We start from the raw sequence: 72,089 nt of genomic DNA on the forward strand, positions 1-72,089 counted from the left end.
TGATGTCCCTGACAAAGTGTAGGCCTAATGATCCTGAGTATCTGAAAGCTCACACGTAGTTTTGGGGAATCTCTTTTAAACAACCAGTAAGGATATTATCTATAATAACATTATTAATGTCTATTCTCCGAAGGGGGTCTCAGCTCCTAATTTTGAAGGTGAGGTTCTCAGGGTCCTCCGGAAAGAATTTTAAGGTTGTCCGGTTCATGCTTTTTAAGGCATGCGTCTGTGAATCATCCGGGTTCTAGTTAATTCTAATAAGTACAGTCTGGGGGATCCTAATCCAGTAATTCTGGTGTGAGGGCTGAGAATCTGCAGAGCGTCTAACTCCCATGTGATATACATGTGGGGTCTAGTTCAGCCATTACTTGTACTGTCTTCAAGTGAGCCTCTAGTGTGTATTTAAATTTCTCTTAATAGGATGCAAGTCATATTCTCTTTAGGCAGTCTGTACCATCTTTGAGCAATTCTGCATATTAGTTTTTCTTCATATTGCAGCCAAAGTTCTACTCCTTGGATTTGTTAATCTCTGGCCTTGTCTCTAGCCCTTGGTCCTGTACCATAAGAATGGCAAGACAAGGAAACAGTTCTCCTATGGAAAGGAAGCTTGCATTCTCCAAGTTTCTAACCCGAAGGAAACTCCCTAGGTGGGAAGGGATCCAGGGATAACTTTTTGTCTCCTTGGGGTTCACCATTCTTGCTTGACTTCCACTGACTTCTTATGGCCCTTGAAGGTTACATGCTAGTTCTTGGTTTGGCTCCCACTTTCTGTACCCCAACTGAATGAGATTGTTTCCTCTTTTGAACTCTCAATCCTTTTGTTTGTGTGTGTGTGCGTGTGTGCATCATAATTAATTTACCTCCCCCCCACCCCCGTAAATCAATGGAAGCTGGGATTGTGTCTTAAGCTTCTTCCAGTTCCGTACAGGGCCTTGCACATACTAAAAACTCAAACCATGCCTGTCAAATTAACACACACAACCTACTTCAATGAATTTATAGCACCAACACAGAAAAATGTAAAGACTGCAACATAGTAAATTGCCACACTTAACTAGTTACACAACAGATTGATTCAGAGAAAGGAAAAGTTAGGTTAGTAGCAATTGCAAAGAGCTTTGTGGGCAAATGTGGGGAGACTTTTAAATTTAAATTCGAAATATAGGAGCACCTGGGTGGCTCAGTGGGTTAAGCCTCTACCTTCGGCTCAGGTCATGATCTCAGGGTCCTGGGATCCAGCCCCGCATCAGGTTCTCTGCTCAGCAGGGAGCCTGCTTCTCCCTCTCCCTTTGCCTGCCTCTCTGCCTATTTGTGATCTCTCTGCCTCTGTCAAATAAATAAATAAAATCTTAAAAAAAATAAATTGGCAATACATGGACCCTTTTGATTCAACTGAGGATTCCGGGGCTAGGTAGTAACATAGTAGTTGGTACAGGAGTACATGTGGTTTCTTCCAAGGAAGTTGGGGGAGGGAGGGATATAACTTGGATGGATTTAGGGCAGAGGTCAGAATACTTTTTCAGTAAAGGACTCTCCAGTAAATATTTTAGGATTTACGGATAATATGGTCTCTGTTGAAACTACTCAACTCTGCTGTTGTAGTGTGAAAGCAACCATGGACTGTATGTAATGAATTGGCTAGAGGTATTCCAACAAAACTTCAGGTACACTAAACATTCAATTTCATGTATCATGTATGTATTTCCAATCATTCTTAGCTTCAGTATCGTTCTAAACAGGCAGTGGGCTGGATCTGGTCTGAGCTGTGGTTTGCTGATCCTTGGCCTGGGTGTCCAAGTTGAACGTTTCACTAGCAAGAGTTTTGTGGTTGGGTGACTTGAGAAAGATACTGTTTCCAAGAAGGGGACTATCAGTAGCACTTATGAGAGAGTGACTGTTTCAGGAAAACGTGCAAGGCTGAGAGTGAGATGTGATTTTACAGGCATGGCTGGTTTTCCAGATGTTGTTTCTTTATGTGAGTGAGGTCTCAAGATATGGAGAGGCTTTGACAATTATTCTCTTTTACCCACTCCACCCCCAACCCACTCTGGTCCTTCTTCTCTCATTCCTTATCTTATCTTATCTCCCATGACCTTTCTGATTCCACCTTTCCACCTTATCATGTTTCCTACGGCATATATGCAGGCTTTAGAATTATATAATTTTTTTCCTTGCGAAAACCTCCCTAGTATTTTGGAATATGATCATCATCCTTATCTAATGATATTTGATTCATTTCTATATGTAATATGGACATCAGAAATGAACAGTCTACATGAAATAGTTGGGAAAGCATGTATTTTGGGGAGAAAAAGAGGCAAATGCATGTCCAGGAGAGTAGAATAAATTAGCTCTGGAATTTGGAAAAAGTGCTTTCTCTTAGGAGGAGGAATAGGGCAGACAGAGTTCAGTGTGGGTCATAGTGAGCCTGTATTACCTGGATGAAGTTTGAAAACCAGTCCGATGGGCACATTAAATAGGGAATTGGGTGATCAGATCCAGAATCTAAGAGAGAGGAGTGTCCTGGAAATGTTGATTTGGAAATCATTACCCACCTTTGCAACTGTGTGGGCCTCTGTGAATTGAATGTGGCAAAAAAGGGTTTGTGTGACTTCTAAGCTAGGTCACAAGGTGATATGGCTCTTGAGTGGCTTTCTACAGGGGGATGTTCACCTGGTGATAAGCCACCATGCTGCGCCACCATGCTGTAGCCCAGATCACGTGTGGAGGCCATGTGTAAGTATTGTGGCTAACACTCAACTAAGGTCTTAGCTTCAGCCATCATCAGCTGCTAGGGATGTGGATGAATGAATGAGGATCCCGGTGAGTCCACCACCCAGATTTTGGGTCTTCTAGTTGAGAGCTCATCATCATAGAGCAGAGCAAAGTTGTCCCCACTCTACTGAGAATTCCTGACCCACAGAGTTTATAAGCATGATAAATGGTGGTTTCATACCACAGTTTGGGGGTAATGCCCATAGTAATTGGAAAACTTGTAAAGAGGTATGATACAGAGGACTAGGTGGCTCAGTCAGTTAAGCGTCTACCTTTGGCTCAGGTCATGTTCCTGGAATGGAGCCCCTTGTCAGGCTCCCTGCTCAGTGGGGAGCCTGCTTCTCCCTCTCCCTCTGCCACTCCCTCTGCTTGTGCTCTCTTACTTTATCTCTCTATGTCAAATGGATAAATAAAATCATTAAAAAAAAAATGTGGGCTACCCGGTAGCTCAGTTGGTTGAGTGTCTGCCTTTGGCTCAGGTCTTAATCCCAGGATCCTGAGATCCAGCCCCTAACTGGGCTCTCTGCTCAGTGGAGAGCCTGCTTCTCCTTTTTCCTAGGCCTGCTGCTCTGCCTATTTGTGCTCCCTCTCTCTATCAAATAAATAAATAGAATCTTAAAAAATGTATGATATGTAGGAATGTGTGTGTATAAGCAAATTTATACACAAAAGTATGGCCGAAGACCCTAGGACCTCCTGGATAAGAAGGGCCTCACATGCATTTTCCCTTCATTGCAATTTGATAAGTCACTTCACAGTAAGGCGTCAGTAACTGATAAGTGGAAATGGAATTTCAGGCAGGGTGGTAGTTTGCTAAGGGTGGGGATACTGGTGAGGTTTCTGGGAGCCCTACTCTCAAATCCTTTTCTCCAGATGAAGGACATAGAACATAGGAATGCTCCATTCTAGCTTTCTTTGATATCTTTTTTTATTCCAGTTTTCTGTAACTCTTGAGACGGGATTACCAGTCGGGGTCTCCTGCAGTGTCCCAGTGAGGTATAAGCTAGGGGGAGAGCCTAATGGTAGGAAATCAGTGAAGAGAACAAGAACAGACTTCCAAACAATGTGAGACCCAGGAGGGAGGAAGTCTAGGGAATGGTGTCTGTCCTTCCTAATTGGAGTCCCAACCTGAATGGGTGCAAGGAGGAATGCCTCCCCAGTGGCCTGCACTGGTCTCTGCATGGCCCTCTCCTGGAGCTGCAGTGCAAAGTGCTTCCTCGAGTCCTGCCTTTTGTTCCTGCCAGGGGCTGGGACGTGGGAATCCTGCAGCCCTGGACAGCCCCAGAGTTAGTGATGTCTCTGTCTTTCATAAGTGAAATGTTATTCTCATGAAGGCTGAGAGGGAGAACAGTTAACAATTGTGTCTCTGTGCCTTGCCAGCCACACGCCCGGCTTTTCTCTTTCTCCCCACTTTCTCCCTCTTTCCGCTGTCCTTTCTCTCCCTTTCTGTTGTTTCCTTCCTTGATGTCCTTTCGATCTCTGGTCTCTTGTCAGTTGTCACTTCCTTCTTTCTCTCTTGATTTTCTTTTTTAAGCCCTTTATTTCAATTTCGGCACAAATGGTGGTAAGATCAGGCTGGGGGATACCAGTTCCCATTTAGTGATGATGGGAGTATAGTCTCACTAAGATGATTTAGGAGGGGAAAGTGAAACGTAAAGGAAGTGTCTTTGTTGTAGTTGTTTCTTTCTTTCTTTCTTTTTTTTTTTTTTTTTGATTATTTGTTTGTTTTGTTTTTGTTTTCTGTGGGGCAGGGGAAGAGCGGGTTGAATCAGGGTGGGATGAGGAACTTCTAGCCAACCTCAGCATCACCAGAGAAACAGCAGGGGAGTAGGAGCATTAGCTTTCTGGGTCTTTCTCTGTCAGGTATAGGAATTCCCTGGCAAGTCAGCTGGAAGGACTTGGCTGAAGCTGAATAAAAGCACAGTCACCATAGGCACTATCTTGGTCTTTAAATCAGCCTTTCATTGAGCTGTCCTCTGGGAAACCCAGCCCACATGGGCTGCTATTGAGTTTTCAAGTCTCCTGCTCAGGGCAGGTCCCCCCAAAACACAAAAGCATATGCCTCAAGCTTCTTTCTGATTCACTTTCCATTTCCAGGTGCTTGGTGGAACATAGTCGGAATTTTGCCTCTCTGGCGTTTCTGGAGCCACAGACTATTTTCTGTGGGACAGCTCCCGAAAGCTGTCCCCATCACAGCTTGAACAGATAGGAGAACCAGGTCTGTTTTCAGCTCTGCTCCCTGTGGTCTGAGAGCCATGAGGTCAATGGGTTTATACTCTGGCTGCTCAGCATCAGTCTGCTTTGGAGGGAATCACGATTGCGGATGCAGGTCCCGAACAAGCCAGCCTGTCCTGCTTCCCATTCTGCCAGTTAGAGAATGAACTTGGCCCTTTGTGGGCTGAACTGGGTCCCCTTTCCCTCCCCCTCTTTTCAGCCCCTTTCCAAAGCTAGGTGGTCCTCCACTGTCACCGTCTTTGTTCTTTGGGACACGGTGGAGCAGTTCAGAGCCGGACCACCTCAGTGAGTAGCTGGGTGGTGTCGGCTTACCCCAGCACTGGCGGCGGCGATGGCACCTTCTCTCGCTAGTTCTCTAAGGAATGACACTCAGGTGCTGCGGACCAGTTTTAAACAGAGCTTTAGTTGTGGAGAGAGCCAAGTGAGATGGACTAGGCACTTTTATGTGTTTCATTTTCTGTTTCCCTTTTTAAAGGCCAAGAGCCTTTGGAAGGCTTTTATAGCATTAACGATTTGGCTGAGTGCAATGGTCTGCCTCCCTCAGTGGGCTCAGCTGGTGAGGGGCAAGCATCTGGCTTGAACTGATGAAAGGCAGGAAATTCAGAATTACTTCCCGATACTTTCTGTTTCAGTTTAGGATTCTTCAACGTGGCAGTGTGGTGGGCTAGCTGACAGAGGGCCTGCCAGGCCAAGAAATAGACGTGCTTTTCGAGGTGAGAGCAGGGTGTTCAGGATGGGGTTAGTGGGACAGACCAGGTAATGAAGCCTCATCTCCCCAAAGCTGGCACGGGCAGGGATGTGGGTCTGGGGTGGAAGCAAGTGAGGTTTTGCATGAATTCTTTTCTGATTGGCTCTTATGTATTTTCTCTAGGGAACACCTATGGTCTTTGCTTTCTTTCTAACAAGATCCCTGACCATGGAGCCACAGGCCTTGCCCCTGGCTGGCAGTGCAGCCAGATATAAACAAGCTGAGGGAGAGCCTGGTGTCAAACATTATGTTTACTAAACAAAACCGACAAGTTCTCATTGTTGCGTGAGGAAGCCCTGTAGCTCTCAATACCCCAGAGCTGAAGAGGATCCATTTTATTGAGCTCTGTAATGACAGTCCCGGCTGGAACAGCTGGGTAGTTTGTATTAGCTCTAAGAGACTCGAGAGGGCCCTTTTTCTTTAGAAAAATTATGTTTTTCATTTAGACCAACAACAGCCTGACTGTCTCAACATACTGTAATCATTAAAAAAAAGTGGTAAAATCTAGCCCAGATTGTTCCCCTAATACTTAGGGTGGCCAGAATTAGAAAATAGAAATAGGGGATACCTAGTTATGTTTGAATTTCAGATAAACTATAAATACTTTTCTAGTATAGGTATGTCCTATGCAATATTTGGGAAAAACTTATACTAAAAATGTATTTGTTATTTTACTTGAAATTCACATTTAACTGATTTCCCCATATTTTATCTGGCAATACACAATTCCTTTCTAAGCATGTTGCTTGAATACCTCTGGTGACAGGGAACTCACTATCTTTCAAAATAATCATTGCATCATTGGACAGCTGTGAGTGCTGGAGAGCTCATTGGTACATTAATGTAACATTGTCACACATTTGCTCCTCATGTATACCTCTGGGGCCCTTGGAATATGCCTAATCCATCTGTCATGTGACAGCCCTCCAAATGTTTGTTGACAGCTCTGTATCCCCTTGACTTTTTTCTTCTTCAGCCTGAATATCTCCTGCTTTTTCAGTTTTTCCTCAAGTGGAATAGTTTCGGGCATGCAAACCAGCCTATGGATATGCTCTGTCTTGCTTGTTTAGAGCTTTTATAATCAAGTGGGACCTGTTGGCCCGAATTACGGTTTTTGATCGACATGGCTTTGTGCTAGTTGTTGAAAGTGCACGTCTACTATGTCAGGAACTTTTGGCCTCATGAACCAAGCTTTCGCATGGACCCTTTTCTGAAGCAGTACTGCTGCTACTTGTCAGAGGGGAACTAAAGGGCAAATGGAGGAGATACTCCTTCCTTGTTAGAGACTGAATGTTTGCAACCCCCCAAAATCCATGTTGAAACCTATCCCCAAAATGATGATATTTGGAAGTGAGGCTTTTGGGAGGTGATTCGGTCAAGGAGGTGGAGCCCTCATGAATGGGCTTACTGCCTTTATAGGAGACCCCTAGCCCCTTCTACCATGTGAGGACACAGGGAGAAGATGATCTTTGGAACTGAGGAGGGCTTTTATCAGACACTGAACCTGCCTACGCCTTAATCTTGGACTTCCAGCCTCCAGATCTGTGAGAAATAAATATCTACTCTTTATGAGCCATTCGGTCTATGGTATTTATGTTAGAGCAGCCTGAATAGACTGAGGCACTCCGGGACTGCACACATCAAATGTAAATGTGGCAGCCTTGTTCCTACTTTACATGACCGGTGGGCGGTTAGGATATTAGCATTACCAAAGGTCATGGTAGATATTAGTAAAATAGATTAATATGAATCCACATTTCTGTTTCTGCTTAGATTGGAGTTGTGGGTAAAAACGCCAGGCTGGGTCCAGAGATCTGCTACAAACCATCTGTGGGACTTTAGCAAGTCTTTGGTTCTCTTTTTGGTTCTCAGAATCTTCATATGAAAAATGAGGCATTTGGATTGATTCTTTAAGGCAGAGGAATGTCTCATAGAGGCTATGGGTGTGGCTTTTGACACGAAGCTAACTGTATAAAATAGATGAAAGAAAAGACAAAGGAAAATGATAGTTGTTTTAGATCTAGAAAATTAAGCTCATTGGTGCCTATCTGTGAGCTTTTTATTGGTCCATGACAAGAGAAATACAGAAGTGGAGAAGTATTTAAAACATTTAAATCTACTTGACATTGCTGTGGCATCCAAATGTAGGACCAGTGGGTTGTTTCACTAAATAGGGGATGGACCAGTCTGAGTATTACTGAACTTGTAGATGGTCGATGGCATGTGATATGAGCTGTATACCAGTCAGTTGAGGTAGAACCATGTCTTGGTCTGTAATGGAGAAATAAAGAAACAATCAGGGAAATGTAGATCAAAACCACAATGAGAGGGATGCCTGGGTGGCTTAGTTGGTTAAGCAGCTGCCTTTGGCTCAGGTCATGATCCCAGCGTCCTGGGATCAAGTCCCACATTGGGCTCCTTGCTCGGCGGGGAGCCTGCTTCTCCCTCTGTCTCTGCCTGCCACTCTGTCTGCCTGTGCTCGCTCGCGCTCCCTCTCTCTCTCTGATAGATAAATAAAATCTTTAAAAAAAAAATAAACCACAATGAGATATCCCCTTACGTCTGTCAGGAAGGCTAAAATAAATAACAGAAGAAACAATAAGTATTGGTGAAGATGTGGAGAAAGAGGAACCTTTGTGCATTATTGGTGGGAATGCGAACTGATTACAGACACTGTGGAAGACAGAGGAGTTTCTTCAAAAAATTAAAAATAGAATTATTGTGTCATCCTTGTAATTCTGCTACTAGATATTTAACCAAAGAATTAAAAAAAAGCACCGATTTGAAAGGATATATACATCCCTATGTTTATTGCAGCATTTATAATAGTAAAATTATAGAAGTAGCCCAAGTGTCCACTGAGAGTTAAATGGATAAAGAAGATGTGGTATATATGTACAACCGAATATTATTCAGCCATCAAAAGAATGAAATCTTGCCATTTGAAATGATGTGGATAGATCTAGAGGGTATAATATGAAGTGAAATAAACCAGTCAGAGAAAGACAAAGAAGAAGTAGGAGGCTATGGGAAGAAGTCAGGAAAAGCAAATGCCAGATGGGCCTTGCTGGACCAACAGGCTTCATCTTTTGGCTGCTGGTTCTCCTTTACGATGATCTCATCTGGCCTATGGCTCTGTGGTTACCTCTGTGTTTGGGTTAGTGAGAAGTTCCAGAATGTCAGGTGAAATTGTCTGGATCCTGAGCTCAAGGCTTGGCCCAGGGAAGCCCTAGGGCTTGCCAGTAGAGCTATAGGCAGAGGAATTGTGAAGTTGGTAAATATCATCTTCCACACCAGCCTAGGCTCTTCTTTTCTTTGGGCCCTGCCTTCTTTCCCTACACTCAAGCTACATCCAGCTCTCTCCTTCTGCCAGTCTTATTTCAGGAAAGATTCTGCTGGAATCCAGGAGGTATTTAAGTGTCACTTCCCTTAATGTATCTTGCAATTAAAGTCTTGTTTCTAATTGAGATGAGAAATCTTACCACTTGAAAAAGCTTTTCTCTAGAAGGTGGAAATCCTTCTGAGGGGGATGAGTTTGTATTTTTCAGTGTTCTTGAAATGGTAATGTGTGGCTAGATTCCTATGGCTGGAGTCCAGTGTTTCCACCTTTCTTTTGCTAGAAACATTCTAGAGATGGTCATTAGCTCTCTGGGGACAAGAGAGACAGTAAATAAGAAAACTTCCTTGCAAATGCATATCATGTTTTGTAATTTGGACTCCCTCTCTGCTGGTATTCAAACAGCACTCACAACCACACACTGTTACCTTGAGTTGGCATCTTAGGATCAAACAGCATTCAGAGGAACAATTTCATTCTTTCCCAGGCTTTTGCCAGCTTTCTGAGGGAGGTCTTCCTCCTTTTGATGCTACAATACAAGTTAAGGTCTCCTGGGATGATTAAGTCTAATAAATTAGTTGTTATTGCCCTGGGCTTTACAACTAAAGCAAAGGGAGAGCTGAGGTAATTGTCTGAACAATTTGGGCAAAACAATCAACTATCCTCAATGGATTGCAAAGTTTGGTGTTATCCAAATAGAATAGTGCAGGGAAACTGCTTAGTACTTTTGAGTTTCTAGGAGAGGTAAGCATCTTCTCTTTCTGGGATACTTCAAACGAACATGTTGAAACATGTTGAAACTTGATCTGAGTAAACTTAAAGATGAAATTGCCTTTATTAAGTGATTCATGAATCAGGTTTCATTTCATCTACAAAATAGTAGCTCTGAAGAGCTGTACAAAATGGGAGACTTTTATAGGCAGAAGGGGCAGGAACAGGGAAAGAGTGGGTTATCTCATCTTTCTTTGGGGGACAAAAGGGGACTACCTCACTAATGCTGACCAGGAAATTCTAGATTGACTGCTTTAAGATTATATTCCTAGGAGAGGTCAAAACTGCAATTAGCTTAGGTATTAAGTCTCGGTTTCCTGATTCGGGGCTTTGCATAAGTGACTCCATTTTGGGTCTATGTTGTTTTGTTGTTGTTGTTGTTGTTTTGTTTTTCTTTTTTAAACAGACTAAATAAGCTTCTTTGGTTGTCCCAGTTTGCCTTCCTGAGAGGAGCACATAGAAGGAACCTCATGAACATAATAACAATGGTGAATGCTTATTAGACTTTTGTATGTTCTAGGCACAATACTAAGTGTTTTAAATAGATTTCATTTAGATGTCGTCACAATAACCCTATTAATATCCCCACTCAGCAGATGTTGGATAGGCGGCCAGTGGAGCTTTAGGGGACTTGGGTGAGGCTCACAGCTGGTGAATTGCAAGGCTCAGTCAGCCAGTCTGAGTCCAAATCCTTCTCCAACATGAAACCTCTAGGTGGGTTTATACTATGAAGATACTGAAATCCAGAGGAATTGTGTTCAGATGAAGGGAGTACAGTTCCTTTGTGGAACAGGTGGTATGTCCACTAACTAGCTGGATGATGGGCCCCAGATGCCTCATGGGTAACTGAAGGGATTGGCTTTCATTTAATAATTTTTAAGTTCAACTCAGGTCTCACTTTCTGTGATTTTTAAAGTTGTCGGGGTCTGTGGCCCTCACTATTCATTTCCTGAGCTCTGATTAGAGCTGAGCTCTGCACTATTTGAGGTCTGGTGTTCTCACAAGGAAGGATGAACTAATAGGATAGGTTGAGTTCTCCTGTTGTAACAAATAGCTTTCAAATCTCAGTGGCCTAAACAACACAGCATTACATCTCATTTGCTTACATGTCCATGGGACTCTAGTCCTTCAGAACTCAGTTGATGGGACACCTACCATCTCTAATGAATCATTTTGTCCAAGGGAGAGAAAGATCTGGAATGTATTATACTGGAAGTTAAATTCTCTGGCCCATAACATAAAAGGTGCCATAGTCTCTCCTAACTCTTTAACCAGAACTAGCCCCATAGGCTCATCTAACCAGAGGGTACGAGGAGTTACAGTCCTACCATTTGCCCCAAGGTCAGGCAACTGGGAATATTTGGAGAACAGCATTAAAGATCACCTAAAATATGTATGCTACAATGTCCCTTTAGGATCCTGCATAACTGGGGAAGGTAAGAAAGTCAGGCAGGACTAATAGTATTGTATTGTGGTTAGAGGGACAGGTTGGACAAGAGAACACTTCCTTTTCAATGAGATAATGGAGACTTGGTTGGGAATGGACATGGGGGTAAGGAGAGGTCACTCAAAGCCAGGTTTTCTCTAGGGTCACCTTGATCACATTCCTTCCTTTACTGTTTCTTGTAACCCACTAATTAAGATAGCTAAAAATGTTACCATGAGCTAAAGTCAACATCAATTAAAAATCCCATATATATTTCACGTGAAAACATATGGTCTTCAAACATGTGTGATTTTCATCAGACCTCCTCATCTGTTTGTCATTTAAGGTCCAGGCCATTTTCCATATTTCTATCAAAAGCTGCCTGCTGTAGATGAAAGCCTGGCAAATAACTGTGTGCAAGGAACTTTCTGAAGTTATAAATAATCAAGTGCCCGTGGGGGGTTGACCTCATATACAATAATACACAGAGTAATGATCAGAGCTCAGGGGGAAAAATGGAGCTGAATGATTGCCTTCTAAGTATGGAGAAGGTTTCAGCTTTGCTTATAATAACACAAGTGTCATTTTCCTGACACCCTCATCCTTTGACAGGAATAGGGCTGAGTGGAGCCTTAAAGACAGTTGGGAAAGTAGCTGAAACACAGAGGCAGTGGTTGATGGCAAGTGTTTAACAATTGGCTCTCTGGGGGGAAAAGCCCTGATCTGTCATGTTTGCCAATTTCCGTAGTGTAAAGACCCCCAACATGGCTAAATTTCAAGGCACCAACGTGATGTCATTGAACATGGATTTTGGGGAAGAGATGTATATGATTGGCTCTTGCAAGCCAATATCACCTTGGTCCTCCATATCACAGAACAGGGAAATGAAAATGATTGCTTTTCTCCTGTCCTCTACCTACTGCTAGTCCCAAAATATGATGTTTGGACCTTGGGTGGCAGAAACTGTTTAGAGGAAGAGAATTGATATGGGGGAGGCAGATCCAGTGCTAAAGAATATTGGTTACTCTCATCCTGTATTCATTTTCTAGCTCTGTGACTACAAATGACCACAAACTGGGTAACTTAAAACAATAGAAATGTATTCTGTCACAATTCTGGAGCCCAGAATTCTGAAAGCAAGGTGATGGTAGGTTGGTTCCTTCTGGAGTCTGTAAGGTAGAAATCACCCTGCCTTTCTCCTAGCTTTGGTGACTGCCAGCGAGTCTTAGCATTTCTTGGCTTGTAGACATACTCCAATCTCTGCCTCTATTTTTCCATTGCTGTCCTCTCTGTGGCCTCTCCTCTTTTTCTGAGAACACTAGTTATCGGATTTAGGGCCCCCTCTTTATATCTGCAAAGACCTTATTTCTAAATAAGGTCCTATTCTGAGACTGTGGGTGGGTGGGGGCACTATTCAACTCACTACACATATATATGCACATAGTAGGGGAAGGATTAGAGAGGGGCATGGTCAGAACCAGAGATGGCCACCTGGCCTTAACATTTCCCCCGACTTCCCAGAACTTCCTTCAGCCTGTGATCTTTTTCCTGATTTATGACCACAGGTTAGCAGGGAAAGTGGTCTGTGACAGCTGGGTTGCTTTTTCTTGTAGTCATGCTCCTCACCTCTAAATCCAGGTGGGTGAGGAGTGGAGTGACCCTGGCTCAGTGTTCTTTCAAGACTGTGTTTGGGCAGTTGTACCCTTACATCATCTTCCATCTTCTTTGAAGATTATTTTGACAAAAAGAGACAGAAAACTTAAGAAAGTTCTATTCTTCAGTGTCATACACCCTACCTAGAAAGATAGATAGGCCATTAACAGGTACTGAATGAAAGAACCAATGAACACAGTTGAGGGCCACTTAAAATGTGTCTGCTCTAGAGGAAAACAAATGAGTTCTCAAGTTCAAAAATGTCTTTTCAATCTGAAAGACACAGTCCTGTCCATTAGGTCAGTGGAAGACAGTGACTGGGGATCAAGTGTCAGAGGCTCCAGGGATGTTAAGTAGGCCTTCCTTGGCCCTGAAATAGGAACTGCTACTAGTGGAGGCAAGCTTGGCTCCTCCCCACAGTCCTGATGAGAAAGCCAGGTTGGCTGGGCCTCAGAGGGCGGAAAGAGGTCACCAAGATGCTGCTGGTGGCAACTTTAAATTAAACCAAATCTTGTGGGTCCCTTTAGTTTTGTTCCTGAAGCTCCTTTCTTAGCCTGGAATGCAGAGGAAGGGAGTGGAGGGATCAGGTTTCTTGGAAAGAATCTGGCTTCAGAATGTATGTATGTTAGCCAGGCTCACACTTAGGGAAACACTGGTTTGAGGGGATCTACTTACCTAATGAGAGTGTTCTATCGAAGGCCCAGATTCCTCATTCCCACCACCCGATTTTGAGGTTGATTGAATTTATGTGCCATGGCTTAAGAGTCCCTAACAAACCCCTTTCTCTCAGGCACTTTGACCTGTTTCACCTCCTTCTGCTTGCTCAAGGTTGCCCTTTCTCCTGGGTTTCAGGTATGTGTTCATTTGGCTGGCTGAGCCCTGTGATCACATGAAACAATGACCACATAAAACACACCTCCATTTAGAGATAAGCACTGATGCATGCCCTGCAGCTAAGATTAAAATCTGTCCCATAAATCTCTCCACAATGCTGTATATTCCACATATAATGATGAGAAGTGAGCTGGTAAATAAATAGCCAAAGAAAAAAAATTCCTCACAAAATACCCTATGATTAAGAGGTTTGATCTCATATTGTTAGAAACCATAGGAAAGGGTAAGATTTGTCACTGATATTGCTTCCTCCCCTCACTGTGGCATTGCACCAGGTTCAGTTTCATTCATCACACATTTTTTTAAAATCCTTCCATGTGCTATGTACTAGGAGGTACGTAAGTTTAGCTGGGAGTTCACAGAAACAAATGATAAGGTAATAGAATCTGAAGCATATAAATTTGAGATCTACTTATAAAAAAATTCTATCTTTGTATGTTTGCATGTGTTTTGGAATTTAAAGGTACCATTGCATGGAGGTACTTGATCCATTTTTTTCATGTATAGTGGACTATTCTAAAATAAATAATAATGGAATGAACCATCTAGCTCCATTATCATTATAGTTCTACCATGGTGGTAGATTTTCTGAAAAAGGATTCAAGGACTCACTCCTGCTTCTTAGTTTGTTGGTAAACCTTGACAATCTCTTGCTCTGAATCTTGGTGCCACTATTTTCTGTTATCTGAGGCAACAAGGAGTATACAGATGTGTGTGTGTCTTATGTGTGCACAGCTGGATGTGTTTGTGTGAGTAAATGTAGTTAGCTAGGAGCTATAGGATTTACAGAAGAAAACGTGGTATAATGAGAGCACATTTTAAGATAACAAATAACTATTTTTGTCTTCAGTAATTCCTAGTTGCAGGTGAACTTGCAGTTGAAGAGCGATCAATTATGTTTGTAAAATTTAGGTCATTCGGGTGCTCCCATATGTAGAGAAGAATGCCCCTTCTGATGGTTAAGCCAAAAAGCTTCAACCTTGGATTAGGAGGAAGCCATGATGGAGTAAAAGGGAAACTTACCTTTCTGCACTGAGCTAATATGGGCAGGAGAATCAGGAGAATCCATAGAGGAGGAAAACAGACTTAAAGGTCTTTGTTTCTCTCACCCCATTTGGTCCCCATCTCCTGTGCACAGGTAAACATGAGGGAAAAGAGCACTGGGCTAGTGGGCTACTGGTATGCGTTCTTGAGTGGTGTGTGTGTGTGTGTGTGTGTGTATGTATGAAAGAGAGAGAGAATAAATGAGAGAGATTATGGGAGAAAGAGAGGTCCAGGTCTCTAGTAGACCTCTATCTGAGGACGAAGGTGGGTAACAGAAGGATGGACTGAAAAACCAGAGGCCATGGTCCTGGTTTTCATGGTCTGGCTGTGGCTTGCAAGGAGCTCCGAAGGACACATGTACCTGGTGAGAGCATGGAGGAGGGCTGAGAGCATCTCCCGATGTGCTGGATGTTAGAGTGAAGAGGCTGCACTGGCAAGGACCGTACACTCCAGTGTATGCCTTCATTGTGTTGGGCACAAATGACTGTGGGCACAAAAAAGCACATCATTAGTCACCACCTCTGCTGTCATTACTCTAAGGACGCAGATCTGCTATGGGTGATAGGTAGCTGGGGCTAGGGAGTATCCAGAGAATCTTCTCACCTACTGGTAAGAGGATAAGAATGATCCCTTTGTGTATCAACACAACAACATCTTAGGGAAAAGAAGGGGGATGGAATCTGAGAGATCAGAATTCATCTAAATACACCGACTCATCTGAAAAGGAACAACTAAATGTGCCCTGATGGGGAAATCGAATTTGAAAAGACCAAGTGTCTAAGGGAAGTTTTCTGAGAGATGGGACTGAAATACTATTACTTCTCAAATCTAAGTTTTCCCAGCTACCCAGGTAGGGAGGGGCCTGGAGGAAGAGCAGAACCTTTTGGGGGAATAAAAAGACTTCATTTCCCTGTACAGTTGAGTGGTGTAACAGAGCAACCTTGATGCAAATGGATAAAGATAGAGTTATGAACTTTCTAGTATTTTCATCTTAAATAAACAACTTTAAAAAAGTCATGAAACCTTATAAAACTTTCTTTTTTAAAAAAAAAAGATTTATTTATTTGAGAGAAGGAGAGAGAGAATGAGAGAGAGAGAGAGCATGAGAGGAGAGAGGTCAGCGGGAGAAGCAGACTCCCTGCCGAGCAGGGAGCCAGATGTGGGACTCGATCCTGGAACTCCAGGATCATGATCCGAAGGCAGCTGCTTAACCAACTGAGCCACCAAGGCGCCCCTTATAAAATTTTCAGTTGTCTTTTGAATTTTTTGTAAAAATACCCCAGGAACAAGAATCTTTGTTATATTATCTAGCTGGCATCCACAAGGAGAGAATAAGGGACCCTGAGAACCTACAGTACAGTGTTCCAGCAGAACCCAGCAGGCCAAGCAGATTTGGGACCTTTGGCACCACTTGGGGACACTGGTCCAAATATTGATGAGGAAAAGGCCTTGAGGAATTTAGTCTTCAGGGAAAATTTCCCAGTGGAAGGGCTCAAAGTCCCCTAGAATTCAAGACTTCTGCAGATAGCAACATTCCTTTCTCTGGGGGTGCTTTCTGAATACTGGAGATAGGTACTCGTGTGACCAAAACAATTATGGTGCAGATTGTTCTGGACACAGGGGAATGGCCTAGGTGACCTTCAAAGGGTCTCATACCTAATCCGTGATTTTTTAAGTAATGAGTTGACAGAAAATTGCATTCTGTGTTTGGCTGGCCATCTGCTGTTTCCCCAGTGCTGGCTGATAAAGGCATGGCTATGTGGGGAGAAGGTGAGCTGTAATTAATTATCTATGGCATTGATGAATTTCTTGTAAGATATTTCCCTGCTAATCCAGCAATATAGCCACATCCATTTCCCCCTCCCCAGTGTTAACGGTCTATTTATGGACTCAGCTCCATAATTAAATGTTTCATTTGCAAGAAAATGGTTCCTAGGAAAATCCAAGCTCTCTTTATGTGCCTGCAATCGGCTATTGCAGACGTTATATAAGAGATTAGTCCATGTTGGCCTGCTGCTCTTAGCTTTCCGGATAATCTAATGTATTATGTTTCTGGTGTATGTAAATTACTAAATGTGATATTCTTCAATATGCCTGCCAAATGAAGCCAAATATATTGTGGGCATAATTTTAATTATTTATATGCTATAAAAATGGAAGAAATCGGAATGATAGAAATAGGGTTCTAAAACTCCCCTCTGGTTTTCTTTTGGGCACCAGTTAAATCAGATTAAAACCATAATAGTTTTTCAACTCCTGCCTCTCAGTTGTTCTGACCATCTCTTCTATCAGCATGTAGCTGTGCCCCATGAAGTCACTTAAGTCAACCCAGAGTATTTGCCTTACTAGAAAATAGCACATATCAGATGGATGGGTTCCAGTCAGGGACACCATTGGGAAAGCTCAAGAGTCCTTTCTGAGCTTTGCCTTTTGTTCTAAAAAATGGTCCCTGGCAACTCCTGACCTCAGTTTTCATCTGAGTTAAGTAGGTAGAAGTTAGGTGGGTAGGCTGTAAAGCTGTACAGGGAAAGAGCAAAGGTGAGAGGGACATGTGTGTCTGTGGGTGTAGCACCATGAAAAGAGAATGAAAACCAGCTACTTGTTAGAGATATGGAGGTCAGTTTTAGTTTGAGATGTCTGATAAGGGTAGAATGGATTTGGTTATCTACTCAAGCCCCATAGACTATCCTTTTTTTTTTTTTTTGGCTTGGCTTTTTAAAAAAATTTTTTAAATTTTTTAATAAACATATAATGTATTATTAGCCCCAGGGGTACAGGTCTGTGAATAGCCAGGTTTACATACTTCACAGCACTTACCATAGCACATACCCTCCCCAATGTCCATAACCCCACCACCCTCTCCCTACACCCCTCTCCCCTGCCCCCCTCAGTTTGTTTTGTGACATTAAGAGTCTCTTTTGGTTTGTCTCCCTCCCAATCCCATCTTGTTTCATTTATTCTTTTCCTACCCCTCAAACCCCCCATGTTGCATCTCCACTTCCTCATATCAGGGAGATCATATGATAGTTGTCTTTCTCTGATTGACTTATTTTGCTAAGCATAATACCCTCTAGTTTCATCCACGTCGTCGCAAATGGCAAGATTTCATTTCTTTTGATGGCTGCCTAGTTTTCTATTATATATATATATATATATATACCACCTCTTCTTTATCCATTCATCTGTTGATGGACATCTAGGTTCTTTCCATAGTTTGGCTATTGTGGACATTGCTGCCGCATAGACCATCATTTGAAATGAGTTAGTTCAGTGATTTTTGTCGTATTGTGATATTGTGGTTAGATATGGAGTCTGGAATCAAAGCGCTTGGTTTTGAATTCCTGTTTCATATTTTAGGTGAAGAATCTTGGGCAAGATACTTTCCCCAAAACCTTGGTTTCCTCATCCATTAAGTAGAGCACGTGCTAACAATGCTGCTTGTTTGAGATGTCATGAAGATCAAATGGAATGATGCATGGGAATGTGCTTTATAAACACAAACTGGATGTTTTTATTATCATTACATCTTTCTCTTGCCCCATAAACTGCAATGGCTGGCAAGTCATGTTTTGCCAAGTCATCTTTCCTTCTTTCTCTCTTTCTTTCTTTCTCTTTCTCTCTTTCCCCTTCCTTCCCTCTTTTCCTTCCTCCCTTTCTTCCTTCTTTCCTTTGTCTGATGAGGAGGAAAAAATTATGAGTTAATCCAGTTGCCCAGGGGAGTAGCACAAATTCCTTAGAGTGGGAAAACTGCCCTTTTCTTTGGTAATATATAGAAATGGGGTATTTTGTTTCCATGATACAAACCTCTTAGGCCAGTCAAGATCACATCTCAAATCTTTCATGAAGAACCACCTTTTAAAATTCTGATCCACATGGACTGGCACTTTGGTAAAATATAATTAAATGTATTATCAAAAAATGAAAAAAAGCTATACAAAGTATAAGTCCTATTTTTCTTTTATTATTAGATTTAGCAGACATAAAATTATTCTGTCAAATTGCTATAAATCCTTGATATCTGTACTTCCTCATTATGGGCTGGGAACAAAAGTTAATGGGTCAATACTAGATCCCACTTTAAGGAATGCTGTTGTAGATGGAAGGGACTTCAAACAAAAAGAATTAGCTGGGTTTCTATTGTACAGTAAAAAAATTCTGAATTTTTGCTAGACAAGCTGATAAATGCGTGCAAAACTCAAAGAAAAAAAGATAAGAAGGAGAGGACTGTTTGGACACAAGGAGAGAGAAGCCCAAGAAAAATGATAGCTGGCCAAAGTACAAAGAAAAGAACAGTAGTTAAGAAATGCCATGTGCTGGTGACAATGCAGAGTGACAGTGTTCAGTTGTTACCTTTGTTGGATGGTGCTAATTCCCAAACCTTCAACAAAGTCTATTACACACCTGCATGTTGGTGGTACTTGGGGACTGACACAGGGTCCATATCTACACCTGGGGAAGGGTTGAGGGCAGGGAGGCAGCTCCAGGGCCATGGTGGTGAGTGGAGATCAGAGTTAACGCAGCAGGGGAATTTAGAGCCAGCACTGGCCAGGAAAGTGTCAGCCTGAGGTCAGCTCTGTATTTGCCATATTATATGGGATGGATTTGTACTTATTTGGTATTAAGAGCAAAGGGGGACGCAAAGTTTGGAGGATCAGGGACCCTTAGGTTCCACTATAGTCTCAAATGGAAAGACCTTTGCCTACATTTTGCTGTAAGTCTCTTGTTCATTACATGTGGGGCTCTTTATCTTTATTGAGGGAAGAATGTCTGTTTTCTGACCGAGTCTGAGCTGCAGAGATGAATCAGAAATAGGGCTTAGATGGGTTCTGTCTCATATCTTAGCATGTGTTTTCTTCCCCCTATAATTAGCATACATTTTTTGAGAATTTGTTGTGCCAGACTTTGCACTTTGGGTAAGTCATCTCAAATCCGTATGGTGGTTCTGCAGTTGTATAGATTTTTAATATCCTAGAACTACTATTACTAGTTGTTCTAACCCTGGCTGAGTTACTTCACCCCCTCTGAGTCTCAGTTTCTTCATCTATTAAATGGGGATGTAAAAATAGGTAGGACTTCATAGTGTTATTATCAGGATTAAACAAGATAATATCTTGGAGGCATTTAGCATACTACCTGATACATAGTAAAAATAGTAATAATAATAATAATGACAATATTAATGACAAGTAATATTAAAGAGTGCTTGCTATGTGCCAAGCATTAATTAAAGTACTTATATTATCTCACCTAATGCTCCCAGTAACCCTATTAGGTGCATGTATTATTATCCCCACTTTAAAGATAAGGAATCTAAGGCTTGGAGGCTAAGGCACTTGCTTATAATCATGGCCAGTAAGTGATGGAGTCTTGTTACAACTCAGGCTGTTTGACTGTAGAGCACTCATTCTTAATTATTACACTACACTTGTCATTCAAAAAAAGAGTTTATTGTTATGACTGCAGTTGAAGAAACTGAGTCCTGGAAAGGTGAATAATTTGCCCAAGGCAATGTAGCCGTGGGCAGAGCCGAGACTGAAAGCCACTGTTTTCCTGTGGCCCCAGTGGGTTGCGTGGCTGGGTCCTGGGAATCTGGTTGGATTAAATGGCTTGCACAGGTGGACCACACCAAGAGCCATGCCCTCTGCAAAGTGGGTGTGGATGGATGACAGTAGAGTTCATGACCTCTGACATCCCCTGGAGGAGCTGAAATCTCAGCAGTGAGTCTGAATTATGAGGTTGGAGAGCAGACTTGTTGGAGCCCAGAACCCGTCCACACCCAGCTTTGATTTACATGGGAACATTTCCTCCCTGTTGGCACTGGGAAAGGGAAATAGCAAATTTTGGGTGTTTGCTTGTTTCCGTCAGTAATTTCAGCTGGGAGGGGTGAAGGCTGATTAATTATACAGCAGCTCATTAAAACATAATATCCCTTTGAAGCCTAAAGCAGCAAGTGGAGAGCTGTTTTGCAACGTTGGTGGGACACTGGGTAGTCTCCAACTCATCCTTTTGAAGCAGCTGGATAGTGTGTCGACTCTAGAATTGTACCTTTCGGCCCCATGGAGACAACGTAAGCAGGCTTGTTCTGTAAAGAGAACTGTGGGAATACTTGGCTATGGCAGAATCCCCCAGAAGGAACCCCTAGACTGAAGCTTAGCCCATATCCTGTCCCTGGGGTCCCGATGGAGCTCCCACTGGGGGGCTGCTACCTTCCTCTGTGAGCCAAACCACCCCAGGGAGGTTAGGGGCCATGGCTGGCTGAGAGCCCTTGTGGCCGCTAGTGCCTCCACCTTAGGAAGACACTGCAGGCCAAGGAAAACACTTGGCAAACTTAGCCTGTGCAGCTCTCAGTAACTCATTTAGGATTTAATGTTTCTTTTTAAACAGAGCACAGAAGGCTTGGAAAGCAAGTTTAGTGACTCCTGAGAGGATAACCTAGCTCCAAGTCTTATTCATCTTTGCTTTTGGCACCTAGAAGGTGCTCAATAAATGCCTGTTCAATTTCAATCATCTTTTGTGGTTTTTAAAAAAGTCTGGAAACACCCCAAGCATCATCTATTGGATTGCTTGGATTTTGGCTGAAGTCAAGTGTTGAAATAGTGGGTTACTTAAGACTGATTATTCCCAATTAGACAAATAGTCGGTGGGCATTTATTGGTCAGGCATTGAGCTGAATGCTGTGGTAGGCGGAAGATATGCAACTGAGTAGGAAAATTCATAGCAGAAGCTGCCACAACAGGGATATAGACTGACCAACTGCCGGGGAAGCAAAGAATGGGATAAGTTAGACTAAGAGGTCAGGAAGGCCTTCACAAAGAGGAACACGGTGGAAAGAGCCTTGAAAGATAAGATTTGGAGATGTGATTGGGGCAAGGTGCGGAGTTTTAGTTACTGTGATTGGGGTGAACTGTGAGTTTCAGTTACTGTGAAGGACAAGAGCAAAGGCTTCTAGGTGTGAAGCTACACTGGCAAGGATACAGTGTGGCTGAGACAGCAGTTAGATATGAGTCTGGTTAACATCTTACAGAGCAATAATGCCATAACCTGTGCAGCTGTTTTCTCTACCACACAGAATTTATTTGCAATTATGCTGGAATAAAAAAAAAAAGTTTGTAGTCTGCCAATTTTATACACATTCACCCAAGTTTGTAGAATTTGAGGTAGAATCAATGGTAAATGGTTAAGTCAAACAAAATTAGCATTTTCTAGAGCATCAGATAACCCCAAAGCAGGTTTTTTTTCACAATGCTCTATGATGACTTCAAAAAAACATGCAGTGATCCTAATTTCCAAGGTTCAGATAATTTGGCTAAAGGATAATTGTTCTGGCCAGATTTGGAGGACCTTGTGATAAACTTGGACTTGATCCTGTATTATTTATAGCAGAACAGTATGATCTGTACCAGCATATAGGAAGATTGGGAAAAGAGGAGAGATGGTGGAAAAAGGAAGTCTAGATAGAAGGTTATGGTAATAGTTGAGATAGAGGTGATGAAGTGGCAGTGGGCTTAGAAAGGAGGGATCTGAGATGAGGGACCATGTGAAGATGAATTGATTTCATGGGGGCTGTGAGAGAGGGAGTTCTGTTTCACGAATGTTTATCAGGCATTTACTATGTGCCACCTGTGATAAACACCAGTTGTTCAAAGAAGAGTAAGATATTACTATTATTCCCCAGGAACTTACAGACATGAAAAATTACTCTCAATTCCATTTGGAAAGGCCAATGGTACAGATATGTACAGGGTGAATGGGATCAAGGTCAGATCAGGGAGGAGTCCCAGAGAGGGTCTTTAAGGACTAATAGGCCTTACTCCAAGAAGGAAGTTGGAGGAAGGTACTCAAGCCTTGGTTGCACATTGGAATGAATTCCTGAACGTGCCTCCCACTCCCAGACATTCCTATTTAATGGGCCTGGTGTGACCTGGTCATGGGGATTTTTGATCTCCCCACATGATTCTAAAGTGCAAAGTAAAAAAAGCTTGTGAAGGAAGAAACTATAGGCAAGGAGTTATGTATAAAGCAGTCTAGAATATGCTAGGGGAAAAAACATAGTATAGTAGTCCCCCCTGCCCCCTGCCCCATTATTTGGAATTTTACTTTCTACATTTTGGTTACCTGTGGTCAGCCATGGTTGGAAGCAGATGATCCTGATCCACCTTCGGACGAATCATCAGAGGGTCAAGAGTAGGCTCACACTATGTCATAGTGTCTATATCGTTTAAGTCCTTCATCTCTTCATGTAGGCATTTTGACATATCTTCACAAGAAGGGTGAGTACAGTATAGTAAGATATTTTGAGAGAGACCACATTCATATAACTTTTATTATTGTATATTATTATTATTATTCTATTTTATTAGTGTTAATCTCTAACTGGGCCTAATTTATAAATTAAACTTTATCATAGGTAAGTATGTATAGGAAAAAACAGTATAAATAGGGTTGGGTACTAGTTGTGGTTTTGGGGGTCTTAGAACGTATCCTCCATGGATAAGGGGGAGGGGGGACAACTATGCTGTTGGGGAATGGTGGTAGGAGAGGTTGGTCTGACTGAAGGTAGTAGCTGCCATGGAGAGCCTTTTCCTGGCAGTATCAAAGTAGAGATCATGCTACACATGTTCTACTCTGGGAGATTTGGGGGATGGGTTATCACTAAGGTCCTAAAATAAGGACAAGGAATATTGGAAAATACTGAATTTTCTGTGGGACCTCAGTTTCCTTCTGTTAAGTGAAGGATTAAACTGGATGGCATCTAAGCTCCTTTTAGTTCAGGAATTGAAAAATTCTACATTTCTGTCATCAATTTGATGTTACTAATGTTGGGTTGAATTGTACTTGGGAGAGTAATGGTCAGAACCTTAGAGAATATCTACTTAAATAGAACAATGCTGGTTTTTTCCTCCCTTTTAATCAAAAGAGTTTACTCTTTTTACTACATACCTGTAGTAAAAATGCAAAAACTAAAACTGTGTAGAAGAGTATAAAGCAAGTTTCCCTTCTAGCATCCTGTGTCCCATTTTCCCAGAGAAGCCTTCTGGGATAGTTCCTCAACACTTTTTCTCTACATATGTAAAGGTATACATGTGCGCATTTAATATTCCCATCTGGGGCCATATTGTGCACATTGTTCTGTAACTCATGTTTTTCACATTACAGTATATTTTTGGCAGCTTTCCATGTTCATATATTTAAAATTACCTAATCCTTATTGCTGGTTGTGTGGTACTCCATGGTATGACACCATAATTTCCCTAACCTTTAATAGATATAGGCTGTGTTAGTTGTTCATTGTATTATAATACACTACAGTGAACTTTCTTGTATATACATTTGTGTAATGGGGTAAGTACTTGTTATTCACAGGACAAACCCTTAGACATTGAATTGCTAGGTCTGTGGTTAAGTATGTTGAAAATTTTGATAGGCATTACCAAATTGTCCTCCAAAATTGCTGTATTAATAAAATTGTCTGAGTACCAAATGTATGACTGTGCTTTTTTCTCACTGCTTTATATATGCTGTATATTTTAGAAGTTTTAAATCGTTTATTTTGGGGGATGAAAAATGATATCTCGTTGTTTCAAGGTGCATTTATTTAATAGAAGAGGAATTGATTATCTTTTCATATGTTTATAGTCTATTTCTGACCTTTATGTTGAAACTGCCTGTTTATGTCCTTTGTTCTTACTTTTTATTCTTATAATTTCTTAAAATTTGGAATGTCCTCTTTATCATACACCAAATTCACACATAGGTTTGGACTTGTTTCTGGATTCCTAATTCTGTTCTTATCATCTGCCTGCCTATCCAAGCATTATATTACACTGTTTTAATAACTAGCTTTATAATACACTTTAATATCTGGTAAGACTGAGTCATCTTCAGTTACCTTTCCTATTTAGAATTTTCTTCCCATGTTTATTTTTCCAGATGAACTTTAATATTATATTATCAAATTCAAAAAATATTTTGGAAAATATTTTAAAGATTTCATTTATTTATTTATTTGAGAGAGAGTAAAAGCAAGAGAGATCACAGAGGGTGAGGGAGCTGACTTGCCGCTGAGCAGAGTGCCCAATGTATGACCTGAGCCAAAGGCAGTTGCTTAGCCAACTGAACCACCCAGGTGCCCCAGGTTCAAAAATATTTTATTGGAATTGAATTGAGTTACTACATAAATCAGAACTGACATACTTATTGTGATGAGGCTTCTTATTTAAAAATAAGTTTTATTTCAAATATCTAATATGGGGGCACCTAGGTGGCTCAGTGGGTTAAAGCCTCTGCCTTCAGCTCAGGTCATGATCCCAGGGTCCTGGGATTGAACCCCACATTGGGCTCTTTGCTCCGCGGGGAGCCTGCTGCCTCCTTTCTCTGTGCCTGCCTCTCTGCCTACTTGTAATCTCTATCAAATAAATAAGTAAAATATTAAAAAAAAAATCTAATATTTTTGTTATTCAATAGTTTTCAAATTTTATTCATATAGGTCTTATGCATTAAGTCTTTTGTTAAATATTTTATATTTGTTTTTGGTATCAGACAAAGGAATTTCTCTTCTACCCTATTTTTCATCTTGTTTTCTTTTTTTCAAGATTTTATTTGACAGACAGAGATCACAAGTAGGCAGAGAGGCAGCAGGGGGGCGGGAAGCAGGCTCCCCACCGAGCAGAGAGCCCGATGTGGGGCTCAATCCCAGGATCCTGAGATCATGACCTGAGCCGAAGGCAGAGAGGCCTAATTTACTAAGCCACCCAAGTGCCCCTGATCTTGTTTTCATATAGGGAAACTTTTGGCTTTTATACATTCCGGAAGAAGAACTATGATAACAGACATCTCGTGGAAGAGAAGGAGAGACCTGCGAGGGAAGGAAGAATCAAGGGACTGTACTGGAAGGTGGGGGAGGATGCATTTCAAAGATCAAATGTTGATCAAGGTCACTACCAAATGATGTCAGAGTCAAGTAGGAAGGGTTGGGGCCTGAACCAGGAACCAGCAGAGAGAGGAATACAGTAAACATGAGGATAGTTAGGGATCATGCAAGAAAGAGGGACATGCCACTCCTTCTTGTCTTTTGTGTTCTCTTCATTGCTATAGTCAGAGAGCCCTCCACATGTGGAAAAATCCAGAAGGTTAGATTCATCTGCATTTTTCTGTGTGTTTGTGAGTGTGTGTGTGCCCATATGCATACAGCTGGATAAGGAACATACCAGTCTTATAATTTGTGGGCTCACATGGGAGCTGATTATTGATGGTTTCGTTTATAGGGAGTGTTGTGCTGTGAACCTGAAATTGGCATGTGTGGCAAATGAGGAAAGGTTAGTTTTCCCGGATGCCACAGAGTAGGGGTAAAAACTAGGGCATGGATTTGCTTTTCCTAAGAAGTGAGAGAAGTAGATGAATAGCAAGACATTTTAAAAAAAAATTTGTTTCAAGTGAAAATTTGTTCACATGGCACTGGAGTTCCCCACATGGCCATAAATCCCTGACTTGGCTGGAGTCTGGCCTCGTTATTCCTGCCCAGGTTTAGCAGCCTTGCTGCCAGCTGTAAAGGTTCTTTTGGTAAAGCAGGGGGTAGGAAGAAGAGCTGCATGATTGGCTTACGGCGTTGCTTTCTCCCTGTTGCTTTCTGTTTGTCCAGCCTTGTGCTTTAGCAATAGGGGGACTTTCATTGGCTGTGGTATGAGAAGAGTGTAAAGAGGGACACCTGGGTGGCTCAGTTGGTAAGCTACTGCCTTTAGCTCAGGTCATGGTCCCAGAGTCCTGGGATCAAGCCCCACATCAGGCTCCCTGCTCAGTGGGGAGCCTGCTTGTCCCTCTCCTGCCACCTGTTGCTCCCCCTGCTTGTGCTCTCCTGCTCTCTCGCTCTCTGTCAAATAAATAAATAAAATCTAAAAAAAAAAATAGTGTAAAGATATATAGTGTAAATATCACTCTACTTCTGAAAACATCCTTCTACTAACTGGACCCTGAGGCTGAGCCAATGAATTGCAAGACTGCTGATTTCTCTACTTATAGGGCTTGAGGTATCCAGCTCAGAATAAAGGAGGAACCTTAAAATGGATGCCGATGACCAATCTTTGGTACTTAACTTTAAGACTGTAGAATAATGGTGGAATTTAGTCATGATTTGTCAGAAAAGCTCTTTAGTAGAATAAAATTGACTCTCAAGTTTTAGAGGAGAATTTCTGGGGTTGCCAGATAAAATGCAGGACTCCCATTAAATTTATATTTCAGATAAAAATGAATAAAAATTATTCTTTTTTAGAAAAAGTTTATTTATGTATTTGAGGGAAAGAGAGTGTGAGCAAGCAAGAGAGAGGACAGGACTACAGGGAGAGACAGAGGAAGAAGCAGATTCCCTGCTGAGCAGGGAACCCAATGTGGGGCTTGATGCCAGGACTCTAGGATCATGACTTTAGCTGAAGGCAGATGCTTAACCAACTGAGCCACCCAGGTGGCTAAATGCTTCCCTTTTTTTTTTTTTTTAAAGATTTTTATTTATTTATTTGACAGAGAGATCCCAAGTAGGCAGAGAGGCAGGCAGAGAGAGAGGAGGAAGCAGGCTCCCTCCTGAGCAGAGAGCCCAATGCGGGGCTTGATCCCAGGACCCTGAGATCATGACCTGAGCCAAAGGCAGAGGCTTTAACCCACTGAGCCACACAGGCGCCCCAAATTCTTCCTATTTTTATCTGTTAATGCTGGCAATACTAAACAGCAAGTCTTCCTGAGGTAGAAATGTCCCTCTCAAATGCAAAGCTCAGCAGGACTTCATTGGCTTTATCCCATGGATTAAAGGCAATTTGGGAAGAAGTATTTGGGGCTATATATCCTAGACATCTGCTGGATTCCAATTTCTAGCTAGTCTTTATGCACTGTACTGAGTTTCTCACATCCATCTTGTCCACTCCATTCCATCATGGCCTAGGGAGTTCCAACTATTAACACCATTAACCCAAAATGTTCTCGGGCTCAGTGATTTACTCCCTTTGCTGTAAACTCCTATTTGTCTCTCTGCTTGGTTTCTCCTTCTTACCACTCCCTTCCTGCCACACCATTCTACCTTGAGCGCAATGATCTGAAAAGTGATTCCCAAACTCCATTTCATCATGTCCTATGGTGATATGCTACCACTCAAATCTGCCTACCTGTAGAACTGGAACCACATCTGTCTGTGGCCCAGGATTTCCAGCAGTATAATTTCTTCTAGCTCAGGCACTCTGTGAGTCTTGTGCCCTGAGTTCTTGGGAGTTGATTTTTCATACCTCTTTACAGCTCCTTACTCAAGAGACATCTGTTAGTTGGTTGGCTCTAGGGAATCCTTCAGAACTGGCCAAATTTATTGCATGGGCAAGTTGTTTTAAGCCCAAGGTTCTTGTGCTGGAGAAGTTCAGAGAGATCTGAAGATACTGCATCCTGCTCTTACTAAAGTGAGCTTCCCTCTTATTGCTATTCTTCGTTTAGGGCTCAAAAGAGATCTCTTCATTTGAACTCCCAGTTGAGGCAGATGGTCCTTTAAACTCTCAAAGCAGCTTAAACCAAGAAGGACTCAATAAATTTTGGTGTTGGAACTCAACTGAGAAGTTCATTCTTTAAATCACTTACTTCTAGATTTCTGGGTTGGAATCTATGATATATTTCTCTTTGGAACTTACTGTTTGTGTTAGCAGGTCTTGTTCAAGAGAATAACCTCCTTGGCTGCTCTACTTGGAAACATTATAGAGCATTGCTGGAAATGAGGAAGAGAGGTTGGAACCAAGGATGGTAATACTGTTAATAAAATTAGTTGGAACCAAGGATGGTAATACTGTTAATAAAATTAGTTGAAAGCTATAATCACAATAATAGTGATAATAGTGTTTCAGGTGACTTATGCATATTTTTCTTTAATTCATACAACATCACCAGTATGTGTTTTTGTTACTATTTCACAGATGAGAAAACTGAGATCCAGAATGATTGAGCAGTTTGCCCATGGATTAAAAACTAGTTAAGTACTAGAACCAGTATTTGAATAAATGTTCATCTGGCTGAAGTCACAGGTTTACCCACTCTCAGTTCACATTCCTCTTCTTGTTGGTTGTTGGGGACTTTTTGCTTTGTGATTTCAGACTCAGGGGTCCACTGAAGGGAAATATGAGGGCTGAAAGGTAGCCTGGCACCCGTGGCTAAACAGTGCTCCATTGGGAGGACCATCTGAGTGCCAGGACCAAAAGGAATAAGGCAACTGGGCCCAGATCCTGGGGGTCTGGAATGTGATGTGGGTCCCCAGGCAGGCTTCTCTGAAACCAGACCCTGCCTTGACCCTGGTTAATTACTCTAGTTATTCACACAACCGAATTCCTGCTGTCAGTGGGTCCTGTGATGCACATCGAGCCTGCCAACATACACAGAGCGGTGCTAATCCTGGTGAGCTTGCCCTGGGGCTGGGCAGGATGTCCTATCGAATGATTATCATGTGATGAAGCCCCAGTGCTCCCTGGCCTGTCCTGGCTTTCTGGCTGCAGTGTTAACAGACTTTTCTTTTGGGGCATCCGGGAGCTGGAAATCGCTCACATGGATCACACGCACGCTGGTGCCAGCCCAGCAGCTTTACCTAGCTGAAGGCCTCCCTCACTCTGGTTTGATAGCAATCAAGCCCTCCCAGTTGGAGCTTGTTACCTGGGAGCTGTCCAGATCCAATGATGAAAACTGGCTAGGGTGTAGTTGTTACGGTCAATTACCGGCAGCCCATTAAATGAGGGTTGGCAAACCCAGGAGCCCCTGAGCGCCATTTCCGAGGCACTTTGGGTACAGTGTTTTTCCAGCCTCTGTTCTCTTAACCTGCCTTGGCTCCCTGCTCTTCTTTCATGTTGAGACTTATGGGAATATGGAATGAGGTGGAATCCAGGGTTTCTGATTCCCAAGAGAGTGACTCCTGGGTGGTGGGATAGGAGGTTCTGTGCTGGGAAGGTGGGCTGAGCTTCTTTCACTTCTTAGGGAGAGGATGTGGACTTTGTTGAGAGCCAGTGAACTGAATCATCCGAGAGGTCAGAGTGTGCCTGGAAACAGTGCCTGCAGAATTCCTGCGAACCTTCTTAACATAGGGCAAAGAGGTAGTTAGCTTCTACAGGAGGGCTGTGTTCAGGCCTTTCCATGCAGTCAGAGGTGCTCTGGTTGGCACACCCGGGAGGTAACCTGTGCTCATTATTTTGGGGTATGCTTTATTCCGACCTTCTTTCTGAGGAGTCCTAGGCTTTGCACCACCAGAATTTCTCTGATATACTAGGTAGGTCCCATTTCTTCATAAAGGTTAAGATCTTTGTCACTAATACTTGAGTCCAGTGGTTTAAAAAATGTGGTCTTTAGACCAGCAACATCGTCTGGAAGTGAGAAATGCAGATGATTAGGCCCCACCCCACGTCCCTGAATCAGAAACTCTCGGGCTGGAGCTGGGCAGTCAGTTTCAGGGATGCCTAGGAGGTGATGAGGGGGCATGTTTAACTCTGAGTTTACTTCTTTAGACCCAGGCCTCTCCAAGTGTGGCCTCTGGAAAACGGCATTAGTTGTTTTCCTGGGAGATTACTAGAAATGCAGTATCTCCAGCCACTTCTCAGACCTGCTGAATCAGAATCTGCATTATAACAAGGTCCCCAGGTGATTTGATTGCACTTTAAAGCTTGAGAAGCAGTGGTTCTCAACCTTAGCTGCATGTCAAGCCACCCAGTGCCCAGGCCCCACCCCAAACCAATTAAATCAGAATTTCTTGGGGTGATGCCCAGGTGTTGGTGTTTATTAAAAGTTTCCCTAGTGATTGTAGTATATAGTCAAGGTTGCAAGCAATTACTTTGGACCACCATAGACTCCCGAATCACAGGGAGTTATGTCTGTTAAAAAACAAAACCGCCCTCCAACAAAACAACCAGAACAAACCCGCTGATATGGAGCAGAGTTCCCTAGCAATATGGAGGGACACATCAGTGCCTCATGGGTGTGTTGGGTAGATGTGGAATTATTGATCCTGTCGGGTCTTGGGGGTGGCAGGATGGGACCTGGGTTGCCATGCACAACCGTTTACCCCTGGGAGCTATCACAAGTATCATTATCTGTGGATGCATTGACAGGAAGAAGGTTAGGAAACATGCAGTGGAGAAGCTGAGTCCATTATTCCTGAGTTAATGTGCAGCTATGGTGATGGGGTACGAGGGAGGGTTGCAGGAGGGAGATACTAAAAATCACTGACTCCCGGGCAGACAGGGCAGGAATATGCTTTAAGATACTGATGACTTCTGTAGTTCAAATCCAGACAAATACTTTCAAGACCATCATTGCATTCTTTCTATTTAGAGGTTTCCTAGCTGTTATCCTATTGTTTCCTACAGTAAGACAGATTATCTTCCCTTTTTGGAGATAAGGAGTTTGAAGCCCAGAAAGTTGGGACTCCCTTAAGGCCAGTTAATAAGAGGCAGTTGAAGGGTGAAGAGGTGTTTCCTTAATGTGCCCTGGAAAGGTCTGGAGACCTTTCATATCATAATGGCACATGCTACCTCTGGGGTGGGGGTGAGGAGGTGGGGGGTGGGACTCAGCCCCTGAAAGGAGGGACTCAGTTTTCCTACTGCTGCCTTCAGGTCTGAGTCCTTGCCTGGAGCCTGGGGCTTCCTGGGAGTACCCCAAGAAAGCTCTAAAAGAGGAACTGTTAGCTAATTACAAAGCCCGACTGTTGTTTGGCTGGCTTGAGTGTGTTAACACATCCCCCTTTTGCCTAAATTTTCATCCTGGTGCTGGATGAACATATTGTAATTATGCTAATTGTGCTGGCTGGGCAGCCTGAGGCTGAGAGGGAGGGGGCCCCTCTCCCTAATTGTTTCCCTCTCCTAGAGCAGTTGGTGCTCTGCCTGAGTCCCCAGACAAGCAGAGGGAAGGCTGTGAGGCAGGTGGAGCTAGGGAGGAGGTCTGCATAGGGCTTCCTGTCCTGGGGCTGCAGTGGTCCACCTGGTTTTCAGGGAAGGAGGGGAGGGATCAGGGATCGGTGCCAGGGATGGGTTGACTCAGCAAAGGGACCTTCTGCTGCATTCAGTGAGGACTGTATTCAGCACTGGCCCTTGTGAGATTGTGAAAGAGGCAAATTGATCTTTGATGTCTTTCATTTTCTCTTTGGTGGTGGTGGCGGCTCTGCCCCACCTCCCTTACCTCATCCCTCCTTTACCCACACCCCCAGCTCCTTTTGCTTTTTCTTTTTGCTTTTCTGAAACCTCCAGGCACACAATGTTTTTCTGCTGTTTTAGACTTTGTTTGCAGGCAAGTTTATGATGTAGACAAAATTATAGATATAGATACAAATACAGATATAGATATTGACATAGACATAACTATCCTCATATGTAGGAGAGTTAATGAACATTTGACTACTAAAGACAACTTGTTAGCACTGTGTTTAATGAACCTAAGGCCATGAATGATGGAGATATTTTCAATCAAAGTAACCTGTCCAGTGTTCTTTATATGACAGGGTTTGTGTAAACGAAATTATGAACAACTGGCACCAATGCAGTGTTAAAGAGAATTGATAATGTATACTGGATTTATTATTAAGTTGTTTGCACTCACTTTTTCTAACACCGTCTGTCTTTATGAGCTCATCAGTAAAGGATGCTTCACACAGACTTCCCAGGTGAGTATGGCTCTGTGTGTTGTGTGCATTTGTATCCATCCAGTGAAAGGAAATGAGTCTCTCATCCAAGGTGATGCACACTGAAAGGGATCACTTAACCAGGGGTGACCTTGAGATAGTTAGCCTCTGGGACCCCATCTGCACTTTTCACAGGATGTGTGATGGCGGTCCAAGCTCATTATGAGCAGATTTCACAGGGCAACATGACACTGGTCATCATTTTGGGTTGCACTGAAGTAACAGCTGAGAAAGTAAACCTTGACTCTAGACTGTCACTGCGTAGAGTCTGCATTGGCTTTATTTTCCACTTGCAAAAATTTAGGTTTGTACATTTCCTTTCATAGTCTCCTGTCCAGCTGTCAGACCATGGAAGGAGTTCTTCTCTTCTTTCCTTTTGATCATGTAGGTCTTCATAGCTGGCTCCAGGGAAGTGCTAAGCTTTGTGTAACTGGCTCATGGGTTTCATTTAGAACCATGATTCTCCTGTGGGATTCTTTGTTCAGTGATGGTTGCGAAACTCATGATTCAGTCCAAAATTTCCTAGCCTCAATTAGACTGGTTTTTGGTGTCATGAACCAAGTGTAGAATGAAGATTGTTTGTTTGGTTTGTCTTGTCTGTTAGTCCAGGGCCAGCTGGGTCTTCAGCACTGTGCTAGATTTCAGAGGCGTGGGGGGGATACACAAAATAGCAAAGTCCCTGCCTGTAGGGCACCATATATCTAATCTCTTATCCTCAGTCTCTATCTGTATTTTTTTCCTTGACCTTTTGCCTCTTTTCTCTTTGTCCTGTTTTTTCCCCCTCTGTCTCCTTTCCGCCCCTTCTGTTTGTATTTCCATAAGATTCATCTTCACTCACATTTTCTACCAACTAAATATTTTTGCCTTTTCCCTCTTTATTTCTGTGGCTTTATCATTTAAAAAAAATCTTCTGATAATAGATTTTCAAAGCAGGAAAAGAAGCAGACCACAGAAACATCTCTTAAAAGCCTGATTCTTAAACAGACACTAATGGGTTAAGCAGACCTTCCCTCTCCTCCTACTATATAACCTTGCTTAGGTATTATAACTCAAATGGTCCATTATCTGAAAGATCTTCCTCACAGTGGGTGTTCTGACCTACTAAACAATATGAGCTTCCCCCATAACTGTTCACAAAAGGCTAAATGCAGGGCAGAATTTCAATCCTAAATCAGAATTACTCTGGGTTTCTGGCACTTTAAACCAGATTGCTAATACCCAGTGATTTTATTGGAGTACCTCTTGTGGGCGTGGACTTTTTTTTTTCTTTTCATTTTAAATGCTAGTTAAAAGGGGAAAATGACAAGCTCATTCCTTTGAAAGAGAATTTTGGCAGGCAGATAGGATGATTCTGGAACAGACGGTTTAAATATTACTTACGTGTTATTTAAAGTTGCAACATGGGCTAATGCATATTCCTGCAACATTAAATAGCTGTTAAACTTGAAATTCTTAATAAGATTAGATCAATTTATTTGGAAAAAGAGAAAACCTAGGGACAGTTGCCATCCCTGGGAAAACAGAAACCCCACTAGGGTCTGAGTCGTTGATGAGAAAAGGAGAACCAGGACCTGTTCTCCATTAGAGCAGACAGCCTGTTACCGGGGCTAGAAGACCACTGGCCTTCAAAATGTGCATATTGACCTGTTCAAAGGATTCTTTTCATCTGCTGCTTCAGTTCTGTTGGCTCTAGTGGGGACCACATTTGTTTACCATGCCCAGTAGCCAACAGCCATCTCAACTTTGAGGATGGAACAGAGAAGTAATTAAATGGAGAATCAGCAATAATACAAAACTTCATAAAGGCAAGTCTTATTCTATTTCTAATCATCATCTTGAGAAAAACTGAATGAATGTACTTCCCTGAGAAAGCAAGTGGAAAAATCCTTATTAAGTGAATCACTTCTTGCCACATTTAAGGCAACAATAAATTTGGATACCTAATGTGGGAACTCATATGGGAATAAAAAAGGATGACTCAAAGATGTGAAAGTCAGGATAGGTTAGATTATGGTGTGGTAACAAACGATCCCCAAATCTTGCAGCTTAGCATATAAAGGCTTATTTCTTCCTCATGAAAATTCCACTAGTCAGAACAACTTTAGACTTCCCATGGAGCTCCTTTCCAGGAGGTCTAGGTTGCTTGCATCTGTTGCTGTGCCATCTGGAACACATGTCATCCAATTTGGTTACTAAAGCCTGGGAAGAGCTTAGCTGACCGGCTTTCAGATGCTTCATCCTGGAAGTGACATACATCATTCTGCTTGCAACTTGTCAGCCAACTTGTTGACTGATTTGTTTACTACCAATATTTGTGTGGTAGCAGTGTTTTAGAGAAGCTTACAGAGGGCTAGACTCCTCAGAGGGTCTAGGATCAAGGCCGTCTCAAAGGCAGGAGAGGTGGAGTCAGTCTACACTTGCTTGGGCTGCTGGATTTAGGTAGACAGAATTGTGGGAGACCCTGAGAGCCCAGAGGCAGAGGGTCTGGTTGCTGTACTAGGGGACCATACCATACAGGGGGGGGCAGGTGATCTGCAGGGCTCTGATGCTTGCCATTTTAAGAGGGCCCTTTCTGAGGCTGGCCAAGGCTTTGTAGACACTGACCATTCCTGTGTGTGTTCCTCCCAGATGCTGAACTCTCCTAAGGTAGGGACCATACCTTACTGGTTGTGAGAGCAGCATTGTGTCCCATGGTAGCTTATCCAAATAATGCTAACTTGCTTGTAGTGGAATAAGCCAAGCAGCCAGAGTGGGTCAGTATTATTGCTTCTGTAGTATAAACTATGGCTTCTCAAATTTTGTTATGCTTACAAATGACCTGGAGATCTGCCCCCCCCCCAAAAAAAAATGCAGATTCTAGTTCAATAAATCTGGGGTGAGGTCTGAGATTCTGCATATGGGGCCAAGATTTCATTTTTCACATAAAGGTGTTAACTGAGGATTCCAATCGGGTGTGTTAATCTTCTGAGGCTCAGTTATATGAATACGATAAAAGGGTTTTTTTGGGGGGAAGCTTCCTCTGTGGGAGGCAATAATCTCAATCTAGTTGTTCCTATTGCCCAGGCCCCTGATGGAAATCACACACAGGCCTTCAGAGACAAAGGGGTCTTACTGGGCTGAGCTATTTGTGAATATATGAATTCTCAGTACACCTGGTTTTGTTTTCTCCTCTTAAGGAATCTGACAGGCAGTTAATAGCTCATGAAACAGCCGTATCCAAACCGTACTTTGAAGGAATCGGAAAGTACTGCTTTTGAACGATTTCTTTCCCATTGCAACTTCCAAATCCAGTCTAGCAAGAGACCTAGGCCCTGAGTGGCTCCTCTAGCCTTCAGATGTGTCTGAGCAAACAGAAGAGGCAATCAGATCACCCTAACACCGGCCACTTCAGAACGCTCACTTGAGATGACAGTTTCAGCTTCAAAAGAGGTATGCAAACCGGAATAATGAAATGTTCCATTTTATTAAGTTCCCGGCCAGAGGGAGGGATTGTACTAGAAGGAAGAAAAGGTGGGGAATTTTTAGCTTGATTTCTGTGACGCTGATAAGCAGTAATTTTTGCAGAGGGGGAAAAAGTAATCCACTGCAATAAAACCATTTTGATAATACCATGGGAATGAGTTATTGCTGCGAGTAAGTCATGGCTCCTAATGGCTGCCTGGGCTTCCATCTCCATCTTTCATGGGCCAGTCCGACATTTTTATAGTGCTGACACAAGAGAGAGCATTTACGTTGCTTCCATTCTCCATCTGTCAACAGTTAGGGTAGAGTGCCACTACCTGAGGTTCACTTTTGATCTGATTTCTGGGTCAGCTCAGCATGGGACTGCTGCACGTGCTGTGGGAGCAGGGTGGCTCTGGAGGCCAGTTGCACCACGTTTTCAGACCACTGATGGTTAGAAGGACTGAAAATAAGTTGTTTTTGTACGAATCAGAGCAAAGTGCCATTTCCTGTGCTTTACATTTCATCAGAAACTTGTCCACACTGCATTGGCCTTACTTTCCCCGGGCCTTCCAGAACTTTGTCCAAGTTCCTTTTCCAGGAAGTGGGACTCTCTGTCTCACACTGGACCTGGGCTATGTCTGTTCCTGAAATAGCAACCCAGGGAGCTGGTTAAACGCACAAATGAGAAGAAAATACTTATCTGTGTGTGTCACTATCTTTCCGCCCCTGCCTAAGAGTAGTGTCTATGTGACTTGCAGTAGGACATGCTTACTTTTCCTATCACTTCACTTCAACCCCCAAAAGATCTTTTGGCATTACTTACCTTTAGTTCTGGGATCCGTGAACCCAGAAGTGACTTCTCCTTCCCATGAATATCTTGACAGTTAACTATTAGCGTACACTAACTTGTATTCTTAGTTACTTAAGCTTTGAGATCATATTCTCTAAATATATTCTTTATATTTTCCTGTGGTAAGATTCCTGGTACCATACATACATAGCAGGGTGTACCCTGCATACATAGCAGTTATTAAGTGCATGTTTGATTGATTGATGGATGGATTGATCACAATATCAGCTTGGATCTGCTTATACTTTAAAATACCGGATGTTTTGAGGGTGCTAATGGCATGCCCTGAGGTCTTTGAAGAAAGTAGCGTTTGAGGCAGCTGCAAAAACTATCCACAGGCCAGTACAGAGAGTTCTAACGTGAGAGAAAGGAAGGAATCTGGGTACACATGCAGGTATGAACTGAAGCCCGATTACAGGGGGTAGCCATGTCTCTGATAGAGCCTAAGTGCTTTTGGAGCTTCTTGATCCTAAAGATCTCATTCTGCTTTAGTTTAGGATGGTAATAACTTAAACTCCAACACTGGGATGGCCATTGATCAATGAAATGAGCTGGCAGTTTCCAGACAGATTCGTGAAATGAAATACCTCAAATTGACCAGTCTGAGAACATTTTTCACAGCCTATCCATCCCTTCTGAGCTATTCAGAGAGCAAAGTAGAAGAAATTAGAACTTTGAAATTGCTGCTTGTCCAGTGACAACCTCTCTGGGACACGGAACGAGTTGCAATTTATCTAGTTTTCCCACTTAGAGAATTGGCAACAGCAGCTGCACTGACCACCCTTAATGAGCATAGATACATTAGGTGTTGTACTAAATCTCTTGATCTCAGTTAATTTTCACAACAAACAGGCAAAGTAGCAATGGTTATCCTTATTTAATAGACATGAAAACCAAGACTCAGAGAAGGAAGTAAGCCACTCACAGTCACACAGCTACTAGGTAGCAGAAAGACTTGAACCCTAGGTCTACTTGATCCAAAGACATATTTTTAAATGTTATATAAACTGCCTTTTCCCTTTTCCAGCATCTCTTCTTAAAGAGAAATACTCCTTTTCAAAGTGGAATTGGAAGACAGTGGGTTGGGTCCCAATTTTTTAAGAGGCGTGTCCTTGTGACTTGGGAGGTAAGAAATATAAAAAAATAATATTCTGCTATTTCTCAACTTGGTAGCCATTTCAATGGAACTAACAGTTTTGTGGGAGAACTACATTCTCCTTTGAGGACAGTTGTAGCAATGCCACTGGTAGGATTTAAGTTCCTGCTATGAGTTGGACTGCCAAGGTCACTAGGGTAGATGGCCAGGAGCACCAAACCAGGAAGGTCTGAAGGAGAAATAATGAGTGGGAGGAGAGGTAGACGAGTTTCATTCAGTGTGTTTCAGTCACTTGAAGAACATCCAGGGGTGATTGTCAGGCTAGAGGATCAAAGAACATGACTAATGCTTTGAAGCAAAGTGAGGATTTGGCTAAATTAATATGAGGCCAGTTAAATATGTTAAGAATAAGTGAGGTCATTAAAGACAGTGTAGAGAGGAAAGGAGGAAATCAGGGTAAGAAACTTGGGAGGAGAGGAATGCATAAGGGAAAGTGCAAGTGTTCAGAGCTAGGAGAGAATTACGCAGGGGAATTGTTAAATTGTTAAGTGGTTAAAAGCAGTGTAAAAGTATAAAAGCTGAACCTATGTGCCTACTTATGTGAGCTTGGACCTCCTCCTAGGTGTATGGTCCACAGGAGTGGTATGTATGGGCACATACCCATACATAGGCAAGAATATTCATAGAAGCAACAGTAGAATAGAAAATAAATTTTTAGTATATTCCCACAATTATAATGGTACATAGCAATTAAAAATGAACTACCATACATACAACAAGGATTAACCTCATAGACATAATGTTGAATGAAAGGTTTTTTAAAAAAGAAATTGTAGAGACGGTAAAGATGGACAAGGTTTGGTTTTAAATCCTCCCTGTAAGGGACATTAGATGGATTCTGATCTGCCCTTATGGAGGATCTATAGCAAATCCACGCTTTGCTGGGAGGCATTTTCTTTTGAGCCCTGATAGAATACAGAATTGGCTTTTTTTTTTTTTTCATTTAATTTGTACTTCCTCTTGCCCCCCAGATCCACTGCAGGGAACACAAGTGTCAATGCTGCAGAAATTTTGTACAGGTTCCTAGCTTTTTGGACTTGACCTTTATGACTAGAACTGCTCACCAAGGGCTAGTCAGCCTCTTGATCACATGTTGGGATTTTGTGCTTGGTCTTTTTTAGTTTGAATTTCACATTTACCCCAAATCAGTCCTTCTTTTTGGAAGACTCCAAATGAAATATAGAAATGACAGTTTCCCCATTAAGGGTTTTTGTTGTTGTTGTTGTTGTTTTTGAGTGTGAATTTCTTGAATGTGTTTGTTTTATATGCCCCAAAGAGTAATGCGTACTAATTTAGGAATCTCTTTTGATGTGGTTTGGCTGTAAGTAATTTCTTTTAGAAATTAGGACAAACTTCTTTCTCTTTTTCTGTTTCTCTCTCTCAACATGAGACATCAGTGCTGCAGTGTTTTCCCTTTTGCTTCTGACAAGGCAGACTCCACAGGGTTAATTAATGCCAACTATTCTGTGACAAAGATTGAGCCAGTTGAGAACATTAATTACTCAGGGTGAACAAGCCAGCTGTTGAGGGAGAAAAGAGAATAAGCATCCTTCAACAGAGGAGTGAAGCAGTGAAGGATCAGGAAATCCGTGAGATTTCTAACAACTTGAGAGAGTGGCTAGTGGCAGTGGCTGGAGGCTGGGTTGGCAACTATGCAGGATGGAGTTAGAAATAAGAGGTTAAAAGTGAAGGTCTGAGGGATAACAACAGCAAAGCCTATGAAAGAGTTGGAGAAGAGGTGAGAGCCCCAGCTGAGTAGAGATAAAAGTTCAGTGTCTACCTGCCATCAAGACTGAAATGAAAAGCATAATTTCCCCCCACGAGTGGAAGCAACTGAGTATTTCCAATTATCCATGCATTTTTTTTTTTTTTTGTAGGGGCAGGAGTGGGTAAAACATTGGAGAGATTGAATTGCTTATTCTTCGATCATTCATTTTAATTCGATGGAATTAATTCAGTGGAAACATAGTCTTTAATAAATGATTATTATTCTACTTTTTATTGTGGTGATTTGAAAACATACAGAAGTTCAGGAACTATTATCCCCAAGATGCCCATTACTCATTACCTAGTGCTAATAACTATCAATACTTTGTCATTCTTGATACATACTCATTTTTGCAAGATGAGTTCAGGGGAATTGTAATTATTTTTGTATTAAAGGAGAGCCTGTGTCTACCCCTTAAACTCATTTGGCCTTTTAAATCAAAATAGCCACTAAATATCCAACCTAGAGATATTTGGGGACTATTTTTCTGTTTTTTACAAGTTGGCAGGATTAAGGGAGCAGGCAATAAGATCTGCTGGGGTTCACGTTTGTTGGCTCCATTATGAATGAGCTCTCAGAACCAGATGGTAGCCTGGTAGAATGGTTAAGGATCCTGGCAGATTTGGTGCCTCAAGTCCTTGGCCCATGGGACGCTTCTTCAGGTATCTTGGAGCTCAGGATCTCTCTTCTTGTCTTTTAAACAAAGTACCTGCAGAAAGTGTTTTGGTTGATTTACTCACCAGGACAATGGAGGGCTGGGTATATTTCATGTCTCTTTGTTAGGGAGGAACTTCATTTTAAATGTAAATAAGAAACTGGGTGAAATCTACAAATCAGTAATGGCAGAATGCAGGTGTCAGGCAATGGGTTAGGGAATTATTTCTTCGGGATATAGGGCCTGGACCCTCAGAGTCACTTGGTGTAGGCTGCGCCTATTTCTAAACACAAAGTGACCCCAGCATGTTGGTGATGTCTCTGAACCAGGTGGACCACTTCATCTTCAAAGCTCCCCGGGCCCAGCTCCCTGCTCTGAAGGCTGGTCAGGCTTGTGCTTATGCCTTCAGGAGCCCTGTCCATGGGCAAGGTCAAGAGCTTGTGGCTGTGGCACCTGCCAGGGTTTGAGAAAGGAATGTGCAGCTGTTCATTTTATTTTTACTTCTTCCTGTTCTTTCCCTTCCAAGTGTTGTCCACCCTCTACTGCCTTCTGGAATGATTATTAATGGAATCCTCTTCAGTTTTTCTGAACCCTTGGTTTTCTCTTTTAGTTCCTGGTTATTTTAATTCTGCGAGGCTCTTTTTCTTATGTCCTTTTTCTGCTGGTCCTTGATTGACAGTCCTGCTTTTTTCCTGCTCACGTCCTTCTTTTCTATTCCTATCATATTCTTTCTCTTCTTTGAGCTTGCAGAGGCTGGAGCAAATGAAAATATACTTTTCAAATTTTACTGGCCCAATTATTCTATTTTAAACGAAGCCACAGCAGCAATCACACTGATCTCTGAAACCCAGGCAATCTGAGGACAGAATAAAAATACTGGCTCTTCTTTTGCCTTCCCAGCCACCTGCTTTGATATGATTTTATCTCAGAGAACATTATGGATGTAAACATGTTGTAAGTCATATTAAATTTTTTCCCAATGAGAAAGATGTAAATTACTAGTATTTTTTGAATACATTAGTGCATCTTTTGAGCATCTTCTGGATGCATAGAATTATGCTGATCAGCTATACCTTTGACTGGTATCTTTTCCAAAAGGCTGGTATCCTATAATTCATCTATAAAATAAGAAAAAAAAAGAATGAAAGTATTATGCAAGTATTAAGCCATAGACTTATCATATGGTTTATCTTTAATAGTTTAGCTTGGTTCTCATCTTCATCATGAAAATTTTCATAGTTCTCATTGCCAGAAGATCTGTTCTTAAATCTATCTCGTTTTCTTCCCTTCCTTTCTCCTTCCCTCTCTCCCTCTTTTCCTCCCTTCTGCCTTTCTTCCTTCCTTCCATCTATCCATTAACCTTTTTAATCATCAAGCACGCAACCACCCACCCATGTGGTGCTTACTCTTTATAAGGCACTGTATAAATATTGTTTTTTTAAAGAGCAGTATAGTCCTCACCCTCAAAGGGCTCACAATTTGGTAGGAGACAACTTATAATAATAATAGAAGCTAATATTTATAGAGCTCTAACTATATGCCAGGTATTGCAATTAAGTGTTTAAAATACATTCTCTCATTTAATCCTCAGAACTCCTGAAGTACCATTTCACAGATGAGAAAATCATTGCTGGGCTGGAAATATTGGACACATAGTCTAGTTTGACTTTAGAAGCCCAGAAACCCTAAATCTGGTGTGGTCAGACTCGTAAAACCCCAAGTGGTAACGTGTCTAATTCCCACAAACTTTATTTTTCTTCCATTACAAAGCTACAGGGGAGGCTGTAGGACCACTATTGGATGTCCAGTCAGTGCTAGCCTTTCCTGTGGGGACATCTGCCATGAAGGATTAGGTGAGGCCTCTGCTACTCAGAGTCATACAGGAGGAGCTCAAGAATGACAGGAAACCTGGCTCCTTGAACCCAGGTTTGGGAAGAAAGTTTTCCTCTGTTGATCTCTCATTGTGCTGATCTCTGTTGTATTTTAATAATATGGACATATTTTTATACTCCAGCTTGAAGATTCTTAATTTATTATCTCTGAATGGTAGTGATAGTGGTTGTAAAGTAGTAGCGACTTGGGAAAGCACAAGAGAAGTTAAGTAACTTGCCCAACATTACAGGGCTCAGAAGTGCCAGAGTGGTACTGGAGCTCAGTATCAGGATACTTGTCTCTTGGACTTAATTTGTTCCACTTACTTAGTGCTGATGGGATATGTACTTGTAATACAAAGAGTAAATGCTTGGAGGCAAACCAATCTGGGCATGAATGTGCCCTCTGGCACTTGCTAATGTCATCATCTTGGACACATTAAGCACCCATAGCCTCACTGTGCCCTCATTTGCAGAAGTAGGATAGTGGTACTTCAGTAGACAGGCTGCTGTGAGAATTGACTGAGATGATGAATACAGAGGACCAGTGTGGTACCTGGCACACAGAGAACCTCCCACAAAGGCATATCCTCTGAATTCGGGTCTGCTGCCTTTTCAATTTTGGTTCATGAGGGCATATCCCTGCTTACTCAGGAACTATGTGATGAATGAATAGGACTTTGGGGAGCCTTGTGAGACCACCTATTGTCAGCTCTTAGAACACCAAGTAGTTCTTCACTGTCTCCTTAGTTTTAGGAGTTATTTAGACATATTGTGGAATACTGTCCCCCCTACCCCTTCTCCCCCGTTCATCAAGGCTTTCAACCAAAGATTCCCTGGTCCCAATCTTTGTGGGGGGTGGAACTTGATAATTCCTACTCTCTTCCCCATGATTCATATGACCCCACCAGTTTGGGAAGCTACTAACCTCAGAGCGTTCCATTATCTACAATAGCCCAGTGTCCTGTGCACAATTGTCAGATAAAATGCAGGTGAGTAGTTAAATCTGAATTTCAAATAAACAGCTAGTACTATTTCAGCACAAGTATGTCTTATATATCACACAGAACATACTTAAGCTAAATTTTTTTTTCATTATTTATCTAAAATAAAAATTTAACTGTGTGTGCTGTATTTTTATTTGCTAGATCTGGCAGCCCTAGTTGCAGGCACATGACGAAAAGAGGCCAACATTTTCATGTACTTTCTATAGCCCTCTGAGGGCACAAGATGAACAGAGTGCTCTTCTGGTCAATTTTCTTCCCAGTAAAAAACAAGGATTGTTAACTGGGATTGGCTGAGTCTCCTGAGATTTAATTTCTCCCACGGCAGACATTATTTTCTGTAACTCACAAGTGAAGGTAGATTTAGGTGTTGCGATGAAAAAGATGTTTCCTTGAGAATTTCTGGCCCTTGAGGTTCCATGTGGTCACTCTTTTGTCATCATACTGGGGATAGCTTCAGGCAAAATAATCCACTCACAACTCTTCCCCATTACCCACCAGCAGCCCATTTCCCTAACTTTGTGGCACCGTGAATCCTAAGCCTTCTCCCCTTGCTTTTTATGATCTGCGAAACAGTGAAAAAATGAAAAACTGTTCTGAGCTTAATCGGAAGTCTATCTAATAATAATGAGTCCTGCAGCGGGCTTGTAAAGAACGCAGATCAGGCCCACTTAACCATAATGGTCCTACAAAGTAATGAAGACTCAAGTGGTCCTTATTAGGTATCAAGCTGTGAATCTGAACTCATCTAACATTCTGATTGCTGAAGGAATTCTGTAACTGATGTGACAGAATGGCCATTGTTAGTATTATTTTTTTCCTTTTTTTTTTTTTTTTTGACGTAGCTGCTAAAAGCCTGCCCCCAGCCTCCTTGGGGTATACCAGGTATGCAGGGTAAATGTTGCCCTTTCATTAAATCTTCAAATGGGGGCTCTAATAAATTTTGCATTGAAATAAGTAATGACCACGTTTAACGACCAGTTTGTGTGAGTGTTAACAGCTTGTGAGCCAACAAACTGGTCATTAACAGGTGCTAACTTCTGCTTTCTGGTTTAAACGATCCATTCTCATCTTTCTCCTATTTGTGTTAGGGACTTATGCAAATTCAGGCTGGTTTTTCATTTTCCTTGACATAGACAGCTCTTCTTAATCAGTTAGATACCTCTCTGCTCATGGCTTCTCTTTCCCAGGATTGTTTTTTTCAAAGTGCGAGGATGAATGCATTTTTTAAAAAAATTGATTTTTTTTCTTCTGAAGGAATGAATGCATCCTGGTGTAGTTTGGTTCCAGAATGAATTAGGTGAAAATCCTGGAGAAAAATCCACTCTTGAAATATGAAGTCTCCTTCTCTGAAGAAGGAATGCAAATTGGTTGAAAATATCACAGGGTTTGAGGCAGCATTATGTCTGCTGACATAGTGTGACATGACAAACAAATGAACAGACATTTCTATTTGAAGAGTATGTGATGGACCACCCTTAGTCCAGTATGTGTCTGTAATGGGGGTGGACCCTCCCAAGAAACCCCCTTCTCACAGTCTTCCTTGCTTGTTAGCCAGTACAAAGGACATACTTTCCTCTCTCATTTACCCTTGTGGGAAAGGGGTTGGGAGAAATTGTGGGTTGCATTACCTTCCTGCAGACAGAAAAGAAGTCAGAAAACAGGAAGTCCAAGTTCTGCCCAGTGAGAACCATCTTTCCATCTGTGTGTGTGGAGGCTGCATGGGATTATACACGTGTTCTGTCTAATGCAATGCTTCTGAAGCTATTTGTGGCAAGGGGCTATTAAAAAAATCCAGTCCATGCAGACTGATCATTTTTAAAGTATAAAATACTAACTTCTAATAGTATAATTGGGTAACCTGGCAATGTCAAGTTGCCATGCATGTATCTAACTAGTTTCTCTCATTTTTGGTATTTACCCTGTCTTGGGAACAGAGAGTGTGCAACCAGCATTAGTCATAGACACTTTGGGTAGCACTGCTCTCCTGAGCTTGAGTCTTTCTTTTTTTAGAGGTAGGAGGGTTGGTGGGAGAACACTGTGCTTCAGCCACAACTTGTGATGATTATTTCCTTGGGATGACTTTATTGGGGAAGGATAGGCCATGGCTGGATAGGTTTCTCAACTCCCTATATTTTTAGCACAATCTTCTATGATATTTGACCAACATGGAGGAAGCTGCTTAGTTAAACTAATTTTCCCTCCTGGGTATTCTATAGACCAGAGTGGCCAAACCATTTGTCTTGACTAATCTAAGCCCAGATACAGAGAGGGAGGCACTCTGGTCCAGCAATAGGGCTGGTGTTTGGGGAAGAAAGGTAAAAGTGGGCTGAGTCCTCTCACACATGGAAGTGATTCATAAAATAGAGATTTTATAAGGTTTTGTGTTCTTTATAAATGTTAGAATTTTAAAACAGTATTATAAAACTTGTAAGGATGATGTCAACAATCTGTAAAACAGCATTTAAAGTCACATTTAAATTTTGTTCTCAGATGCTATGAAATTTAATTGTATTCGTAAGCTACAAGATACCATTTACTTTCTTGTTTATAGTTGTTTTCAGTTCGTCACAGAATCTGAGATAAAAATGCACTCTTTTTTTATTATATTAGTTACCATACAGTACATCATTAGTTTTTGATGTAGTGTTCCATGATTCATTGTTTGCATATAACACCCAGTGCTCCATGCAATCCGTGCCCTCCTTATTACGCATCACCAGGCTAAACTATCTAAAACCCTCAGTTTGTTTCTCGGAGTCCATAGTCTCTCATGGTTTTTCTCCTCCTCTGATCCCCCCATACACAAACATTTTCCCCTTCTTGCTCCTAATGTCATCCATGCTATTCCTTATGTTCCACAAATAAGTGAAACCATATGATAATTGTCTTTCTCTGCTTGACTTATTTCATTCAGCGTAATCTCCTCCAGTTCCATCTATGTTGATGCAAATGGTGGGTATTCATCCTTTCTGGTGGCTGAGTAATATTCCATTGTGTATATAGACCTCATCTTTTTTTTTTTTTTTTTTTAATTTGACAGACAGAGATCACAAACAGGCAGAGAGGCAGGTAGAGAGAGAGGAGGAAGCAGGCTCCCTGCTGAGCAGAGACCCCGATGCGGGGCTCGATCCCAGGACCCTGGGATCATGACCTGAGCCGAAGGCAGAGGCTTTAACCTATTGAGCCACCCAGGCACCCCTTGGACCTCATCTTCTTTATCCATTCATCTGTTGAAGGGCATCTTGGCTCCTCCCGCAGTTTCACTATTGTGGACATTGCTGCTGTAAATATTGGGGTGCATGTGCCCTTCTTTTCACTACATCTGTATCTTGCACTATTATCAGTAGTGCAGTTGCAGGGTCATAGGGTAGTTCTACTTTAACATTTTGAGGAACCTCCACCCTGTTTTCCAAAGTGGCTGCACCAACTTGCATTCTCACCAACAGTGTAAGAGGGTTCCCCTTTCTCCCCATCCTCTCCAACATTTGTTGTTTCTTGCCTTGTCAATTTTTGCCACTCTAACTGGTGTAAAGTGGTATCTCAGTGTGGTTTTGATTTGAATTTTCCTCACGGTTAATGATGTTGACTATTTTTTTCATGTGTCTGTTAGCCAAAAATGCACTGTTTAAAATTGAGTGTGGTTTGATACTTATATATTTCTTTTAAAGGTCATTTACACATTGTTCAAACCATATTGAAAAGCAGAACTATCAAAAGTGAACATGTATTTTATGAAGACTTGGTATTGTTTAGTGGTTGGCAATAATCATATGAATATCAACTTTATATCAAAGAGTTTGTTGAATTTGAACTAAAAAATCCCTGTGTTCTAATTCTAGCACCATAACTCTTAGAGTTCCTTCATCTCCTTGGTTGTTTTCTTCTCATTAAAATATTGGAGGCCCAAGAGTTCAGTTTATGTCTTTAGTTAACATATATGGAACACTTATTATAGGGAGGTGAGGTGCTGGACACCGAGAAATCAAAAATAAGTAAGATATGTGCCCTGCCACTCCTGGCACTTGCAGTGAAGCAGGAAAGATGAGATGGGCCTGACATCCAAGGGAGGCATAGCCATAGTGAGCTACTGTGGGGATGCACACAAGGAGATACTCACTTCTGGACCGTGGTCGGCAGTGAAGGTGGAGGGTAGGAGAAGGAAGGGTTGATATTGTAGGCAGAGGTCAGCAACTTTTTCTTTAAATAGCCAGATAGTAAATGTTTTAGGCTATACATACCAGATGGTTTGGTCATAACTATTCAACTCTGTGGTTGTGATGTGGCTGTGTTCCAATAAAATTTTTATTTACCAAAGCAAGCAGTGGGCCAGTTTTAGCTTGTGATAGGGCAAAAAGTGTTTCTAGGAAATAAAGGAAGGAAGAAAGAGCCTGCAAATAAATGTGGATCAGTTCTAAAGAGATTTCGGTGCTAAACTGTGTAATCTGAACTTTCACTTGAAGGTAATAGAAAAAAAAAATCACTGAATTGGTCAGGTCAGGCCAGCTTTGTGGCATTAAAAACAAAAACAAAACAAAACAAAAAGGAACTACTCTCAGAGCCTTTTCATATGATGGCTTACTTCTAGCACATGCAAAATTTTATGTGGTTGAGGCAGAGGATAGCCATCCTCTATATGGTAATGCAGTGACTCAGACACTTTCATTTTCTGACTCTGCCATTTCAGCAGGTGGCTTGCTGGGTCACCACAGCAGGAAAACAGAGCTTAGAAAACTCATACTTGCTTCTCAATGCCTTGGTCCAGAGGCGATGCCCTCTCCCATTCACAGTCCAAGGGCCTGGTTCTTTAACTCTAAGAGGGCTGGAGAAGAATCTCAGAACATGTAAGCACTAGAAGTTTCTACCACATTGTCTGTAGGCTGAGTGAAGCCAGTGCTGGTCTGGGAAGAGGGTGGATGAGAAGTAACATGATCATAGTGTCCCCTTTGGAAGATTAATCTAGAGGATATCCTGGAGTACAGAAAGGCAGGGAAACCAATTAGGAAGTTACTGTAGACATGAATAAAGGACTGAACTAAGGTGGTGGCAAAGGGAATGAGAAGGAAATGAAAGATGTGAGGGAATTAAGGTCTGCTTGGGCATGAGGAGAAAGAAATGACTGAGTGAAAGGTGTTTCTTTGTATTACAGCTCATCAATGTGTTCTGGGAAGCCAGAAAGAAGAGATAAGTCATTGAAGAAGATGTGGAATTCAATTTTAGGGGACTTGATTGATTTTTGGATTGCTGGGTGGACATTCAAGTAGACAGAGTTGGAAATTGGAATTGAGAGACGTTAGACGTGGTAATTGATGCTGTAGAGGTAGAGAGATCATTAAATGACATAAATAAATAAATATGGGGCCGCTAGGAGTGGAGTGGGGACAAAGCAGGAAGGCAAGGAGTTAACAGAAGAGTAATGAGGCAGGGATGCTCTCCTCTCATAAAACCAAGTTGAGAAAGTTTCAGAAGGAGCATGTTCAACATTGTCAAAAGCTGCAGAGGATGAAAAGTCATGTTGTAATGGCTAGTCCTGATGCACTGCTGGATTCTCTTGGATTTCCTTTATGTTTCTTGGTGTCCCTGGTCACCTTCAATGTGTTTTTGGTTCCATTTACCTATACCTGCAACTCTCTTGTCAAAGCTACCTTCAGGCTACTGGAGCAGTTTTGAGGGCATGCTCAGAGAGGAGAAAGGGCCTGGAATTTACCTTCCCCTCCCTCTCAGCCTGAACCTTTAGCCATGGCTGCCAGTTGGAGAGTATGAAAGCCCAGGTTCCTTGCCTTAGGTCAGGACAACTCCAAGGCATGGTTTATACTGTACAACTGCCCTGTGGGGCTTTGCTTGGCTTCTTCTCTTCACTGCCCCACTTGCCCTTACTTTTTCTCCCAGGAGCACTCCCCCTTGCCTGTGGATCCTCATTGTAGGGTCTGTTTCTAGAACTAATTCCAGAATTGGATTGATGATAGTTTGGTCTTGGGAGAACAGTCCTGATGTGATGAAGCAACCTCAGAGGCTGGAGTGCTGAGGAGGAGATGTCAGGTTATAATTGGTTGAGGAGTGACAGGATGATAAGAAACTGATAGGGGGCACCGGTAGAGAATATTCAACGAAGTGTGATGGTGAAAAGCTCAAGAGAATAAAAATATATGTTTATCAAAAATAAAAAATTAAAAAAAAAAGTAATAAAAAAAAGTAATAAAAAAAAAAGAAAAGCTCAAGAGAATGACAGGGCAATATGGTCAAATAAGGTTTCTTGTTTGGTTTTTAGACTAGCAGAAGTCTGAGCATATGGACAATCAGAGGGGAGACATAAATGACACAGAGAAGCAAATGGAATGGGAGGAAGATAGAAGTAACTGTTGAGGAGGCAATAGAGAAAGGCTCCAGAACATAGGTAGGGAATGGGTGTTACAAAGGGGGCAATGTAGTGGTCTTTTAACATAGATCTGGGAGCAGAGGCAAGTCAACTTGAGGTGGGAAGTAACAAATGTGTGGTGACCAGGAGCCAGGCAGGAGGACTTAGAAATGGTGCAATGTTACACCTTCATTTTGCAGACTGTAAAAATGTTCAAGAACTCAACTCACCCAGCAGGCAGAGTGGAGCCGTGACCTGTGCAGGTCTCCTCATGACAGTTGTATTTTTGTTGTTGTCCTAAGCAGCCAGGACTTGCACAGAGAAAGCTACCTGAGAGTGAGGACTTTGGACAGGGGAGGGGACACTGAAGAACACCCTCCTTCCTGGTGATCCCTGTTTGAATGACAGAACAAGGACAAGGGAGAGCCTTAGTCTCTCTTAGACCAGGTCCTCTTGACTGACACAGGGCACACTTAATGTGACAACCTCAACAAAATGAGCTGTTGGATAGAAAAACATCTTTCTGTCTACACAGTCAGACAGAAATTTGGGGGAATATAGATACTCTGGGAAGAGGAACTGGGTCAGCTTACCAGGACAGTTTTCAAGTTGATTTCAAAGTGTGTGATTGTTTTAATGCCTTTAATATTGGTATAAACACCACTTAAAGAAGTTCATCAACAAATAGAAGCCTAGTAAGTTACTGACTCTGGAAGCAGTGGAGGTCAATTCAGCAAAAAGGTGGAACCAGGGGTCTTACTTTTTTTTTTGGTAAGGGTCTGGAATTTAACTTAAGTCATTAGCTATTGGGCATTAAAAAGGGACCTTTATTTTTGCAAGAGGATTTATGGCCTTTTATATGTTTATTTTTCTTTCACTATTAGACATCCAAGGAAGAAAGAACACAAGGGTCAGAGACTCCCTCTGTCCAGCAAGCAGCCACATCTCCGTAGGTTTCCAGACTCAAGGTGTTCCCTGGAAGAGAGTGAGGGCAGAAGGGGATGTTTTTCACTCACCTGTGAATTTGCCTTCCTTCTCATCTAAGAGTCAGCCCTCTGACCCTCATTCTCACCCATTCAACTTGACCCTGTCACCATGCCATTCACTGACTGTCAGGCTCATATTTTCATGCTTTCTGAAGAGGGTCTGTCAGGCACTCTGCTTGGTTTGTGAGAAATACAAAGTAGGATAAAGGACAATGGGTGTCCCCAAAGTGTTTACCTGGTAGGTGGGGAGCCTTTTTATATACCTGCAGAGTTAAATAATTGCTTTAACTAAATCAATTCAAGATTTGAGAGTTATAAGTGGATTTTTAGATACTCAAGGTTTAAGGATTCAGGGCAAGAGATCCCTGGACTAAAGTGGGTGTTCCGTGAAGATTTCTTAGTGGAAATGGGAGGATAACCAGGCCTGAACATTTGGTCAGACTTTAGATGTAGAAAATGAGAAGAGACTAGGTGGGAGAATGTTGCCCTTCACGCACACCATGTGTATGCATAATCTGTGATGGATGTTTAAACAGATTTGGTGCATAAAGGGGACATCGATCTGTTTTTGTTTCCAAGGCAAATGAACTGGTGTGGACAGCACAGGGGCTCATTACATGCTTGGCGAGTTGGAAGGCAGTTTCTGTGAGCTTGGAATGCTGAGCCTGGCAACGCAGAAAGATCATTCCATCGATCTTCAGTGAGGTACTCTGAGTTGCAAGGACTCCACTAAGGAGATGCTATAGGAGATAAAGGGTGAAAGAGGATATTGTCCCTGCCCTTGACAACCATACAGTCAATGATGGACTCATTGGATACAAGCCTATGAGCAGAAATTTAACAGTTCAAGGCTCTTAAACGATCGATACAAATAATGGTATACCAAAGTTACTGGAGGAGTTTGGGTAGATGGTGGTGCAGGGAGCAGGAAGGAGTGTTGATTATGTTGAATATGACTTTTTTTTTTTTTTTAAATCAAACTGTTGGTTTTTTGGGGGAAAAGTTAAAAATAAAGTAAAGACAGTCTCTCGTGGTTCATCTCTCCCTCCGATTTCCCTCAATTCACTTTTCCTTTCCTTCTCCTAATGTCTTTCATGTTATTCCTTATGCTCCACAAGAGCATAAGTGAAGAGACCATGGTCTCAGAAACAAACTGAGGGTATTGGAAGGGAGGGGGTGGAGGAATAGGTGAGCCTGGAGGTGGGTATTACGGAGGGCATGTATTACATGGAGCACTGGGTGTGGTGCATAAACAATGAATCTTGGAACACTGAAAAAATAAAGTAAAATAAAAATAAATAAAATAAAAATAAAGCAAAGAGAATAAAACTATATGATTGGACACATGAATGCCTGAAGGAGACTTTATACTGAAACTAAACATCTTTGATCATTCATTCTATTTCAACCCTTTGCTTTCATCCACCAAAGTGGAGTAGATAAGCATGAAGAAATAACTTTTACAATTACTTTGAAAACCCATATTGAATCACTAATTTTCTCTTCTTTCTCACTAGTTTTAATGTCAGAGCCAGAACTATTAATGTGCCACCATAAACCATCATTTTGAGTTTTCCCTCATTTTTCAGCATGTGGTCATTTACCTGTGGGAGTGCTAATGAACAATGGAATGGCAGGGGTACACATGCAGGGATGGGGGAAAAGGCCAAAGGAGGCAGAGGGATTGTGGTAGATTTGGATTGACCCCACATTTCCTAAATTAACAAGTGTTCATCCATGGGCAGTAAGACATTTCATTAATTGATGGGTGGATCTTTGATTTCTCATTTTATATACTGTCCCTTCTTGGCTTCAGACTCAGTTCTTTCTTGACCATAACCTGGCTATGGATAAAAGTCTTTCTGTGGCTGGGGAGAGAAATTTCACAGATAACCCAGAGGTAACCCAGCCGGAAAGCAAAGAGTTGACTGTGCCATACCTAATTGACAGTGGAGGGGTAACCTCAGGTTACGTGCCTTTCGACTCAAGTTCCGTATTAGCTGTTTGCTTGGAAGGAGCAGATGTTTTGGCTCTGGTGGTCACTGCTCACCTCTGTCTGGGAGGTGCATCAATCACTTTAATTATAATGGAACGTGGGGCCAAGAACTGAAGGAGAAAAATCAACCCAATCCCAAGAACAATCTTTCTTGATGAATTCTCCCCTAAATCGAAACAATTCACTGGGTATCCCAGCTGGGGTTCATATGCTTTTGATTACTGTGGGCTATTTAGCTCTACAAAATGACAGGCTGCTTAATGGACTTTTAATGGTTATAGGTTTCTCTCTCTTTTTTTAATGAGCTTCACCAGTTTGTTACTAATGCCCTGTAGAAATTTGGCGAGGGGCCAGACTTGATGTTACACATTTCTGGTTTCTAGGCGGCATACATGGCATACATGCAACCATCATAGCCAGTGGGGAAGTATGTTGCCAACCGTAGTAGGGTAATGCCATCGGGGAAGGAAGATCAGGAAAGCTAACAGAGTCCCTTGTAGTCCTATAATGATGTCATCTTAGAGAAGATGGTTGCTTTGTAGCTGAAGTTACTTTGAAGTCTTCAAAGGCCTTGGGATCCCTGGTGGCAGGAGAGCTTTTGAGGTTGGGAGCAGCCTTTGCCTTCCTCTGATTTCCAAAGTGTTGGGAAAAGGTATCCCTCATAGACTCATCCTGAATCCTGTCCACCAAAGGGCCTGTGAACATCTAAAGCCAAGGGCTGGGTTTTGTCAAACTATGTTCTTATCTGTAGCACCTGGTTGCAGACTGGAGCCACAGGAGATACCAATTCATATCTGTTGAGAGAGAGGCTACAAGCAATTAAGAAGAGTGAGGAAGAAGGGCTTTTACTTAGGGGACTTCCTGTTCTGGGCAAAAGCTTGAGATCCAGGGAGAAGTAGGAGAAATGAAGAAGAGTGAGGGCATCCGGAGTCACTATTAATAATAACTCCCATACCTTGTCATGCGCCAAACATTGTGCTGAATGCTTTGTATCCGTCACTTCATTTAATCCTTCCAGTAGTTCTGAGTGGTCGGTAGCAGTGTGCTGCTCAGTGTTTACCAACCAACTTTGGATGGTCTGGGGAGAATGTCCAGATTTATAGCATTTGGTGATTTCTGTAATAAGTTCTTCCGCCATGTCCTGTTTCAAACATCTATGTGATATCAGCCATCTGGTAAAATTTCAGAAAACTTAACAATTGGCTTTTGTGAGCTAGTGTGAGCACACCACTGGAGGAAGGTATCATTATCCCATTTTACAGATGCAGAGGATGAAGCTAAAGAAGGAAACAGGCCATGGTCTTGGAGAAAGTAATGGAAAGAGTCCAGGTCCAGAATAATTTCAAAGACTACGCTATTAACCATTGCATTGCACTACTTTCCTGAGCCCACTTTGACAATATTGGAGTAGCCACAGAACTGGAAAGTGGGCGTGGTGGCCCATGGTTCTGTAAAACTCACTCTGGTTTCCTGTGCTGCTCCTGTAGGTCACCTATGATATTCTCTATTGAACTTCGGTGGACATTTCTGGTTCCTGGGCTACCTCCTCCTCACTCACCCTGCAGTCTCCTCACTCACTCTGTGGAGGGTTTACTTCTTACAGCAGTCTGGGCTTTAGTCTTGCTGTGAGGTACTGATTGTGGTGCCACCTCCCCACTTTATAGCCGAGCAGATTGGGGGCCAGAAAGACTAAATGATTTATCTAATTACACACAGCCTATCAGTGTCACTACTGGAAATAAAATTGAGATCTCCAGATTCCTAATCCAAGGCTCTTCCCTGGAAACGATTCTGCCTTCCCTCTCTTAAAAAAAATAAATGGGACTTGGAGGTTTTTTGTTTTTTGTTTTTTTTTTTTTTAAAGTAGCTGGGGGTGGATTTTCCTGCCCCACTGCTGATGTTCTTACTCACTGCTGGCTCCCATTTTGAAAGATTCAACTTGACTTCCCTTGATTCAGGGGCAATGAGCCGAGAATTCAAGGACAGGCACCAGGAGCAAGTTGTGAGGTGAATGCAGCAAACATGAAAGACATTCTTTGGGAGCTTTAGTGGATGGAAGGCGGGGGAGGGAGGGAAGGTGGGGGCTTCTTGCTGAAATACCCTCATGTTTCAGAGTCCCGAGATACTCCTAAATCACGCCCAGGTCATATGGTGCCTATACTTGTCTCTTGGCCTAGGGTGAAAACAGTTCACATTGTAAAATTAACTTTCCACATTTGGCTGGCCCACGCAGGCCAGCTTTCTTTCAAAGTGAGTTTGCGAATGAATGAATGAATGTGTTGACTGGGTTACTGTTCTTAGGGGAGCCTTCTTTGCATCGGACTTGGAGAAGGATTAAAGCTGGTTTTGAAAAGTGTTGGTGCTCTCCCAAACACAGCATGCTGATAGAATTCTGGTTGCACTTTTATTTGCTATGGAACAAAATGCTCTAGTTTCATGGAAGAAATAGCCCAGCAGATGGTGTTTGGTGGATGGCATGAATGTAGTCTTGTAAATAAGCATTCAAAATAGACCAGCTTCCCCCCAAATTTACCATCTGCCCCTTACCCCATGAGGTCCACAGGTGGTAAAAGAAAGAAAGAAAATTGATGCTTTCAGTGTTATTGTTATTATTTTAGTAACCCCAAATTATGGTATTCTTAAATTCAGTGTATAAAAAATTTAGAGAGCAGTGCCTCCAATTTGATGGATTTTTCAGAGTTTAATCTGGTTAAGAATAATTGTCCAAATGGCTTTACCCTTTTTATCTTCTTTTTTTGGGGGGGGGGGGCTTTTGATGTGATCCTTTTTCTGCAGCTCTCATGATGGAGAGTCTTCTACATTCTCCCCTGGCTCTGGACAAGACTCTCAGATTCACTGTTGCTTCCAGTCTCCCCAAAGCAGGATAATCCAATGTGCATAGATCTAGAATCATACATATCTGGGTTGGGACTTATTTTTAATCTGTGGAGCAATGGACAAGTTAATCTCTGTAAATCTCAGTTTCCTCATATGTAAAATGAGCAACCTAATGTGGTTAGTAGGACTATTGAAGAAGATCCTTAAAATTAAGTGAGAAAAGGCACACAGAACTATGTAGACAATGTTCAGAAGTGTTCATTCTTATCAGTTGTGTCATCGTCATCCTCACCATCATCTCTGACTATAATACAAAGCTATAAGCTGGGGACTAGAAGGGAATTCTGGATATCGGTGATTTATTTCAGGGGTGTTAGGGAAGGTGATGGAACTCATCAGGCTGATGGCTTTCACTATTATTATTCCCCCAAAAGGAGATTCCCATAGGCCACCAGCCAGAACATGACTCAGAGGATGGAATGCTTTGTGAGGCTTTTGGAGGGTTGGGTTGACTATTGAGGCAGGGAAGATTTAAGTCAAGATTTTCTCACATGTAAATGGGGGATGATTCAATGGGACAGCCTGAGCATTCAGATTAGGAATCTGAGGTCAGAATCTTTTAAAGACATGAGTCTATTTTAAACACTGGGGCCATGGGAATTCTTGATTGTTGATTCCCATTTTTTAGAAATAGAAAGATTCGGTTTAACCTGTAGAATTAGTTTGTTCAGGTCTGGAGTAAGGATTTACAAGGGCGCTGGCTTTCGAGAACCCTAACTTTTGAAATTTTTGTTGCAGCTTCAGAGATACAAACCTTTAGGAACAAAGTGGTGAGGTCAAAGCAGGGGCCAGAGAGGAAAACCTCTGGAGTATATCTTTGAAGAGCTTCTCACTGGGTCTCAGCTGTCTCTTTTTAGTGATTGTGCTTACACTGAGAGAGTGAGAATTTGTTGGGGTATGAGTTTTTGAGAGGAGGAAGAACAGATATCCCAAAGGAGACTTACAGCTCTTCAAAAAAGACCAAAGGAGATTTGACCTCACCTCTATAGCATTTAGCTGGTTCTTTTCTCAGAAACTTTTGAATGGTAGTTAGAATCATGGAACTGATTCTAACTAACAAAAGGTATGACAAATTTTCCAGTCCCATCTCCTTATGTTACAGATAAGGCAACTCCAACACAATGAGATCAAATTTATATGACACCCCCCAAAACTCCTGCCCCAAGATCCAGAAACCAAAGGTAGAACCTGTATTCTTGTATTCTTGGTAGAAAAGGTCAGGATCTCCCACCCCCCCGCCCTTTTTCCAACTTCTTCTTATACTAAAAGCAGGTGTTGTTGAACTCATTGCATACTGGTTAGTACAGCATTATCTTTAATAAATATTAATACAAAATATTAAGCCTAATGTATATAAAGTTATGATGAGTAAGTCATGGCCCTTGCTTTAAAGACTTTAATATCGTCAAGAAATAACATCAGAGTTCAGTGAAGTAAAGCAGTGTAAAGCCTATAAACGTTCTGCTAGAGAGGTATAATTGAGAGTCCCAGCTCAGAGGCAAGGGCCTAGTTTTAGTGCTTAGTGGCCTCCTGCCTCTTCATTGAGTATGCTAACTTGAGTAAGTTACTTGGTATTTTTGAGCTTCTCTCCCAACAATTTTTGAACACTGATAATGATACCTGTCCTTCCTACTTCTGATTTGAGGCATAGATAGACCTATAAACTGTGAAGTGTAGTAGAAATGGAAGGGATCCCACTGGGTGGGACTGTACTCATAGAGTGAAGAATTAAAGTCATTTATTATTCTACTTACTGTCATCCTCAGAATCATTATCTTCACTATTACCATCTAGGAGTTTTCATTAGCTACCTATATGTGGCATTTTCTTATTCTCCAGCACCCTGCAAACCAAAGAGCAAGCTCAGGCAATTGTGACAAATCAGTTTACAACATCTGGTTAGATGCTGCAGTTGTCCTCATCACTTTTTGTATTTGCACATGGCAGCTTGTTTAGCATTTTGGTTTTTCTCCTTAGATGCACTGTGTTCAACACAGAGACACAGTTGAATATTAATTCAATCATGGGACTTCATTTTGTGCTCTATCAAGTCGACAGGTACAGTGTTGACTGTGGTAGATGTTGACAGTGATGTGGCCCAGGAACGATGTGCTTCATACCAAGGAATTTTGTGGAGGGCTGGCACAAGTTGCAGATAATTGTAGGAAATAATTAATTCCTGGATCCAACAGAAGACAGAAGCCTTGAGATTATACTGTAGCCCAGTGGTTATGAGGCTTATTGTTAATTTGGTTGTCAGGGCTGAAATAAACATTCCACGCTGGACCTAGCTCTCCTTTAGAGATCAAGTAAGTAAGCAAAGTGGTAAGATAAGTAAGAAAAGGCTTACTTCTGCAGAAAACTAAGGGTCAGCTAGTTACCTACGTGATATTCCTTTTATTATCCCTTGTTCTTCGTAACAGAAACTGAATTTTATTTGCGTGGCAATGTGCTCTGTCTCCCTTGTAGCTAGAAGTTAGCAGTTAGAAGAGATTGTTGGGGTAGCCCCTGGGTGGCTCAGTTTGTTAGCGTCCCACTCTTGGTTTCAGCTCACATTGTGATCTCATAGGCTGTGGGATCAAGCCCCAAGTTGGGCTCTGCTCTTAGCAGGGAGTCTGCTTGAGGATTCTCTCCCTCTGGCCTTTCCCCCCAGAGGCTCATGAGTGTGCATGCTCTCTCTCTCTCTAAGATAAATAAATCTTTAAAAAAAGAAAAGAAAAGAAAAGAGGTAACTTAGGACTTCCAGGAAAGCTCCTTAGAAGGGAACAGTAGTTGACCTGTCCTCCCTTTCGTTCTTCCTATTTTTCTCACTCCATGCCTGAATATAGCAGTGACTGCTAGAACCTCTCTAATAGCCATTTTGAACATAAGGCAACCTTGAAGATAGAAACCACATGCTAAAGGTGATGGAACATATAGAAGGAGTCAGACACCATGGCTTTTCCATGCTATCCTGGTCTACTTCACTCTGGATTTCTTTCATATAAGGAGGAAAAAACATTTAATCACTGCTAACTTCTAGACCCTACTACTAGCAGTCAAATATAATTCCTAACTGATACAGATGACTTCCCTAACCCATGAGTAGTGCTCTTGTTTCTTTGTAGCTAGCTCCTGGAAATTCTGTCTGTTGGTCCATGCTGATGCACAAGCCCCTACAAGAGCAAAGTTGGCCTCAGCTTCTGCTAATGAGCGGAGGAATTGCTTGTGAATACAATGCTGGGATTATAAGGTGCTGGCAGCCATGCCAGAATCATAAGGTCAGATGGAAAATCGTACCAGTAAATATCTTCAGTGAATATCCTGTCCCACTCCAGTGCCCTCCAAATACCATAGCCCAGATTCACCATTCATGTGGTGGGGTTGCAGCCTCTCTTCCCCAGAGCCATCATTTCTGTTTGTGGGGAGAATGATGAGGGTCTTGGGTACCACTCCAAATTTTTCTCTGTGTAGTTATTCAGCAGGAGACCTTATTTGTTCTGACTTGTAACTGAAATCCTTGTTTGTTTGAGTTTCTTTCCCCTAGCAATTTCATCTATAATCTCAAAGATGGTAGCTGTAGTTTCCTTTGCTAATCTCCACCTTTAGCTGAGTGACATGCTGTACTAGAAGAGGCTCAGAGACATGTGGCCACTTCCTCAAAGCACTATGTCTCTGTATTATAGAATTTTCCTTTTGACCATTTGCTGTGGGCCCTGTAGTGCTGCACCCACCTTTCACATAATTTTAAGTCTGAATTTCAGGGAAAGATTTCAGAAAGAGTTCCATAATCCCTAAGTTTCTCTCCTCACAGAGATCATTAATCTTTCAGCGAAAGTTTGGTGCATTCCTGGGACTAAAAAAAATCCAGGGCAAATCTAAAGCAGTAGAGCTGGGAAAGCAGAATATTCTCTGCTGGTCTTCTCTTATGGGTGGGTTTGGTGATTGTGGGCCAGATCTGAGTGTGTTTATCAAAGGCGGCTGCTGGTACCATTTAAATCGAATTCAGAAATTAGAATGACAGCATTGCCCATTGTAAGTGACTTTTGAGTAGCTGGTATAAACTATGGTGAGCTTACTGGTCTGATCATATTTAGGGTCATATATTTCTCACATAACCCCCTATACCTCACATATCCCAAGTATTGCTTACATGGAGGATTGATTAGGTGGGTGAGGTTGCCAGTTATTAGAGGGATTAACAAATAGCTGCTGTCTAATGACTTGAAAACAATTTTTCAAGACTGTTCTGGTAAAAGGAATTTCTTTCTATTGAAGTTATTTGTAGTTAAACACATATCTTCCTCCAGGAGAAGGAAGGAGTTTGTGGAAAGAAAATATGTCCTTACTTCTGAAACTTTTTCTTTTTCCTTTTTTTTTTAAGGCTTTATTTTTTTATTTGACAGACAGAGATCACAAGTTGGCAGAGAGGCAGGCAGAGAGAGAGGGAGAAGCAGGCTCTCCGCTGAGCAGAGAGCCTGATGCAGGACTCCATCCCAGGACCCTGGGATCATGATCTGAGCCGAAGAAAGAGGCTTTAACCCACTGAGCCACCCAGGCGCCCCTGAAACTTTTTCTTAATGTAATATGAACTTAGCCCACACTGAAGACTTTACTTCCATTTTGTTGAGAATTTAAAGAAACTGAAACTTGCAGCGCAGCCTGAGATCATATTTTTCCAACTTTCTCTTCTTCTCCTTCTCCCTCTCATCCCCCTCCTCCTCTTCTTCCTCCTTCTCCTCCTCCTCCTTCTTCTTCTTAATATTTTATTTATGTATTTGACAGTGAGAAACACAGCAAGAGAGGAAACACAAGCAGGAGGAGTAGGAGAGGGATAAGCAGGCTTCCTGCCAAGCAGGGAGCTGGACGTGGGCCTCCTCCATCCCAGCACCCTGGGATCATGACCTGAGCTGAAGGCAAACCCTTAAAGACTGAGACCCCCAAAGAGTCCCCCAACTTTCTCTTCTTTAGAGGAGATTTAGGTCTATGAACTAAATAAAGGTACTTAAGGAAAAAAATCAACTCACATGGAAAAAAATCACTAATACTCTAGGTATTAAAAAGTTTATTATTGTTTTTTACGAACCTTAAATTATTATATAATATACCACTGTTCAATAGAAATATGTGATGTATATGATCTGTATATAATTATAAAATTTCTAGTAGTCACATTAAAAAGCATTACAAGATATAGGTGAAATTAATTTTAATATATCTTATTTAATACAATATATCCCAAGTATTATCATTTCAGCATGTGATCAGTGTGAAAAATTAACTAGATATTGTATGTACTTTTATAGCAGATCATAGCTTGAAGCCACAAGGGGCTGAAGACCACTGTATTGGATAAAACACTATAGGGTTCACTATATTGGGTTCACTATATAGGTTCGCAGAACACTATATTGGACAGAACACTAGAGGGTAAGGGTTGTAGCTGATTTACTCAGTTTCCTTGCCAGCTAAACAAACCACTGCCGAAAGAACTGACTTTTGATCATGAGCTTTTTATCCTCATATGTTTATATTTCTGCTCTGAGTGCCAATGTCTCATGAAATATTCTGGGAGTAGAGCTGGTCAGCTAAGATGAGGAAGTACTCCAAAGCTGCTAGAGACCCAGACTTTCTAAACAGGAGGGGAAGCATCCCTAGATTAGGGAGGCCATGGATTCCATGTTTTCTGTAAGGAAGTTACCCGCCTTGCAAACAGAAGGTTCAGGGCATCCACTTTTTTCTTTTAACCTGTAGGGGGAGCTCTTGTCCCTTCACTCTTTATATAAATTCCAAGTCTGGTTCTCAGAGGCTGGCAGCTCCGAGTTCTTTCACCTGGGTCTGTGGAGAGTTTGTTTTTGGCTCCAAACCAGCAGTGCTTTCGCAATCTCCACACGTTACAGCTGCTGAAATGCTAGGACACCAGCCGGGTGGCGGCTTGAGTCTTGTGATTCCCAGGCAGTCCAGCGAAATGATAAACAAAAGTCTTTTGTGCAATATTAATAAGCTTTAAGCACTCCCCAGCCGAGCCCCTTGTCATCCAAGTAAGTCATGTGTATCAAAAGCCCTTATATGTGAAAGTTTGTTTTCATATCTGGCCAGCATTGAATGGGAGCCCCCTTTGCCATGTTGTAAAACAAACATTTGTTTATTTTGTGAACAGTGCTGGCAGTATGATACAGGAACTGGGGGCTGAATGGAGGGACCCCTTTCCAAGGAGGCGCCTTTGAAAACCTTTCTGCTGGACCATTCCAACTGTCAACTGATCTTGAGTTCTGTTTACATTAAGACAATAACAGTGTTTCCTAAATAAATAAGTCAGAGGCACCCATAGGCCTTAATGAAACCCCGTAAATGGGTTGGGGCTGGGGATAGGGAAAGGAGTTTTTGTGCTGTGCAGAAACAATGGCTAGTTCATCTTACCATGTATCGGAGGCCTGTGTTTTTAAGACAGAAGGGGGCCTTTGTGTTAATTGCACTGATAAAACTCTCCTGATAGAGCTTCCCCTGGAACGCTGAGACAAAAGATGTGACATTTCGCCCTGTGTGAACGCCACACTGCCAAACAGACATTTTCTAAAGCAGAGAAGTATTGGTCACCCCCCCCCCCCCCCCCCCCCCCGTGGCAGATCAGCTAACCTCTCCTGGTGTGCAGAGAAAATAAATAAAAACTGTAAGACTAAACCATCTGCTGTTGGGGGTGTCTGGTTTTTTTCTTAGTTGGTTTGGTGCTTCCAGAAATCTATTTCAGTCTTTGACGGGTCCAAGTGGTCTTCAGACACAATGGACACAGAGGCAGGCAGTTAGAGTGAGGAGTATGTGCTGACCAGGGACTTTGGGTGTCAGCAGGTCTTCCTGGGAAGCAGGAATTTCAGCCAGTTACTGGAAATCACATTTCTGAGCAAAAGACATAATATTCTAGGAGAGGACTGGAGGCTGAGGCTGAGGAACTGGCAGGGCTCACTGCATGTGTATTTTTTAAAAGTATTATATATATATTGTGATAGTAGCATGCTGAATCTCTAAAATAGGCTTCCCCACACAAGTATTTGCAATTAAAAGGATTCCTTATTTGTTTTGTTCCATAGAAACATCATTTAATGTGGTTTTAATTGTAGCATTTGTACAATTTTGGCCCTTGCTTTTTTCTTGGTTACCATTATTTCACATGCATTTTCTCCAAGTTGTTACCTAACTTTTATAATCACCCTTTTTGTGGATGTACAGCCTACCAAGTGGATATGCCATAATTTTATGTATTGGTTTCCTTATTCTTGCGTATTTAGAATGCTCATGACTTTTCACTATTATAAGTAATATTATAATGAATATCTTCATACCATAAATGTTTTTCTTTTTTAGGGAAATAGTAATTTGGATAATTCCCTAGGCCATGAATACTTAACGCTTTTAAACACATAATATTATATTGTTTCCCAGAAGGATTTTCGAATAAAGCAGTTTATTTTTTCAGTCTGTAATCACACCTTCCTTTTTATAGCACTTCTTTATTTTCACACCCTCTTGCCCCTCTTATTTGCTCAGGACAATTTCTCTGCCTTCATGGGCTTCTTCAAGTCCCCCCACATAAATATTACCTATTCATTTCCCTTAAGGCTGGAATGTTGCCCCTTAGAGACCCTTAGATGAGGATGTTAAATGCAATTTATTTTTGTCATTGTAGAGTTGAATGTTTCAACCTGTAATATATAAATTCCTAATTGCTACCTAGGTGTAAGATGTACTTAGTTTGAGGCTAATTTGTAATTTATATACATCTCTTTACCCTCCAATGGCTTGAAGGTATTAATAGGGGTAGATGCCTTTCGAAAAGACTGCCGAGTCCAATAGCCAGATTTCCTTAACTTCTGAGTTATTGCCATACTGATTCACATGACTGCCTCCATCTTCCCCCGCCCCTTCTTGCTCCAGCCCCATGTTTGTTGGGACTATGTGTGGATACTTGAAACAAAGTGAGCCATGTGCCACCATAGGACAGAGAATCGGGGTGGAGGGCAGAGGGAGAGTGACAATGCAGTAGACTCACAGAGACAAACAGAGTTAGGAGTGAATAAGAATTATTTACTGGTTCCTAATGATATCACAGTTTTTCGTTCCAGTCTTTTCTTGAGTCTGGCTACATATTCTTGGCTTTGAATTTGGAGAGATACCCCAAATAAAAATTCTCATAATAAATATCCCTTCCTTTTTCTTTCTCTCCTTTCTTCTTCTTCTTTTTGTTTTTATTTTTGTATATGTTAACTTGGTTACTACTACACTATACAATAAATAAAACTGGAAATAGAAGTCCCTTGGGAATGTGCTAATCCATGTAGCCTAATAATAAATAATGAATTTGGAAAATTGACAAAAGTTTTAGCTATTCTTTGCTACTGACAAGTGGGGCTGATGGGTTGAAACATGGAATAATTCCATTTATGATTCTGAAGCACTAAAATCCTTGAGGAAAACATTTTTCCCCCCAAGAAGTTAAAATTCTTGACATTGTAGAACTTCATTTATTACAGTTGCTCAAAATGCTGGACAGTTTAGATGATCTTACATAATGACTTTGATTCAAGGCTTTGGGTGACCATATATACACATTGATCCAAATGACAGAATGTATGTAATAGTTCCTCTTGCAAACATAGATGAATAAATGGGGCTAATTCTGGAGACAGGGAGCACAATTTTTGAGGAAAAAAATAAAAAGGCTATTTAGTCTTCTTTGATATAATTAAAACCCAAACTCAAGAAAACCTTAAAGACCTGGTCTCATACCTTCTCATCTATGTCTTGTAATTTTTATCTCCAAAGATAGAGTGTGATATAAATTAGAGTCTTATGCCTAAAACTGACACTATCCAAAAGATGTTTGGAAAATCTAGCTGGACACCTTTGGATTACTACTGATCTTATATTTTTTCCCTTTCTTGCTTTTAGCTGTCTGTTTATGTACGTATGTATGTATCTGTCTATCTACAGCTCATGGAGCAAAAAGGGGAGCATGAGGGTTAGAGTGAGAGCCTTCTTGCTACCAGAGGAAGACTTTCTTACTGAGAAACAAAGAACACAAGCCTCACTAATTGGGATAAATTAAAAATCATGCCTCGACCTGTTGGGTGGTGGAGTTGTATTAAAGGACCTAACTGACCCTGGAAAAATACCCTTTCTCCTGGTATGAAATGCTTCTTCCTTTAGAGCTTTGGAGATTCTGGAAGCCTGGTGAGGGACTGACATTTCATACAGATCCATATGGATCTGTCCTTGCCAGTGGAGTGTGTGTGTGTGTGTGTGTGTGTGTGTGTGTGTGTTTAAATTACAAACAATTGACTAGCCTTTTATGACTCTGATTGTACAATAAGGAGCAATGGGCAAAGCTATCAAATCATTTTAAATTGACCTCTCAGTATTTTCCTGTTTGCTGACTAGATGGAGTTTATCAGTGGATTGACATATTTCCTAGCATATGTGACCTCAGGCAGTCATTCTCCATTTTTTTTTTCTCCCTGCCAGTGTTTTGTTCATTCATTTAATTAAAGTGTGACGAGTGCCCAGAAAATGCCTGGAACTGTGCTGGACATGATGATTGCTACTTAGGGTAGATCTGCTGCTGGTCCATGGACCCTCTGCTCTGATGTGGTCAAAAGGCAGCAAGCCTTGCCAGGGTGAGTCAGAGAACAAATAGATCAGTCACCAAAGTGTACAATGCCCAGCCTCAAGTAATGTGTAGTCTGCTCAGTGAGATGAGGGAAGTGCTTTTGCTCTCCAGGCAGTGGAAGTGGCATAATGGCCATTCGCTCCCTCCCCTGTGGAGGTGGCAGAGATGAACGAGGACTGCCCACAAGTAGAACGTGTCTGGCTGAAGTGGTGACCCAACTCATTGTTAAAACGGGGTTTGTCTATGTCTTAAAAAAGAGGCAAGGCTGGAGGAATGGGCAAATGGGTGCTGGAGAGAGAAGGAATGTGGTGAGAGGCAGTGTAACATACTGGAGAGACTGGAGCTGGGCAGTGGGAGGTCGGCTTTGGACAGAGATGGAGGAGCCTTGAATATACTGAGGAGCCTGTACTTGATCCCAAAGGCAGTGGGATGCCAACTTTTGACTAGTTCACAGACTTCCTTGGACCTTTTTGGCCCCACCCCTAGAGGTTCCAAAAATGGGCATCATCTTTTGTCTCCTCTTCCTTCAGATGAAGAGCTACTTCAACTTCCATCAGACTCTCAATTTTGTAATCTGAAAATAGTGACCTCCTCCTATACTAACAAGGAGCCATGACCTTGAACTTTGGGTTAAAAGTCTTGTTAAGGAGCGGCTCAGAGCTTGGGGTAGGGCGGTGTGGGATCAGTTTGCCTGTGGTCTCAATATGCTTTCCCAGAAAATCTCTCTCACATAGAGGGCCTTTTAGAATGCATGCATGTGCAGGGTGTGTGTGTGTGTGAGTGTGTGTGTGTGTGTGTGTGAGTGTGACAGAAGCAGATTTCTAAGAATATCTGGCAGCCTGGTAGCAAGTTTGCCAGGGGGATTTATTGTTGTCTTTCTTGGAACCCAGGATGTTGAGACAAAATGAAAGCTTTTTTCCCAACCAATTAGAAAGAGATTTCTTGGAGAACATATACATATAAACAAATAAATACACACACACATCTCCAAGAAAACAAGATAATATATTTTTTCCTAATCTTTATGGATGTGTTTATTTTGGGTTTTAGGACAGGTTTTTCGTCTTCTTTCAGTACACGTATCTGTTAAGATTTTCCTTCTTGAATAATGGGTTGAGTGTGCAGAACTCTGTCTTTTCTTCCCTAGCTTCTTTCTCTCTTCACCCAATATGTTTTTGACCTAGATTGTATCTGCCTTCTCTTTTTCAGAGGCTCTGTGCTATACTGTGGCATGGAGATGGGCCGGGGAGAGGTCACAGTGAGCAGAACACACCAATCTGGGTTAAATACTGTCTTCCTAATTTAGCCTTGTTCTCAGAAGAGAATCTTATGAACAGAGCCCTCAAGGTGTGCTTTCCACACACTCCTGCTCCAGAGAGATGGATTATAATGCACTTGTACAGGCACAAGTTAAATGATATTTAATTTACAGTGTGTCATCAGACCAAAGGGAGGTGGTGATTCAGTCTGAAGGCCTGGAGGTGTTGTGACACTTGGGGCTGGTTGGGGGAGCTGTGTGAAGACACAAGCAGACTGCAGAGGGCAGTGTGAGACCGTAGCGCTGCAAGCTATGTGGTCAGCCTGGCTGTTCCTAATACAGGCCACCTGTGATGTTTCAAGATAAATTATGTTAGATGGGGAAATCGGTCTATTGGATTTACAGTAAATGTATGCTAGTTACCTTCACCCAAAAGAAAGACTTTCTAAGATTTTCCCTTCTCCCCCAATTTCAAGACATCAACTATGGAGACTGGCTGAGTGACAAACTTGTACTCTTTTCTCTTCAGGGGTGTGAATGTCTCTTGTAAATCCCTGTGATGACAATTGAGATGATATTTAGTGCCTTATGATGCACTGAAATTTAACTGCACTGGGTGCTATTGTAGCTCTGTGTGTGGAGAGACACTTCTTTAATAATCATAATAATAACAACCCAGATACCTTCTAAATCTTTTCTGGAACAGTAGGAACTGTAGCAAGTTTGTTGCAGGAGCCTGTTCCTTATGAGCTGGTTCTGGGTGCTCAAGGTGTTCTGAAGGTGGGCTTCCAGGAGGGGAGGGCAGATTGGTGGGTGTCAGGTAGAGTGACTGGTCTGGCACAGAGCTTAAGTGTATGCTTGGGGTGCCTGGGTGGCTCAGTGGGTTAAAGCCTCTGCTTTTGGCTCAGGTCATGATCCCAGATTTCTAGGATTGAGTCCCACACAGGGCTCTCTGCTTAGCAGGGAGCCTGCTTCCCTCCCTCTCTCTCTCTGCCTGCCTCTGTGCCTACTTGTGATTTCTGTCTGTCAAATAAATAAATAAAATCTTTAAAAAAAAAAAAGTGTATGCTTTAGGCTCAGACTTGGGTTCAAACCTGCCTTTCAAATTTTCTCCACTGTAAAGTTGGGGTAATCATGACAAATTTAGCAAATTCCTAGTTTCTATATTAACTGAGATAATATATATGAAATGCTTAACACAGTGACCCAGAGTAGAGAGTATCTGGAACATGATGTCATTATTGATGTTCAGTTTGCAAATATTTATTTAGCACCAATTTGAGAGAGAGCAACATCAATAGAAACTTACCCTTGGGTCTAGTGAAAAAGATAGACATGGAGACCTTATTACATCTTGGTAGTACTTGGCGGGAAGTGTGGCTAAGTGATTAAGAACATGGTCTGTGGTGTCTGGGTTTGAATCCAGCTCTGTTACTTCTAGCTCTATGATTCTTGGGAAGTCTACTACCTACTAGTACCTACCTCATAGGTTGATTTGTTGGAAAAGGGAAAAGAGCAGGATTCAGTTGGAAGTGTACCATAGAAAGAAGTTAAATAAGTTCCACAAAGGTGGGGAGTGAATCATAAAATAAATCAGAGGGAAGAAGGGATAACAAACAGATTTGTATGCTTTGTTATGGAATCATCTCCAAGATAAACAAGGCCAAAAGTGATAGGGCATAGTGATATGCACCGCATGCCCCTATTTATGTAAAACATTTTTTATCTATCATGTATATATGGATGGATGGATGGTTATATGCATCCATCCATACATCCATCTATGTGTTTACTCATAGACTATTTTAGATAGGATGCACCAAGAGATTGCTAATAGTTATGCCTTGTGGGATGATCTGGGAAATTGTAATGGGAAGAAGACTTTTGGATGTGTGTCCAAAATAAATTTATGAGTATTTATTATTTGTTAGGTTAAAAAAAGAAATAAACTAGAAAAATAACCAAGTAAGATATAGATATTTTTTTAGGCTAAAAGACAAATAGTAAAACTAGGGCTAGTCTTAGGTTATAGGTAATGGGTGCCATGCTCCCTGGGCCTCTGGGAGTGCAGAAATAGCCGCATTCTACATAGGAATCTCAGATCTAATCAGTCCATAGATTACTCCTAAGGCACAGCTTTTCCTCATATCTTACATGTTTCTCAAGCCACAATCTGACCTCTTGGACTCTTTTTGCTTATCACGCTATTCCACACCACCCCCTTTAAGCTGATTTTACTGTCTCTTTTCCTTTTTGAACTAAAATAAAGACAGTACACAATGAGACCTTTGGATCTCTTAACTATTTTAGTCAGGAAACAGACCGAGAATATGAGGTATAAATACAGGACATTTCTCATGGAGAAAAATGACCCAGAAGGCAGAATCAAGAGCCTATTAGTAGAACTAGGATCTGTGAAGAATCGTTCCCCAGGAGCAGTCCTAATCACTAGTCTGAATCCTTGTGACTTGTGCCAGACTGCATTTCAGAACTGCTATGGACCAGTGATTGCTATATGCTTGGATTGCCATGCTTTTTGAACAGGAGTATTTGTTTGGTCATCCTAACTGGGTTTCACTCTTGTATATAGGGTGTACTGCATGTTAAGTATTCTAGAGGTAGATAATTTTTCTCGGTAGCTCCCAGGTCTTCGAAAGCAACAGGAACCATACCAGAACCAGATAATAATACTTGAGGAGCCTCATCCATAATTAGGTCTGGTCTAGATGGTTATATACTGGACCTAAGCCTAAGTCTAATACTATAATGGGATGAGATTTGCTCTGGCATGTCACAGAAATGAAAATCATCTATGACCAGAGGGTAGATGTGGAAGCTAAAACAAAATGACTGCAAGTTCTTTGACATTCTTTCCACTGAGAGGGGGTCTATCTCTTTCTCAGTGGTGTCCTGGAGCTGGCTCACACCAGCTCTTAAGAACCAGTTGTGTTCATCTTGTCCCGACAGCTTGTTCAGCAACATCTTGTTGGTCACTTGAAATCAGCTATGGTGAAGGTTTTTATACCATAGGAACTGGCAAATGCTAAAAATCGGGACTCTGTTTTTTCCTGGAGAGCCAGTTGTTAAACATTCACCAGCACTTCATTGCTTGTATTGCAACATTTCTGAGATGTTCACAGGGGCAAGGATGACTACTTCATGTAGTGTTTGATTGACTTCAGGCCTCTCTTTTAACCCACACTCACTACCTGTTCTTTTTCTGAAAAGTTTAGAAGGAGAAATAGTTGGCATTACCTAAATGGGTTAAGGCATTTACCTGGGAGAGGTGACAATGACACATCCACAGCTATTACTTTATCTGATGGGTTAATCCAGCAATTTTCAGAGTGTGGTCCAGGGACTCTTCAGGGTTTCCAAGGTCCAAACTGTTACTAAACTATTATGACTAGTGTTAAGATATTATTTCCTTTTCCACTCTTAGTTTTTTTGTGAACAAATAGGAGCATTTTCCATTGTAAATTTGGAAGATCTGCGTAATTCAGTAAATCAGTATTTTCCAAATGACAAAAGCATGATGGTGTAAAATTATGCCTGGGTAAAAGTTCCATTCAGAGTAGAAGAAACACTAATGGATTTTAATGTAACAATCTGAAAAGTTTTTTGATATGGTTTCAGATTCTTCATTAGCACTTGTTGAGATTTAGTGTAATATTAAATCAGCACTGGTGAGTTTTGATGTAATGTCAAAAAAGACTTATCTGAAAAGACTATTAAAATACATACCCCTTTTTCTCATACATTTCTGTGTGAGGCTAGCTATTCTGCCTGTACTTCAACTAACACAACAGCTCTCAACAGCCTAAATGCAAAAGCAGATAAGGGAATCTGGCTGTCCACTATCAGGCTAGATAAAAATCTAGATAAAAAAATCCAAAACAACACCACTCCTCCCATTGATTTATTTTGTTTTGGTAAATGTATTTATTGTAATAAAAATGCTATTTATGCTTATATTTAATGGGTTTGTTGTTATTTTGAACAAGTTAATAAGTATTTAAAATACTTCTTTTAAAAAAAGATTTTACTTATTTATTTATTTTAGAGTGAGAGAGAGAGAGAGAGAGTTTGTGCATGTGTGGGTGCAAGTAGGGAGAGGGGCAGAGGGAGAGAATCTCAACCAGGTTCTGTGCTGAGACCAAGACCTACGTGGGGCTCAATCCCCCGGCCCTGATATCATGACCTGACCTGAAATCAAGAGTCAGACACTTAACTGACTGAGCCACCGAGGTGCCCCTAATGTATTTCTTATTTTAAATTACTAAATTTAAAATTCTTATTTTTAAATTACTTATTTTAAATTACTAAAGGTGATAGATATAACCCATATAAATGGAAGTTATTTGGGGATGTCAGTTGTTAAGAGTGTATGAGCGTTCTGGAACTAAGAGGTGGGAAGCCATCATCACTGTCTGCACAGGTGTCATTGGTTGGCGGTGGAAGGAGATGGGAGAAAGGTGTAAGCATACCTTCTGTGGATGTGTGGGAGAAGGGAAAGAGAGCAGCACTGTGTTGTCAGGAATGAGAAACTCGGTTCGAGGGAAACTAAGGGACTTTTCTGGTGATACCTCATACTCACCTGGTCCAGAGAGGGGCAACTTAGTAGCTCCTGCATTCAGTACTTATTTTGCTGAGTCTGTTCTCTTGGGATGCCCATAAGGTAGCATGCACAGTTAGGCTCTTGCCAGATGACTTTTGGTCATGGCGCTGGCAGTGATTATAAGGGTATCCAGGGAAACTGTCTTTACTTGGGAAGATATGGGTCTCAACTGGCTTTACATCAAACACAGGCCACCGTAGAAGTACCAGCTGTGACACTTTATTGATTCTCCACTCCAGAGCGATTTAGTCACAGATTTAGCAAATCTTATGCTCTCCATACTGTGTTTTGTGGGGACCTCAGCCATTCATATGCACATGTTCAGTGTTAATAGAGGCAGACTGGGAAGTTCAGCAGTTCGATGTCTGTCTACAAGTAGGAATATTATTACTACTATTATTTACCATTTACTGAGCACATAGTGTTTTCCAAATATTATACATGGGCCCACCACACATGACACGAGGGGTCACTAGGGCCCTGGGGAAGAACTCTCTGCCTTCACAGTGAATTAGAATCACAGTCTGGGAGGGTCCGGTGGAGCTGAGGAGGGATGGAATGGGAAGGTACTTGGCAGTGACCTAGAGAGCTGTGCAGACATGCTTCCCTTTTTCTGCTTCATCTAGTTTGGTTAAAACACAAAGCAAAACAGAGCCCAGCCTGAAGCAAGTGTTTCAGCAAGAGGATATCTGGTTTGAAAAGGCTTGTAGATTAAAGGACAAAGTGAAACATTCCTCTTTATCTTCTATTTGGAAGAAAGTGGAGGACCGCCCAGTGAATTTTCTCTGTAGCTTTCAGTTTCATTTCAATAAGGGGGAGGGAAGGAGAGCTTCACTGGGTAGTAGATCATTTTCCATGTGATGGTGCCCTACTGAAAAATCACAGCTATTTTGTCTCTTTCATTCTATTGGAAGATGGGACAGGCATTGCTTACTTCCTATTTGAAAGCTACAAAAAGGTCTGTGTGGCCCAAAGTTTTGCCTTCCAGACCTTCTGTAAGTTCCTACCACTCCCACCATTAGCAAGTCTCCTTTGGGACCTT

The sequence above is a fragment of the Mustela nigripes genome, chromosome 7 (genome assembly GCF_022355385.1).
Source record: "Mustela nigripes isolate SB6536 chromosome 7, MUSNIG.SB6536, whole genome shotgun sequence".
Classification (NCBI taxonomy): Eukaryota; Metazoa; Chordata; class Mammalia; order Carnivora; family Mustelidae; genus Mustela; species Mustela nigripes.